Source organism: Nothoprocta perdicaria, unplaced genomic scaffold (genome assembly GCF_003342845.1).
Source record: "Nothoprocta perdicaria isolate Ctin4 unplaced genomic scaffold, notPer1 scaffold_314, whole genome shotgun sequence".
Lineage (NCBI taxonomy): Eukaryota > Metazoa > Chordata > Aves > Tinamiformes > Tinamidae > Nothoprocta > Nothoprocta perdicaria.
The window spans coordinates 122,831-180,432 of record NW_020455549.1 but is presented as its reverse complement, the minus strand read 5'-3'; the positions used below and the strand labels follow the sequence as shown (position 1 = coordinate 180,432).

The 57,602-nt window shown below is 46.7% G+C and overlaps 1 protein-coding gene across 3 annotated transcripts; it reads right to left on the bottom strand.

Moving 5' to 3' along the window:
- Window positions 1-2,920: 2,920 nt before the first annotated feature.
- Window positions 2,921-46,855, bottom strand: DIP2B (disco interacting protein 2 homolog B). 3 transcript variants are annotated; one of them, XM_026042778.1, is made up of 38 exons: window positions 46,816-46,855; window positions 32,744-32,815; window positions 27,197-27,343; window positions 26,776-26,901; window positions 24,854-25,066; window positions 22,650-22,793; window positions 22,212-22,331; window positions 21,351-21,548; window positions 21,017-21,108; window positions 20,377-20,487; window positions 18,766-18,889; window positions 18,130-18,239; window positions 17,610-17,712; window positions 17,451-17,515; window positions 17,003-17,096; window positions 16,359-16,478; window positions 15,990-16,104; window positions 15,503-15,642; window positions 15,278-15,414; window positions 14,986-15,066; window positions 14,176-14,303; window positions 13,574-13,688; window positions 12,379-12,580; window positions 11,651-11,760; window positions 11,434-11,514; window positions 11,171-11,294; window positions 10,129-10,250; window positions 9,704-9,815; window positions 9,182-9,291; window positions 8,798-8,928; window positions 8,094-8,262; window positions 6,938-7,108; window positions 6,361-6,422; window positions 6,175-6,232; window positions 5,470-5,544; window positions 4,693-4,870; window positions 4,389-4,512; window positions 2,921-3,904 (listed from the first exon to the last, which is right to left on the bottom strand). In XM_026042778.1, the coding sequence occupies exons 1-38, from the start codon at window positions 46,850-46,852 to the stop codon at window positions 3,652-3,654; spliced, it is 4,674 nt and encodes a 1,557-aa protein (XP_025898563.1). In that variant the 5' UTR covers window positions 46,853-46,855; the 3' UTR covers window positions 2,921-3,651. The 3 variants fall into 3 exon arrangements, with proteins under 3 accessions (XP_025898563.1, XP_025898564.1, XP_025898565.1); XM_026042779.1 differs by having other exon boundaries at window positions 20,395-20,487; XM_026042780.1 differs by lacking the exon at window positions 24,854-25,066.
- Between the last annotated feature and the right edge of the window lie 10,747 nt (window positions 46,856-57,602).

Genomic DNA, 57,602 nt, shown 5'->3' with positions numbered 1-57,602 from the left:
GCGGCGGCAAGAGCGGCCTCGCCAGCCGGAAGTGGCGCCATTAGGGCTCCCCCAGCGCGCCCCAGTTTTGCTCTAAAAAGCGGCTTTTTTGGGTGTTTCCTGCCAGGCGCGCGGGGGGAACCGCCTTGTTTCAATTCCTGCAGTTGGAGCCGTCGCTGTGGGCTCCCCGTCGGGTCCGCYGTCCCCAAAGGCCCCCAGCAGCGGCACCCCAGCAAGGAGCAGCAGCGACGCGGAGCAGCCATCGAGCATCACTGTTTATTAACACAGGACAAAGGAAACACAATCAAGGCGTTAATGGAACACTGTCCAGCCAGGTGTTAAAATTTAAAAACGTACAGCTAGCTACCGTCAAATAAATAAAAACTTTATACATAATTACAGAACGCTGCGGTCTGGAAGTGACAATGGCAGAAGAGCTTGACAGAGGTTAAAGAAAAGTCGTGTTGAGGGCTGGAGTTTTCCGTAACCAACTTATTTTGGGGACAGCTGGTGTGGCACGTCCCCAGTGCAGCGAGTTGGAGGCAGTGCTGGCGTCGAGCAAAGCGGGCTCTGAGTTACCTGAACCCTTCCTTGAGCAGGAAGGTTGGACTAGATGATCTGTAGAGGTCCCTTCCAACCTTAAATATTCTGAAATATTCTGAAATATTCTGAACCCGCGAGTTCGGAGGACGGCGGGGGCGCCCCGAAAGCCCCAGTTTGATGGGGCCGGTGGCCACGTGCGGGAGGAGCCGCTCGAGGGGCAACGCGGCTGCCCCGGGGCCCTGGGGCTCCCTCGGGCCCGGCTGGCGGACAGGGGTGTCCCCAGGGGCACCCACATCCCGCCGGCGGGGGGGACTCAGCAGCCCCCCAGGTCCAACGAGCCCCGAGCGCCGGGGGCGCGGGCGCCGTCCCCACCTCCGCGCGGGGACCCCGGCGAGCGAAGGGCCCTGCGGCGCCGCGAGCAGAGCTGCAGCGAGAAGCGGCACTCCCAGGGTCACGGCTCTGCCTTTCCTGCAGGAGAAACAACAAAATCGGGGACAAAAGCGGCCCGGGAAATCCCAGCTGGCCAGTTGCTGCCCGCCCCGCGCTGGCACCGGGGGCGGAATGTTCCGTCCTTATAAAGGGAGGGCTGTAAACGACAGTTCTCTAACSGAGAAGGGGAATATGATAGATTAAGAGATTAAGTCACAAACTAAAGCCTAAAAGATTACCAAAAAAAAAAAAGAAGTGCCATTCAAAATGCCATTTGCCATTCAAAAAATGCCATTTTGGAAAGCCAATCCGCCACGTTTTGCATCGCTTTGATCAAATTAATTTAAGCATTTATTTTATTTCTGAAAAAGCGGCAAGTAAAAAAAAAAAAAGATAATCCCGTAATTGTACTTAAAATCCATTTAAATGGACAAGTACTTTCAGTTGTTGCAGCAACTGGGCTAAAAGCATTAATTTGAGTAAGATAAAAGTTAAGATTTCTGCAATGTGCAGCACTGAAGTGAAGCTGAACTGCACGTTGTTTTGCCGTGCAAGAACAAATAACCCAAACGAAAGGGGCACGGAGCCAACAGGAGGATCTCCCCCTTTGCTGGCTGACACGGAGCGGGGTTTGGGGCGCTCTGCACCCCGGCCGCAGCTCGGAGCGGGGCGGACACAGCTCCCCCCGGCACCTTCCTCAGTTTGCGGTCCATCGGTTACTGCTCAGTACACAACCACGTCACACCCGGGTGCTCGGGGCACMAACACGAAAGCAGAGACCGTGCTACTGCTAAGGAACAACGACCCGGAGCCGTGCGGCAGCGGGACGCGGTGGAAACAGCCCCACAGTGCAGCCCGGGGCGCAGGCAGACACAGAGCCCGCTCCGAAACGCCCTGGTAAACACAAGTGTTTGCAGCAACTCCCCACCTGCCATAAGTGGCACTTTCTAAACTTATTTCCACCCACAAAGTATCTTGTAAAATACCGTTCGGGACTTTCTATGAACTCTGGMTACTCCTGCCCTCGGAGAGGACCTGACAACAGATCAGTTTTCAAGCACAAAACTGGCATTTGCTGACGTACATCGGCTGCTGCTCTGATAACTGCCACAGGCTCTTCAGAGTTTCGACTATAAACCTTTTAGAAACTGCCTACAAACTTTGAATGAGGTAATGTAGAACATTTTAATAACAAGTTTATTTACACTATATACCATATTGGACTCCAAAAAACCTGTTGCAGTATCTGGTATCAGCTTTCATTGCTTTCAAAATCTTATTTTCTTMATGTCTTTCCAAATGGAATTGTTCTGAAAACATTATTACGGATTAGAGCAAAGAAATGTAATTCTCAGTCCAAGCTGAAACTTTCGCTCTCCCTCCACCCACGTCTACTTAGACTGAGGCTTCTGTTTCTTTACATTTATTAACGTGAAAACGGACACACAGTTTGGAATGCCGAGATCTCAGTTTTCCTGAAGTTATTCAACGAGTATTTGCTAGCGCTGCTCTGTCTGTCTCATTTCTGTGCCTCCTGCTGTACGGAAAAATCGCATTCAAACCCAAGAAATAGKTTTTTTCTAATGAATGTTTCAAAGAAGTCTGCATTGGCTTCCAGCTGTCATTAAAGCCCACCTACAATATTTTCTCCTATACCTACGGGGCACATAAACTCATGACCGAATTGCACACAAAAGGTGAATTTGCCTCTGTGCAAATCTATGGGATTTTCCTCTCCCTTTTAAGTACAGGGTGGCACGAAGGGYGGAGGCAGAGGCTGTCACCCAAGCTGTTCCCATTTCTCTTACGCATCCTGGACCGGCACCGCAATCTCTACCAGGTTCCTCGTTACCATTGAAACTTTTCAGCCTCTTTTTGAAAGATGTGCCTGCAAACGAACGGGTTTCCACAGGCTCTGAGACACTTCTGGCCAGAAAYGAAAGACGACACACTGAATCACGAAAACTTGTGCGAGATTTGTGGATCTCACATTAGTTGTCTAAACAAATGTAATTATGCTAAGGACCACAAAAGTTCCTGTCCTTAAAAATTCCTACCTTCAGCTGTCATCATTATCCAAGTCAATTTTCTAAGTGAATTATGTATAATAATATTTACATATTTAAAATATAGGCTTTTTTTAATTCAAGAAATATCTATACGAATAAGTAACTCTTAGATTCCGTAAGTTATTGATTTGGTCATGGCACAATTTTAAATAAGCTGTGTGATCCCATGGAACAATAGCTACAGTACAGATGCAAAGTTATATAGTAGGGAACTGTGGAACTCTGATGACCCTCCTTTTAATAGTTTATTATCTTAACTAAATAAACCCTCCCCTTATAGAATCCTAGAACAGTATTAGATAAAAATACAAATATGTACAACAGATGAAAAAAGTAACACTACTGTAAAGGCCTTAGGAGTTTTGCAGCTCACACGCTTGTCAACTTTGCATTTCTATAAAGCTAATATTTCAGTAAACCGTTACAAATGTTTTCCATTGCCTACCACATTTCCTTTTGTCCCGTGGTAATTAATGGGATCTTAATACCACAGGATGAGATGAAGGGAATATGGCAGCAATCTCAAACGTTGTGTCAAGTATTAGTAATTTTCACCAGCTTCGTTCTATAGACACCCTTTGTTACTTGGTGGTCCCGCAAGGTTTCTGAATGTTTGACCCCCCCGTACACGTTACATGTTATAGGCTACGTATATGGGGTCTAACTGATCTGCTAGAAAACTGTCACGGAGATGCATTCGTTGTTTCTCTCCTCTGGAATTGATAGGGATGACTCCGGGATCCACGACTACCACCACTCCCACAATTAGATAATGTTCTTCCAGGACCACGTTTGTAACCAGAGGAACCAAATCCAGGGCTTCCTGCTCACAGCCACACAGCTCCACAACCACCACAAGCAAGTTGGTCCAGGTGAATACAGCACTAGAAGTTAAAAAGAAAAACAAAACAAGTTATTTGCACAGATAGAGACCCAAAGTTTCTCTTCCCTCAGGGCTGACGGGGAGTTCACCACCTCCTCGCCTGCGTTTCCAAGCTCAGAGCAGTCGCTCCGATCAATCCAAGCAGTTGCTGCTACCTGCTCTGACACACAACCTTAGCGCTGCTTTCATTCACTCACCTATTGAAGACTCTCTACACATCAAAGCAGGAAACTTCTGGTTTGATTTAATGCTCTACAGAAGTGTGCAGGAATATGTGGYGGTCAGGCCGGTGTTATCCCCTTCTACAAATGGGGAGACATGCACAGGAAGGCGAGATGCTCTGCTGATGGTCACGAAACCACAAACCAGCCTTTGCCTTATCTTGTTCTATTAAATCCTGCCTCTTTTTGTGAACATGTCTAGCTAAGCTAAGCTGGGATGGGTTCCCAGCTAAGCTGGGATGGGTTCATTTCCCCCTGTTTTACCATTCAGCGATGCTCCGGTGCGTTCGAGACACAGAGGTCTCGATATCAATCGGATGGTAACGCAGCCCTCGCAGCTCCAAAGTTTCATCCAGTGCCCCAACAACGTACAGTGCATCGTGACGCTCTGGAAAGGAGAAAGGAAAAATAAAACGGACGCGTAGAGAGCAGAAAAAGGCAGACAAAAATCACGTTGTTAATAAAACAAAGCATCTCTTGTATGCAGCCGCACAGACGAGGATTTGTTCGCTGCAGGGTGCAGGAAAACGCTCTTCACCTGGAAGATAAAGGGTGATTTCTGCCGTACCTCCGCTGGCGGCCGTGAGCTCCGTCCGCCGCACGAAGCCCAGGTAGCCGGTGCGAGCCCAGAGCGTCTGGGCGGCGTCACCGAAGCTCAGGCGCGTGTTGAAATGATCGGCCTGCAGGGTTTCGTTATCGTAGATGGTGTAGTAGCCGCTGGCCGTGTGCGGGCTGTTCACCCAGATCTGCACGGGAAGGGGAGAAACGGTCAGGTCCACGGGCGCTGACAACGCAGCGGCTGGCRAGTGGTGAGAGGAAGCAGAGAACAAGCTGTAATAGGGGGGTGTCTTCTTATTTAACGTTTTCCTGCCTGCCCGCCCCCAAAATCTGCATTTAGCTCAAACCACCAAATATCCTCCAGAATGTGAAAAATGCAGCTGGCAGATTTACTAACTGTAAGCTGAGAACGAACTGAGTAAATGAACTATGGATTTTTATTACATGCCGTTTCCAACCATTTATAATAATCTATCAACACAGAGCAAATATACTGGCRTGTAATCACAATAGGGAGAGCAAGAGGCAAATGAGATTCTTTGGAAGCCAGTTACGCAAGACTTACAGGGCAACAAGCCTTCTTTTTAGCAGGTTTTCTCTTTAAGCTTGACACTAAAATAACATCCCCAATTTCCAAACATTCCAGCAATAATCCAACTGATAACAGGATACAAGCATTACCACTCACAAACTGTCAGCCAGCAACTTACRTAATCAAAAAGACAGAATATAGATCAAGCGGCAGACGAAAGGAAAAGCTGCCCAAATAGCAAAAATCTGCACTTGCCTCCCCAAGGTGAGAATCTCCAAGAGGTCCTTTTGTCTCAGGATTAACAATGACTACTTTGACTCCAGGCAAAATCTAAAGATCACAAGGAGGAAGATGGAACCAATTGATGAGTTTTCTTATGCAAGTAACTAAAATTCACAAATTGTTCATTTACCTCCAGATTTTAGGRCATGCTTTTCACCTGTGCCAAGTTACAACACATATAAAACAAAGCAGAGCATGAACACTGAAGTACCATAATAGAAACCAATGACTYGGGATCCACATAAACAAGGGATTCTGGGGTCAGAAAATATTGGTGCRTTGTTATTTGAAGAATTCCATATTAAAATCCGCCCAAAGAGCATCTTTTTCTAGCCTATTTAAAGCAGGGAGTAAGGACTGCAGTGAACCCCTAGTGTATGCATATTTCAAAAACGCACCAGACACTAATTTAAGTTTCTGATACAGTTCCTTTACTATAAAAACAGAATCAATCCTGCAAATCGTTTTAGTAAAGGGTGCTCTAATATCAACAGACCCTTTATCATAAAAGCAAACCCACTTTCCAGAGCACTGTAGCCATCAGTCACCTCTTGCCAAGCCCCAGCACTGCTTTAACCAGCTGCCTTGCCCAACTACAAATCTACAACATTCCGGAGGGCACGAGGTGCCGCGGTGCCATGCGGAGTGCCACGCAGCTAGGGAAAAGCATGGAATTACCTTCCCGGATTCCGAAAGCAGCAGGCTTTGTGGAGCTCCCCTTTCCACTAAGCGGACTCTGAAGGCAAAGAAAACATTGTCAGGAAGAGCAGCGAGCTGAAGCCTCCCGAGCAGGGGCGGTAGCTCAGTACTGCCGCAATGTTTTATGAAGGCAAGTCATGAACAAGTTTAATTAGCTTACTGTACCTGTCGTGTCTCAAGGATTTCAGATCTACATACACCGTCGTGGGATCAGGCCCAGAGGTTCCCTAAGGAGTTAAAGAAATATTTTAAAGAATTAAATATTAAAGAATAAAACACTTTCAAGAAGTATTTACCTAAGCTCTGCCTGAGCTTGTAAACATTTCTGGGCATTATCCTGGCAGCAGAATTCATATCCCTATCTCCCCACCGCAGTAGTGGTACTGAGGGCGACCACAGGCAATTGCTCCCTCTGTGGGGTGTAACCCCAGCGTGGGATGCACCCCGAGAGGGGGCTGCTGTACGTACACAGCCCCAGCACTCCCGGCTATCAGCCCCGGGACAACAACAGTCGTCTGTATGGAAATAAACAGCTCCCTCATGTCATGCTCCGGTTGTTCCGAGTGGCTGCRATGTAATCTGGCAGTTGACAAGAGAAGCTGCTTAAATCTTGGGCCAGCTGTCTGCACGGAGCAGGCGTGGGGCTAAGCTAAGGACACACAAGCGCGTGCCGATTAGGAACCTGCGCGTCAGAAAGGAGGGGAACCTGGACCCCAACGGCGCGACGACCCGCGCGCGTTACCTGTAAACAGATAGCGACGTTCACTCTCGATCCAAAGGTGGTGCTCACAGCGCGAGAGGACAAGCCGATGTCTTTGAAGAGTTTGGAGAAGGAGTGAGTCAGGGAGACTCGTGGCCGCTCCTCCGCGACTACCACGCAGGTCCGCACGCACGACAGGTTAATTCCACGTGCCTGCGGAGGAGAGCGCAGACAGAAGCGAGTGCCGAGGCCTGATGCTGCTAACACCCCCATGGGACATCTGCTTTCCACCCCTTGAAGCTGAAGGGAGTTACTCTAAAAATGCAGGCCAATGTTCTATTTCTTCTTCTGAGCTTCCATTTTTTAGTGTAAATAAAATGTGTCCGAGCAGAGCCTAGGAATAGTTAGACCAATGGAATCRCCAATCCTGCTCCTTCCTCTGTGCCAGAGGATGCAGCACCACCTGCTTCTGCGGCACCTTTTAGCTACGATTACATTTCTCACTGCCCATTTGCATGTACGAAAACAAAACCAAGGGAGAAGAATGTGATTTGCTAGGATCACACTGGATCTTCAACAAAACTGGGGCCAGAARCCATTTTCTCCTCTTAGTTCTGCAGACAATCCAGAAGCGCTGAGCAGCGCTAGCCACTCCGTTTAACTGGAGACACATCACACAATATGTGCTCGACAATGCAACCAAACTGATCTCTAGCTGTTTAGATGAAAAGCACAACCTATTTCTGCAGTAAAATCCATGCGAAAAGCCAGCTCAAGCCTCTTAAGTAGCTAATTTCTTTCCTCTTCCCTCCGAGGAGGAAACACCTTGATTTAGCAGATTGCCTAACGTGTGCTTTACATCATGGGCTGGGCTGAGCCTTCACTGCAGACTGTTATATAAGCAATTTTCTGCATAGCAATCTGCTGCTGGCATCATCTCTTTAGGGTTTGCCCAGCAGTCTCTGACACTCGCTGGCAACACCACTGAGGAAGTGCTGCCTACACTGCAACAGACTTCACTCCGCTTTAATCTCTCTAATTTCCTGGAGCCACGGCATTTTTTGTTGCTTTTCCTTTTCAGCAAGYTGTGGGTCAGGCACTTCTGCGCCATCACAACCTTTGTGCTTGACGATTCTACCATTTCCTTTAGTACAACAATTTCATTAAGGCAATGTAAGATTCAGGAAGTGTTTCTTACCTTTAACATTTCAACTTGGTTTCCAAGTCCCTTTGTGCACAGTTCCATGACTGAATAGGAACAGAAAGTGTCCCTTATTTTATACTGGCTGACAGTAGATAACCAGAGGAAAAGATTGGATTCCAGCTCCATAGGAGGAATTAAGATYGACTGGTGACCAGAGTACACACTATAAAAAACAAAGAGCAGAACATAGATTTCTCTTTAAATTACTATTTTATTTTCACGTTAGATTTTCACGCTAGATCAAAAGGAGCCTGTTGCACTCTGTGTCTGAAACAAACCCAACAGCCATCCTTGTATCTGCAGTAACTGTTAATTTATTGTACCATAATAATAATCTGCATACACACGCAGCCAGACAGGAGGAAGAGCACTGGCTKAGCCATACAGTTTAAAGAAAGGAAACTTCCCTACTGTAACATATAATTTAAGAAGAAAGACAAGAGAAACATTCCGGAGCCAGTAGTATTTGGCAGCACAAATATGCATGACCAAGACAGGATTACATTTTGCTAATCTACAGGAAAAAGGAACATCTTATTGTCAGCTTAAAGGCAAATCCTTCACTTAATGGTAAATTAGTCATTTAGTTTCAACATATGTGTCTGCAATGAAATCAGATAAGGAAGCAGATTAATATTTCCTATTTAAACCCCAAACCTAATCATTATTACTTTTTTCTTCCGTGTAGCAAGTCCTACCTGCAAAGGCACCAGAGCACAAACCCAAGTCCACAGTAGGGGTCAAGGCAAATTGCAATCTGCCGAGAGGAGTAGAGCTCACACTGGAGCTTGATGGCCCTGCAGAGGCCACTCACTGCAGCGTGGGACATCTGCAGCAGGAGAGACAGAAACACTGGTGATAGCTCTGCTCCATACACTAAGTTTTTCCCTCTTATCCTGTGCGACAGAATTAGTTCTTAGTGAGACTGCATGTAGCTAATCCGTAGCTTTACTGGAAGAAAAACCTGCTTTTTGCTCAAAAGCCAAGAGGAAGCTTTGGTGGTGGTAGAGGCAAGAGAGGGATTGAAACACAAGGCAAAGATAAGGCATCACCCCCCATCCTCTCATGTCATTTTCCTGTACCTTGACTCCTGTGAGCATGCCTGTTGTGGAAACACTGAAATCTAGATATGCGAGCATTTCGGGCGTAGGCGGTTTGTAGACTTGAGACAGTCGCTTCCTGGGCAAGTCATCTGTGCAAGAAAGGAGCAAATGTGGTTAGTTAAGAGCTAATGAACTGGTGCTTGAAAGGAGAACAACACATTCAAAAAGCATGAGAGAGACCATAGAGCTTGCTCGTAACTTTCCAGAAGAGAGACCAGCACATGAGAAGGCCTTTCCAAAGTTCTCCTGCAGAGAATTATTTTTCCTAAGAAAAACAGAGAAAAGACTTCCTCTTGTGTGTGTAAACTGAGCAACAAATGCAAAAGAGTTGGGAATAAGGGAAGGCCTGGCTTGAATTTTGGATGTTTTTTCTAAATATGAAAGCATTTTTTTAAAGATGCTTCAGTTAGCATCTGAAACGGGGGACATCGTTCTCTCCCTTTGGAAATGGACGGGAATCCCAATGCAGCACTAGAAACAATTTAAGTCCATGAACTGCACCTGTGTCAATGATGGTTGGCCAAGTTTTCACGTCTACAGCAGCAGCTGCCTCTCTGGATTTCAGTAGTCTCATTAAGGTCTGTGTTGTGAGAATACATGCAGCTTTGCTGACCTAAAAAGATAAAACCCTTCCTCAAAAAACAAGAAAGAAAAAGACGAAAGAGCCCAGAGCATGTCCCAGAGGCACTGCACTTGCATGCTCTGCTATCCACAAAGTATTTTACCACCTGTAGCCAACTTCTCCCAGTTAATTAATTAATTTCTTTGGCTTTTCCAACACCCCAGCTCTCTACTCTTTCTGCACTAAAATTCCAAGTGCATAATACAAATAACGATGTATATATTTTATATATKGCTTTCTCTCCCCGGTGCCGAGGGGCAGGCAGCTTTGAGCGCCCCGCTCTCGGCTGCACCCCGTTACTCACTTCCACGATCATTCGCACTGTGGGCAGAGTAGCAGTGAGGCTCTGAGCATGAGGTGGTCTCACGGTCACGGGAATGCAGCCAGCGTACAGACAGCCATAGAACGCGCTGATTAGCTCAATGCCTGCAAGGACACGACAGGCCGTGGTGTAGGACACTGGCGGATGGACACCCTGGGGACACCAGCCTGTCCCCCACGTACTCCAGGCATCAGTTACAGCTCTCAGTAGGAGAAGGGACACAGAGCAGGCGCTCCCACGGCACAGATGTGCAACACAAGCAGCCCAAACACCAAAGGCAGCTCAACAAGGCAGCTACGAAAGCCTGAGACGGGACTGGGAAAGCAGCTGACCACAAAGAGAACCATCTCCCAAGGAAAGAATATCCAAAAGTGAGTCAGGACAAGACAGGACTGTCTAGCAGCGGGAGCAGCAACACCCCAGAGCGCTGGCGTACACACACAGCGGGCGGTAAGAGCTGTGGCCTGTCGTGCACAGCCGGCGCTGCACACCACGCTGTTCCCGACCTACTGCTGCACAACAGGCAGCTGCCAGTCTCAGAAGAGCCTGTTGCCTGCACAGCTAAAGGGGGTGACACAGTCTCGACTGCAAGTCACCCTGCCACTTCCTACAGCAACTATGTGCTTTCCCCGGCTGAAAAACTGCCAGCTGGCGGTGTGAGCCCGGCCAAACAGGGCTTGGGAAGAGCCCAGGAGCCAGGCGGCCCTGGTGGAGTGACTAACGCACTTCTGCAGCAGAACCAGCGTGGCCACAAGCCTCTAAGAACCCTGCAGTGAACACACATATCAGAGGATCAGTGATAAGCACTAAAGTTTTTAAGGGTTTTGTTCTAAATATAAGGATAATGCTAAATCTCTAGAGCTCAGGATACCTACCCAGAAGTTATAAATGAGCTCTTCCAAAAACTCTACAGCCAAAGAGTAAGTCTAATACGGCGACTGCAATGCATCCCCCTTGGAGACAGCACTTGATGAGTGAGCCCTGCAGCCCCTCAGGCATCCCTGTTCCAGTGAAGCTGGCTTACCAGGAGGATAGAGAAGCACCACGTTGTCTCCTGCATTGAGATGTCCTTTCTCATACAGAATTGATGCAATTCGCTCAGCTTTTTTGTGCAGTTGAAGGCAGGTGGCTGTACATACAGTGGTTCCCTTGAAAGGAAACAAAAACTTTCTAAACAAAGCCAGGCATAACATGTGTGATGGTGAAATGGCTGCTGCTAAAAAAAAAAAGGCTGAAATTTGCACTGATATGCTGTGGACCTTCCCCGAAACTCAACACTGATTATACCTTGGCATTTAATAACAGGAAGAGTGGGTGGTCAGGAGTTGCTTGAGCTCTCCACTGTAACACCTCTGTCAGGAACTGGTGCTGAAATAAAGAGGCAATAACCAAATATCAGCACTTTGGCTTCAGAAGTGATACCCAAGTCTTTCACATTGYAGCCTCACATTCGGCTCTATGGTAAGTTCTTCTTGCATCCTCTACCTCTAACAAATACTGTTACCTTTTTGACTAAATCATTGTCTTCTATTTGACCAAGATCTCTTCCAGAAGCTTGAGCAATTCGCTTCCCAGCAACCAGGTTCCCCACCATCACAGAGGCAGGGCCAACACCTGATGATAAAGAAGAGCCACATGGGATCAGAACAAAGAAACATCTGGGAACAGATTCTTTGAAAATTATCTGCTAGCTACTACTCTACAGATTCACAGAATATTTAAGGTTGGAAGGGACCTCTACAGATCATCTAGTCCAACCTTCCTGCTCAAGCAGGCACACCTAGAGCATGTGGCACAGGGTGGCATCCAGGCGGGTTTTGAAGACCTCCAGAGTAGGAGACTCCACAACCTCCCTGGGCAGCCTGTTCCACTGCTCTGTCACCCTCACAGTAAAGAAGTTGCTCCTCACCTGGAGACGGAACTTCTTGTGYTTCAGCTTGTGGCCATTACCCCTCGTCCTATCGCTGGCCACCAGTGAGAACAGCCTGTCCCCTTCCTCCCTGCATTCTCCCTTCCTGAACTTATACATATTAACCATATCCCCTCTGAGCCTTCTCTTCTCCAGAGAAAACAGGCCCAGCTCACTCAGCCTCTCAATAGCCTCTCTATATAATGTTATAACAGAGGCCTCCAACCAGCAGAACACTCAGCAGAAGTTGGGCACTGCAGTTTTGCAGGCCTGAGGCAGTGAACTTTAGTTTACYAACTGTAACCAAAAGCAGCTCGGGTTACCTGGTTGTTTCTGCCTGGGTTTTGGCAAGTTGGTCACACATGTGTGCGGGCACATGAGGATGTTGCACGGATGCAGAGAGCCCTCCAGAAAGTGCTGTTTAGTTTGAGAGATATGGATCCCTCCCAGTGGAGTTTTTGGCAGTGTGTTGGCTGGCACAAGAGCAAGGCAATAGACACCCACTTGGTGAATGCTGTCAATTGCCTAGAGAAAGGAAAGACGGTCATTTGACTGCTTGGTACCACTGGAGAGGTTTAGATGTTTACTCGCTGTGTTACCTATTCCAAGACAAATCCCTACGTATCTGCAAGGTGCTAGAGGAGCAAGATAGTTGCCATCATGCCATTTCACCTGTGCAGCACTAGGGATCCCTGTGATAAGAGTTAAGTGCTTGCTAGCATCCTTTCCTTTAGACATCCATAGCCTTCCATATACAAGAAACTCATTTTTAAATTGTTCATGACTAAAATCTCAGAATATAGACAGTTGCTTGATGAATCATCCAGTTTTGATTTTAGGATTTTATCCATCTGTCTCCTCTGAACCAGCACCCTCTGTTCCTTTTTTTGTCCTCCTTGGCATTGAGGCATCTAATGCATTATTCAGATCACCAAGTACTTCCCTGACTTCTCTCCCTGGTGTGCCTACTTTACAACCTGAACATTATTCCCAAGAGTTGCATACATGCATGAAGCTCTCAAAGCAAGCATTCATATTCATTCTGGTTTCTTAGGGCTGCACTCCTTCAGCTGTTTTAACTGTTCTCTGTTCAGCAGCTCCCTGCTGCAATTGCATCTCCAGAGATAAGGGCAGCTTTAAAGCCTGACGTTGAGCACCAGCACGATTCAAGACTAAAAGCAGAATTCCTAAGAGCGAACACTGGGTCTACTTTATAGTGTTGACAGGCAATTATGTTTCTCCCTGCACAGTCACCTTGCTGGCATAATGCTGACCACTTCATCAGAGCCTACATCCTTCTGCGCTGTGGCCGTTTTCTGAGGATCTTCACACATAAAAGAACAGCTTGTGCACAGTAGATGTACCAGCTTGTGACCTTGTAAAACTATCTCGCTGCCAAGAGGGATCAGGAGCCTATGCTCTTTCCATCTGGGGCATGCTGCATCCCAATGGCCTCTGATCTGCCCACACATTGGAAAAAATGCACTAAGCACCTTGCCCACCTGTGCAGCTTCTCACCTGCAGCACTCGGCTCATCCACTGAAAACTGTCCTCTTCTGATGCATCTGGCCTCTGCTCCGCAACCACCACAATCCTCTCATCGTAGAACACAGATACGGAGAACACAGCAATCCTGAGGAAAAGGAGAGAGTCGTGTTGGCAGAAGTGCCAATTTTATTCCTTCAGGATAACAAGCTAAAGGAAACAGATCAAAGGCAAAACTCCTAAAATGCATGGAGCAAAGATAAATTCTTTAATTYATTTGGAAATTAATACCTCTTCCTTGCTGCGGAACAGCAGCCAGTGGCTAGCTACTATGGAGCCTTAAAAGTTCTACAGAGACCGAATTCAATTTTCCATAAGTCTGGTTTATCTTGTAAAGGGATTCCTTCCCCTAAAGTACACAGTCTTGACAAAAAGTCAGACAGGATATTGAGTAAACTGATCTGTGTCAGGAAGAATCAGGCCAGCTACSTGCCTGAACCTAAAACATACTCATTTGAGACTGATCAACCCAAACAAGTCAACTACTGATAAGAAAACAGTATCACGCTATAGATCACATTTCATTTTACGAGGTGCAGGGATTCATGGGAGAGGGCGAGGTTTATTTTGCTCACCTTCCTCTGTAAACTGTTTTTATTGATTCTACTGCCAATCCCGTTGCTACGATGTCATCTGCATTGTGCCTGCGTCCACTGACTGTCAGCAATCCATCCATTTTTCCAACCACAAAGACCAAACTGCCCTGAAAAATAAGATGATGTGACAAAGTTATACAAAGCGGATTTTGAAATGTCTTTGATGGCATATTTTTAAACTCTTACTTGCCTATAATTTCAATTGCTAGATCAACGGAACTTGTATAAAACATATTTTCTTCCTCTTCGAATTACATCATATATGACTAATTGAGGTGAATCATTCTAGCAACTCACTGAGCCAAGATACTTCAGCATGYGTAGCAGAGCTGCAGTACTAAAGCCTTTTAAATTTCATTTTAAAGGAACTAGCAATCCAAAAAAAAATGCAACAAGTAGCATGGTAAAGCACTGTAATGGTAACATGCTGCAAAAGGAAGGGTTCTACTGGCTTAAGCAAACCCATTACCTCTCAACTGCTAGTGCAAGTTGCTTTTCACAGAATCCCAGGATGGTTGAGGTTGGAAGGGACCYCTGAAGGTCATCTAGTCCAACCCCCTGCTCAAGAAGGGACACCCGGTCGCGTTCAGGCAGGTTTGGAAGATCTCCAGAGAAGGAGCCTCCACAACCTCTCTGGGCAGCCTGTTCTATGGCACTGGCACGCTCACAGTCAAGTATTCCTCACGTAAAGATGGAACTGCCTGTGTTCATCTTTTCTCTTAAATATCCAAGGCTCTTAGTATTCACACAGGCAAACAGCAAGGCACGCTCAAAAAGCACATTACGTACAGGTCCAACGAAGCCCAGCAAGCCTGACCGCACGAAAGGCACGTCGCCCACTGGAGAGCCAGATGAGTTCACAGGGATAACCTGCAACAGAAGGGACGACTGTCAGGGGTGGAGTGGATTTACCCAAGGACAGAAATTTTGTGCTGGTAATCACACTACACACAACCAGCGTGGAAAATGGGTGTGTGTTTAGGAAAAAAAAAAAAAAAAAAACACACACACACACAGAAGATCATACAGCATCATTGATTCTACATAGGAGAAAAAGAAAGATGCGGTCTGTCCGACCTACCTCAAACGTATTCTTTGTCACCCCAGCCAGTCCATAATACATCATTCCTCCTGCTCTGGAGCTAACACAGATTTCCCCAATCTCATCTGTTTTACAGAGCTGAGGGGGTCCATCAGGTTTCACTATACACATCATTCCTAGGACAAATTACACATTGTTAGGAATACTCCTAGGATTTGGTTTGTAAAAGGGCTAACACTTTTAACCACCCCTGCACATTCTCACCTCCTGGCATCACATGGCCAACATCTTGGACAGTGAGAGCGGAGTTTTTATCTTCGGTGTTGACACGGATGACACCGAAACTCAGCCCGTTCATGGACAGGATGGCTCTTCCAGGTAAAGGTGCCCCAGGGACCCCAGGCCTTTGAAGGAGACAAAAATGAATCATGGTATCCTTAGACTCCGATGACGGCATCACAGCAACAGAAAAATGCACATTGCACTATCTCCTCTTTTTATAACAAATTTAAAGCATGAGATACAGTAAAGATTCCTTTCCAGAAGACTCACCACATATCTTACAGGAACAAAAGCACTCCTATCTTAGGAGAAATGTTCAATAACCCAGCCACCTGATCACCCAAGCACAAACAAATGTCAGTGCAGCTTATTACATGCTCAAGTCAACTAGGACCGATAGATGYGTGAACAAACCATGGCCAGGATCGCTTAACCTTGCGAACAGACTGCAATGCTACACACGCATTACCTCCGTATTGCAATAGTCATTGCTTCTGGAGATGTGGCACAAGGACAAATTGCCTCTGGTTTAAGCCCATGGCTCTGAAATAAACTCAGGAAGGCATCACATGAGGAAACAGACCCTGGAAAGGCAGAAAATAGGTAACTATGACTTTACATGAGCTGATTTAAAAACTGTCTGTAAAATAACCTAGGAATAAATGCAATAAAGTCTAGGAAACCTCTTGCTCTGGTGCTGAAGTACCACAACCCTTTACTCTGTGTTACTATACAGCTGCCCATAGTCTTCCTGGAAGTAGCTGCAAAAGCAGCAGTATTTGCATCGATGGCAACAAGCAGCTGAGCCCCCTCAGGACCACAGGCCGCGGGTACTCACAGGGATTTGCACCATCAGTCACAATCAGCATCCGCAGAGAACTCAAACTGACATCTCTTTGGTCTCGATGGGCCATCATGGCCCAGTGCAAGTCTCGACACTTCACCAAAGCAACTTTTGCTGCAAATGAAGGCAACAGTTCCAGTTAGCAGCAAGAAAAGCTTTCCGTTTCTACATGCACATGGAGGCAATATCCAACTGTGCAAAAGGAGAAAACCCTCATTAAGGCAAGCAACCCCAAACTCATGGAGCTTGTAGCAACGACCAGCCCCAACATACAGTAGCATCTGCTGGGGGATGCAGCCCAGCCCCTGAGCCAAGGCACACCACTATCACCATCTCAATATCCTGGCTACAGGCTTGAGATCAAATGGACCTTTTTTGAGCTGTTATTTTCCTGTTGTCATAAAAGGCACTGGCTCCAAACACACAGGTTCTGAAGTCACCAAGAAGCTCTGTGTGTTTTGTCATCATTCACTGAGCATTGGGACTTGTGTATTTTTAGAGATAAAAATCACCATTTTGGCCCAAATACTTTGTTACTGAAGAGCAATAAGGCAGGCTCTAAGGCATTTGATATTTTGATGCCCCTCATTCATTTATCATAAGAAGTTAAGCTTTAAGTTGCAGAAGAAAGAAGTTACCTTTGTGGGCATGAACTCTCTGCACCCATGAGAGTGGGCAGGTTTTCATCACAGAATAGGGCACACTGATAGTATGSAGTTTGTTCATTACATTCTGAAAAGGAGGAATAAGATTTTTAACAAAATGAACACAAAATCTATTATAAAGCAGAAATAGGAGTCCTCCCCCTCTCCTCATCAAGCCCTCTTTCCCATGTGAATTCACATACACATACTTGGGATGCTTCTATGCTTCCTGCAAAACAGATAATATTTCAAAGCATCATTTGAATTTACAGTAAAGCTTAGTAATTGAGCAGGAAATGCTACTACTTCTGCCAGATCTGCAATTCTCCAAAGAGAGGGGTACAAATGACTTAATAGGTAATGGTCCAAAATCATGTCCTTAAACTTTGCAATTACAAAGAGTTATGAAATGCTTCAGCAAGTCTTCATAGGCTCAACTCACCGTTAGAATACCATGCCACAGCCCTGCATCCTTCTTAAAATCCAAAACATTCACTATCGTTTCACCTAGAAGAAAGTTGTTGCATTGATTAAAGTGTGCCTGGACACCTCTGATTGTTATTTATGCTACATTCTGCTGCTTTTCTGTGGCATTACCTACCTTCAGAATAGTTGCAGGCCTGCGACAAGGCTTGACAGTGAGAGAGCATGGCAATTCGAGACACCGTCACGCCCATCACGCTGCCCTCTTTGCTGGTCTTGTACTACACAAGAAAAATAAATGTCAATGCAACTCTGGGTCTCTCACATGAAAGAAATTAAAGCACAGGATCCACACTRCAGTCAGGTTTTGTTCCACTTAAGTTGATGAGTGTACAAGCACTTGCTTGTAGCAAGGTATCAGCAAGGTTCACTATAGAAAAGATTTTTCAAGTAACAAATCTATTCAGATTAACTCTGAAGAGATATGAGACAGAGATACCAATTTAATGTATTTGTGCTTGTTTTATTATTACTGTAAGGCCACAAAGATGCACAAAGCTAAAACTTCACAGGAGGGTGTTGCAGCCACTAGAAATTGGGAGGTTTAAGGTGTGGAGGTGAAAGTATTATTGCTGTGATGATTAGAACATTAAATTCAGCTCACAGAAGCTACTTCGTATTGCCCATTCAGTACTCACCTCAATGTATGCTGGCTCAGTTCCTGCAGCTGAGATGTTGGGCTGCCAGTCCTTAGGAGATTTGGAGAGATATTTTGAATCTGTCACAACCCATTTGAGCCTGGGCCAACCTAGAGCCAAAATTCAAGTGGAGTTTATTTAGTGAGGAATTGATATTCTGCAGAAGTACAAAGAGGCAATCATTCGTCCAAGTTCAGTTATGCAAGCACAACACTAAACCAAGGCAAGCTACTAGCCAGAAGGCTYAGCTTATTTCTCATCAGGGAGTTCAGTGGGCAACGTGGCACTTCCTCTCCTCAGGAAAGATCCCTGCAGGATTTCTAAATATAGCTTGTTGTACCGTCAATAAAACCAGTTCTGAACCTGCCAAGCGCCACTGAAAGAATCCGAGGATAACTCCAATTTGTAAGATGGATTTTTTGTACCTTCCAAAGCCCCAACGTAGTTCTGCCAGAGAAATGCATATGGTATAGAACAATCCATAAAACACACAATTGTAAGCGATGCTACCAGAACACTTGCTCATTTCCCCAGAAAACGGCCCCCAAAATGTACTGAGACTTATAACAATCACTTTCAGACAGTTCAGCTACAGTAGAAGTACAATCAAAAGTGAATATATATAGCTGATCTAACCTTTAAACTGTACAATTTCTCCGTTTTGGGTTTTCGGAAGCCCTTTCAGACAAACTTCCGTGGTGAGGGCCAAAGCAATACCACAGCTGCCCAGAAGAAAACCGATCTGCTGACCGCCAGCATCCTAAGGGAAGGGGAGGAAAAAAACTGATTTCTGTTGCACAACAGCAGCCAACTTTCCCCTTACCAAATTCTAAGGTTTGGTAATGGTCTGGTAACTGGATGGTAATATTATGGATCACAGCAGGGAAAACAAACACAAAAGCACTGCAGTCCTGCCACAAACACTTCCCGTTGCCCTTTTCCTCCCACTCCCAGGGCCTCACGTGGCTTTGAAAGTCGAACGGCAAGCACTGTCTGGCAGGAATGAACGCAACAATTCCTAAGCTGACATGGTATCACATTTTGGAAGATGCCATGGCCAACACAGAGGTTTGCTGGGTGAAAATGGAGACATACCATGAGACAATAAAACTCCGTAAGGAAATTTGTATGTCATTATTGAAAAGAGAAAGATCATTAATTTTCTGCATGCCATGTCTGCTCTTTTCAACTCATTTTGAAGTTCAAAAATGAAAAGATTATGTAACTGGGGACAAATTGCAGAGAAATCCGGTGATTCTTAAAGGGAACCCTTCATATCCCAGACAAGTATTACACTGGCAGGACTAAATGGAACTAGACATGAAAGTCACAGAAAGAAAGTCTCCCTTAGATGCATGCCCAGCATTCAAGCCCTAATATATGCCATTTATTCATTAATGAAAGCACAGATGCTTTAGAGAGAAATCAGGAGGCACAGAACAGGAAAATGTGTAATTACACTGAAATAAGGCCCCCATTTCCTCAGAAACTAATTTTTATTGCACAATGATAAAAACACTGAAATGAGATGGCTTACCAAGAAACCTGATTGAACAAATACTGGGAGAAGCTTTAAATTTTTTATTTGGTTGCTACAGCAGTTGTCACATTGAGGATAAATGAGGGAAAAAAACAAAAATGCTGTGGCTCCCATAATATTACCAGGCTAGCTTACCATTTCATTACCACCTCTCTTGCCGTGTTTGCCATTCTGCTGTTATTTTGTTTCCTCTTATGAAATTTTATAGTTTTAGGCAACTCTTGAAATGGCAATAACACAGCAAAATGATAAATATTATGGTAAGGGTAAAGAAAAATCTTATTTGAGCAGCGAATTTACAAGAGGTGCTTCCTGGAAGGTTTCAGAAATGCTTAGTACCTTCAGTCTCCAGGAAAGTCAAAAGACCAACTGATCCTTAGCATTGCTGGAAATGAGATCCCCTTCACACGGATCAGAGGGCAGAGCCATAGCGTTATAAACCCTCTTATAAACTACTGGCAACAAGAGACAAGCCTGTAATGCTTAGGCGAATCAGTCATTTCCAGCTGCTCAGCATGGCTATCTGGTCTCTGTGTTTTTCCATTTTTGAGCTCCTGCTGCAGGGTCACATAGGTCTTGCACATCGTGTTGATACAGAATCATTGAGGCAGCAGCCAGATGCTGTGAAACACTATCAGAGGTGGATGGTCTGACTTGGGTTTCATCCCGCATCAGCCTATCACTCCTCTACGTTCCATCAACGTTACCTTTCTGGTAAGAGGTACCTCTATAGGCACTGGTATGACTTCTGCTAGCAGACAGCCGTAAAACGCCACCATGAACATGACTGGGTCATTGTTGGGATAAACAAGGGCTACCTGCAAGACACAAAAAAAAAGGTTTTGTTACGTGAAATGCAAGGCAAAATTGCAAAGTTCAGACCTGCAATGACTATAAGTCAGCTACCTTCACATGATTTCATATTCCACCCCAGCATTTCTTCCACGGGCCATCTTGAAGCACTCCTCCTCACACCCATCTGGCATACACACACGTTCCTCATGTGCAAATACTGTCAGCATTCCCTTTGCACACACATACGCACGTGCACACACGGAGGCATCACCACCCAGCCCCAGAGATTTAAAGCCCTGCATTTCTCTCAGAGCTGCCATGCTCTTCCTTAGATTTATCTCAAAGTCCAAAATCAAGAAGCTGCTTACAGAGGAACCAGCAGACTGAAAAATCAAAGATATCTTTCCCAAGTAACCTGTCTCTGAGATAAGAGTCTCACTATTAAAAGAAGCAGATTTTAGTGTCTGTGGTAAGCTAGAGCGCCCTGCCTCCCCCACCACCACTTCAATGTTTTTATAGCTTCTGAGGGACRACCAGCTCAAAACTCATTACCCTATCTCCAGGTTTTAACACGGGTTCGTTTTTGGTCCCCAGTTTATTAAGCAGTGTGTAGGCCAGCTTGAGACTTCTGCTCCACAATTTGCCTAGAACACAAAGAGGAGAGACTTGTACAAATGTAAATCAACCCAGCATACAAGAGAATATATTCCAATTCCCGACCGCTTTATCCATGTACTGTCAGCTCCTGTGTTTCAGTTACCCTGCTGCATCGACAAACCTCTCAATCCAGGAGTTCATTGGCAACCACACTAGGAAAAGCCCTGTACGACAGTGATGTTCCACCCTCTCCTACCCTTTCAGAAGGGTTTAACAACACTCAGCTCACCGTATGTGAGGGTATAAACTGGTTTTCCTGTAACATCCAGTGCTGTGAGACAGGGGCACTTGGCCTGCGTGGTTCCCCAGCGCTGCAGTGCTGCTTCCAAGGCAGGAGGCCAGTTACAAACGACGCCCAGCGGCTCTCCTTTCACAGGGGTCATCTGCCGGCCCTCCGGCTTGGGCTGATTGGGGTCAGGCTGTGGAACTGAACAACATTTCATAATGTTCCCGGTTCAGCTTAGCTCATTTACTCCCAGACAGTTAAGCTGAAAAGACATCCTGAAGAGAAAAGCAATGCTCTTCCAAATAGCCTGTGTGGTTAACAAGCTCTGTTGCATTTTGTTCTCTATGGAAGCCTGCRGAAAACAAACCCTCGCCGTCAATGCAGTCTGCTCCTAATGTGCTACTCACTGCTATACAAATTATCAATTATCAAAATTGATATAAAAATATCAAAATTATCAAGGAGGGTAACACAGAATTARAGAAAAGACAAAAGCTTCTTACTAAGTAAGGTTGTAGTGTAGTAACTACCAGCAAGAACAATTCCATTGGGATTTTTATTCAAATAGCCTAAGAATATTTTTAAAGCTCTATTTAAATATTTTTGTTAATAAGTTTTAGTTATTGTAAGATGTTTAGTGTCGAAGAGGCCACACAAAGCTCTGCACTACAGTGAATTACTTGAAATGCTATTTTTGTACCAGTGATTCCTGGCCAGAGACTCCTCATGAATGCTATCAGTAGCTGCAAACAGGGAACCAAACTGAGTCAAACTTCAGAAACAATGGCATAATTAAATATAGCACTGTGCAAGTCTGTGTGCTTACAATAAATGATGAATAAAAATATTATTCGGTGCTATTACCTTCCACAATTTCTTCAAAATCATCCACAAAAAATTCTTTCAGGGGTGGCCTTTTAGGTCTTTTCAAGGTGTTAAGCAACTGTTGAATTTTCGTGGAGACTCTACTACTCACAGGAACACCTGGAGGGAAAGATTTTAGCTAATAAAAGTACTCATCATCTCTACTGACATTTGTGTCTTGCCTCCTCTGCTGAAGGATACTCTTGGGGTGCCCACTCATTCAACTAAGGGTTTCCATCACTAAAGGTTGTGCCATTGCAGGCTGACATTAGTAGGTATTACAYGAGTTCTGTATTAACCCAGTTGTCAGAAAAAGCTAGCAACATGAAGTCCTTTTTAAAACACTCCCTCCATTCCAAAGCCCAATCTCCATCTGTCTTTGTCACGTCCTTCCTCAGACACCCTTCCCATTTCTGGGAACACTGAAAGCTTCCATACCATCAGCAGTATCCATGAGACTAGACCGATTAGATCCCTTGTGCATGCCTTTCACGATCCCTGAAGGAGGAAGGTCAATTGCTGCTGGGCGGGCTGAGGAAGAGGAGGTAGTTGCTGTGACATCTGGGGGAACTGAGAAATTTTCTAGAAAAAGGAGAAAATTGAGGTGGTCATTAACACATACCTTCCATTATCACACAGCACAAGTGAAGCRTCTGCAACCAACAATCTTAACAATTGAATGGGTCGGATTTTTATGGGGGCTCTTGTCAATGCTACATAAACCACAGCCTAAACATTAAGCAGCTCAAGGAGGCGTACATCCAGTTTGGAAAACAGAAAATGGAGACAATGGAGACGCAGGTGAGTGGCTTTGTCCAAGTCAGGAAAGGAATTAGCAAACTACTGACAAAATTCCTATTCTTGGTCTGTAGCCTTCAAATAAAGCAAAATCTCTTGGCATTCAGCACTCTATCTAACCTATAAAATGAGACTATTCTTAAACCTGTCAGCTCTGACAGCCCCAACTTGCAAAACATTGCTCCATAAGAAGTTCTGTTTTCCAGAAGAGTCCATAATGCTTCAAAACTGTATAGAGCTCTGCGTACTTCAGCAATGCTCTCATTAGCCTCAACTGAAATAAGCAATTTTTGCTTGCATGGGATTTCCTCACACACGACAGGAGGTTCAAACATCTGTCAAGGCAGCAGTGCTCTATTCCAGAGGAGCAGAGGCAGCAACTGCTGCTTCTGAAGAAAAAAGCCCAGGAACTTTGAAAGCACATGTTGGCTGGCCCAGAGCAAGCCTCGAAGAAAGTCAGATACCAAATAAAGGTTTCTCTGGTTTATTCTTTCTTTCTAGAAGGAAAAATTCCATTTCCGCAGACCTTTTGGGGATAGTGCAACAAGGAAATATTTCTCACGTATAGAACTTCTAAGCTCACTAAGTATGACAGATTTTCTAGACATTTACAGACTTTTACTGCTTCCTCCAAAGAGAGGAATAAAATTGCATGTTAGGAATTTCCATTCATATAAATTAGTTGTTGTCCTAAGATAAATATGTGCATGACAAATATAATTGTGATAAAAATTTAACACTTCTACTTTGCATAAAATACTAATTGTATTAGTTACTCTGTAGCTGAACAGCTAGATAACCTTAATTCATTAAAAAAGGTACTGTGGCTTTCTGCATTCATGGATTAAGAGCCTCTGTGCTTCAAAGGTACAGTAGTTATATTGACTATATTTTATGGACAATTTCCCAAGTTTTCCATTTCAGAAAACAACTTGCATCTCAGCAAAGAAACAAACAAAACAAAAAAGTGAAGCAATTAAAAAACCCCAGTGCTTCTATGTACTGCTTGCCCCAAACCGGTTAAGCAAAAGCAGAGAGCACACAAATACAGACATTTCCTAAGATGCAGTAATATCCTTAATAGCAGGTAAAAAAGACAAACATACACAAAGCAAAACAAACTTGGCCATTTCATACAGAAGCATCAGCAGCAAGGAGCACCTCAGAGCCTCAAAAAACTGAGCCTGGGGTATCCAGATCTGTAGGTTTTTGCTCCCTCTTCTTCATACCTGGATGCCCTCATTATTTCCCAGACTAGTCATGAAATATCTGTGTTAAATCTTTATTCTCTGCTACGCTTACTTCCTAAATGACATGCTCATACACCTGGCTGGGGTTTTGTTTTGGTTTTAGTAACACTAAGACAATAAATCCTCGGGCTTATAGCAAAAGGATGATGTTAGAACTTGCTTCCCCCCCGTGAATAGGCCAGGACACCCCTGTGATAAATATCAGGACATGGATGCCAAATGCTACCTGCATATGGTACCTTTGTGCTCAGAGCAGCTTCAAAGAGCCGCAGACACCAGCAATGCTGCGYACAGAAAGAATTCTGCCATCTGACTCTCATCACTAAGGAAGCTTTTCTCCTCTGCAAGTTCCTGCGCCCCATGGCCCCTCTTTCAACCGTCTCAATATTCTTAAGTTCTTAAGGGAAGAAATATAAATAGATAAAGAAGCTCCCCACAGCAGTGGTGGTGGTGGTGTAATTCCAATGAACCCAAGTAGTTCCACCAACGCTAACTAAACTCTCATTCCAAATTTCCCTTCCACAATGGACACCTTCAGCTTTATTAACACAGTCTGAACTTGAAGTAGGTTTTCTGTTCATACCCAGCTCCTACCTATTCGAGTATTGGCAAATACATCAGCTAGTGACCCACTGGTCCCTTTGCCTTCTCCATGGGATAGTGTAGAAGATGCTGATGAAGATGTGGATGACCCCTGAATAGATCGGTTGATCCAAGACTCAGCATTCTGTAAGCTCTGATGCAATGCAGCAGAAAGAGCAGCTTGGCGCCTTAGCGACCCCTCATCCTCGGATGCGGAAGACGTGTCTGTGTGGAAGCAGAAAAGAAAATCTAGCTCCTTATGGAAAGGCACATTGCTCTGAACATGCTCTCTTTGCAATTCACATATCAAYGGCAAAGGCTTGTAATACGAAAATCTTTCTTCACAGACTCTTGTCAAACATGGTTATGCAGGCCAAAACAGAAGTAACAGAAGTTAAAGCAGCAAACATCTCCAGAACGATGAATACATTTACTCCTGTTTTTCCCCTCTGTTTAAAGCATACAAAAGATTCAACACATTAGATAAATATCCTGTCTTAATTTACTGCTTTTTCACTTGTTACTGTTTCATTCATATTCTATAAAAAAMCAGACACTATATTGCCTAACATCGATAATTCTGAAATGGAAAGTGAGGGGTCAGTATCATTCTCAAAATCAAAAATTTGCAGAAACAAAGCGGGACACAGGCACTGGGAAAGAAATGTGTCAAGGCCACATGTAGAAAATGCTTTTGTGTGCTATTCTAAATGGGTCCCTTTCAACTGCAGCAAACAGAACAGAACAGAACAAAACAACAAAAAACCCCACACAAGGAACTGCATCTTGCATTTGCACAAGAACAGATATCTCCTCTGTCCTAAAGCTATGAACTAATTATTTCTTTATCAYGAAGAAAGCACTGATTACGTGATATCTTAAGTTGTACAGCACTACATATAAACATTCGGTTACACTTGGCCCTAAAATTTAACTATTCCTACTTAAGAGTGGCTGCCTAGTCTTCAATAGTGTCCCTTAAATTATAAATCAAGTATTAAATTATGTTCTGCCTACTTATCAAAACAAACTACAGTCATTATTTGGAAGAAGGGACCGATTCCAGTTATACTGGAAGTTTTGGTGCTACCCTTTATTTGCGTAGCACGCACAGCTCTGAACACGCTGCAGTCCTGGACAAGTCAGTACAAAGCCAAGTCCCAAGCAGACACTGGGAATGGGCACGAGACTCCAAGAGGAAGGAAAACATCAGAGGAAGAATGAACAGAAAAGGAGGCAAAGAAGATTCACAGGTGAGGTGGCCTAACAGAGAGGTTTCATACACAGATATGATGAATTCACGATAACTTCATCAATCCAAATGACTACAGTGCTCCCATACAACAGGAGTCAACAAAAAAGTGACTGCTGAAAATAATAATCATCTGTAACCTGTGAAAATTTTATTATTTAACAYGTTCCATAGACAGCTACTTGGCCGCTGAGGCAAAACAACTACTGCATGAGAGGTGCTGGAAACAAGAAGTCTTAAAAAAAAACATGGACTCCCACAGGACCCAATCCATGGTCCTCGCCCCAAAACACAACTCCTGCAAATCCCTGAGCCCTGAAGAAGCGACACCTTTTCCTGTACGTCGAGGACTAGGTCTTACCAGAAAGAAAACATGAATTGTGCAACTGTGGTAGGTGTGAGGGAAGCAAAAGAAGAAGTCTTAGTCCAGAAGGCCCGCTTGGTTCGTGCCAATTAACGCTTTAAGAGCTCCCGAAGGAGGATTCACGTGCAGAGCCGCAACRGCAGCACCATGAAAACACGCAGCTGCTCAGACGCAGCGAGGGAGCTCCAGGAGTTCCAGACTACTGACCAACGTGCAGAAAATGCAGAATATTTCACCACCTGCAGCCTCCTGATTTGGCAGCTGTTAGTAGTGCATGCCCTAGCACCCACAGAGACAGGCACACCGTAAGAACCTAACCTGGGGGAGTGCAGGCATCGGCTGGAGACTGCACAAACGTGGACCGCCGCTTCGTTGGCATGGGCAGAGCCATCTTCTGCTCCTTGTGCTTGGCCAGCGCTGCTTGAACTGCTTCTGTGTGGATATCTGCAAAATGGAAGTCAGTGTACCTCGCCTTGCAACAGAACAGGAAAATGTGGTGCATTTTAATATACGTACATAATGCAAGCGAGTGCACCGCCCCAGGTCCAAGGCTAGTCTATGAACTGAAATTCTGAACCAGTTAGGTGTGACTTGGAAAAAACCTCATGTTTAAAACTCTGAACAAATACAGATCCTAGGTAAATCCTGAAGGTTACTGAGTGCAGCTGTACATGCATACTGCTCAGGAATGAAACACTTTTCTCCCCAGCAAGCATGAAATCTCTTGCCCTGTCCTTACCAGATCGATACCGTTCATCTCTGGCTCCCCCTGAGCGAGCTCGGTGAAATTTGGATGAGGATGATGATGATGACGATGCTGAGGCTGGAGCTGCAGATGGGGCAGGCGTCTGAGTTCTGGTTTCCTTCTGCAATGCTGGATCAACCCCTGAAAAATAGACCACAACTCTTTGAGGGCAGAAAACAGTCCTTTTTTGAGCATGCATGTGCAAAGTGCTTTTTGAGATAATCCTCTCATTTATACCAGCCTCCTCCTGGACATCGCTGCCACAGAGCCAGGGCAGCAAAGGCACCTAAGGATTGCAATGAATCCTTATCCAAAGTTGAGTCTGAGCTGGGGGAAAGAGCAAAGCCATGATGTGGAAAGAGGGAGCAGAGAAGCTGGGCTCATTCAGGCAGCTTGACATTTTGGTGGGAATTACTGACAGTAAAACCAATAAGACACCAATAGCAAGAGCCTTTGCTGTTCTCAGAGCTCTTGTTCTTCAGGTTCTGGCCACTTCCAGCTTGTGTCAAGGCATCACCATCCTGGAAAGGTTTGCTTTTCCCAGGGACGCAGGCAGCTGAATAGATAATCTGATAAGAAATTATCATCTTGCATAATTCACCAAGGCACGTATCCTCACGGCTGCTCCTGGAATCGCGATTCTAGAAGTCTGTCTGTCTGTGCTTCAGTGGGAACCTTGTGAAAACTAAAAGCGAAGGCCACAACAACTGCAACTGCCTTCAGGCTGTCACCTGCAGTCATGCAAAAAGAAGGGCAATTGTCATCTGAAACTGCGTTTCTTAGGAATTCTCACGAACTACTAAAGGGTTAGAGGAATTAAGAGGAAACCACAAATCCCAGATTCCAATTCCAGTCATGCTACTTGCTTAGCGTGTGGTTTTAGGTAAACATACAGCAAGTGCCTGCAGCTCAGAGAACTTACAGTACCAGCAAATCACACCAAACTTGTTGCAGAAATCTTCAAACGTGCCCTGTAACTGCCAGCATGCTACAGAGCAGGACATCATAGCAAATCAGCTACATATCTCAAACCAAGAGCAGAGAAGCAACTGTTTCCTTTCCTTGCACTGCTACTGTGGAGGTGGAGGAGTGAGATATCACAATGCAGAGCTTTGTTTTCCATTATCAAAACACAGCCCCGTGCGTGCAGAAACCCCAGCAGCAGAATGGACACCCTGGGGAGGCAGAGGGGAGACTTGGGCAATTTCAGCATGGGAGCTGGTACTCGGGGAACCCGAACTGAGGGGCAAGATTTCAATTCCAAATCTCAGTTTATCACAACAGAAATGGGGTGTATTCCCTTCAGAGATGCTGCAGCAAATCTGATTGACAGCTAGAACAACTGCAAAGTTCAGCACCTGTATAACACTGTACACCGAGATTTGAGAGAAATGGCTTTGGATGCCGAACTGAACTCATCTAGCACACAACTAGAGTGAAGAGCTGCATTTTTTACCCTGGATGGGACTATATTTGTTTCTCATAAACTAGAGAGCTTGACTTTGACCCAAATCACAGCCTGAAAAGAAAGGCTCAATGCTTTGTGGACATTCAGCTCTTTATGACTTGGAGTACCCACTAGATGTCAGCAGCAGTTTTATCAATTTTAAATGAATTATTAAATTCATACTCTGTTCTTTCCTGTAGGTCCTGCTAAGGCACCTCACCGTTTCCGAGAGCATCACGAGGTAAACGTGACATTTCCTTCACAAGGGGACTGAACACACCTGCGTGTGGTGTGACACGCCGAATATTGTGCCGTGACGCAATATTAAACCAGAATATTGGCTTAAATATTCTGCTATGAAGTGCGTGTTGCGGTGCCCTTCCACAGATCAGGAAAAACATCCAAGGGCAGCAAGTCGGGAATGGTTATACAACCAAGCAACGAGCCCGCCAGGCCCGGCAGGTGCTGGGGCCTTTATTTAGCATTTCCCCTGGAATAAACCCACTGGAGTGGCTACGGTTTCTGCTGGCAGGAGCCGAAACTAAGTAGACAGGAAAAATAAATAACGTTACATTAGGATGCTATGCATTTTTAAAGGCCATTAGTTTTCAACAGAACTGACTGCTTTGTGAGCCCCACGGTTTGTTGAAGGGATTTTTTTTAATACAGAGACTTTTAGATTGAAAGAATCAGTAAAAGCATCGTGTATGATCAGCAAACAAGTGCTTACATTAACAGTAAGGACAAAGTGTTGCATTCAGCTGACAGAAAGGCAGCAGCAGGCCAACCTGTTTTGCTGCTGCTTCGCGTGCAGCGCGGAGCAGAGGTGTTAATGCTGGCCGGGCTGCTCCGYACAGCAACGGGGTCCCCTGCAGCCTGGGGGGCACATGCAGCGGGCAGGGCAGCGCTCTGCGCGGCGCCYGCGTACGGTTCAGGGGCGAGGAGGCCAAAAACTCACGGGGCAGCACGGGTTCACAAAGGCTTTCACAGGAGCTGGATGCAGCTCAGCTCTGCCCTACGTAAGATTAAGGGAAAATTCAAGTATTCCACTGATTTAGCCCTTGATAGGATTGCAGAGCTGGAAAAACTGAATGCCTAGAGTCAAGAGTTAAGGTTTATTTGCAAGTGTGATATCTCTTGGACGTAAAAAGGAGGAAAATAATTCCCCATCTGTGGTAGCTGCAAGTCAGATCTTGTAAATGAGTGAAATGCTCTAAACAGCCCTGTAAGCTGGAGCGCGTGTACATGATTTATGGGTTTAGACAAAGCTGTTCTATCACTGGTTACTGTTCCTCATTAGCTCCCCTTTGAAATAATAAAATACTAAAACAACAACAATAAAAAAAAAAGAAAATACAAAAGACACTGGATCCCATTCACCTTTTCAATAAAGTCCCCTAATGTTCTCTTTCCAAATGTGCTTGTCCCAAATATTTACTTTAAATCATCACGAGAATAGCTACATAAAAAGCTTTGACAGGCAGGGCTGGCTGAATGATTTCCTTTACGCATTAGCAGAGGAACCCAATGCATTATTGTAAATAGCAAGAAAATGTACCCTGCCAACAGCCTGTGCGCAAAGGCTGCTAATCCTGGCACAACGTATTCCCGTACCCGCAGCGTTTGGGCTAAAAAGCTCCAAATGCTCTTCCAGATTTACAGCAACATAATGAGGACGGCAGCTATTTCTTCGGCAGACTCTGCCTGCAACCTGTGGCAAAACCGGGTTCCAGGAGGCGGCCGGTTATGGGTCTGGTCCCAGCTGGGACAAGGTGGCACGGTTGGTCCCAGGGGGACGGGGCAGGGCAGGCGCCAGCCCGGGCGCATTTCCCGGCACGCGCAGCGTCTCCAAACCCTTCCCTCCAAACCCTTTTGTGCCGCAGCCAGCGCAGAGCAGAGGGACGGCGCCAGTATCGCGGCTCCGTCACCGCAGCCAGCTCCCTTCACAAAAAAGGGCTTGTTGCACCAGGAAAACATGTATCTTTAGGTAATTAACATCGTTGCCTTCCCTCCAAAATAATGAGGCAAGCTCCCAGAGGCAACGCGAACGGAGCGCAGCTCTAGCAATAAGAATCTCCCGAATTACAACCCTGGCTTGCTCTGACATGTCATCATACCTTCCTTTGTCTCACTTCACATCTACGAAATGGAGACAATCCATTAGCTGCCATTAGTATGGCATTTGAAGAAATAAAATGCACTAAATGCCAGGAGTAAATATTTTTTTTCCCCTGTTGGTTTTCTGCTCATTAAAAAGGTGACCTAATTCTTAATCCCTCATGCATGACTTCAACGGGATTTTTACAAGAGGAGATTCCCCAGTCCAGGCACAGCTGAATACAGGATATATAAAAAGCTGGGGAGCCGAGTCAGAATGACAGTCAAAATGGCATCTTAATTGGTGACCTGCCACTGGCCTCCAGCTTCCTTCCAAACTTCAGCTCATTCTGCAGCCTTGAAAAGCACCACAATTAAAGTTACAGGGCCACAGATGGTCTCGTCAAACATTTTTTCCTCCTAATTAAACAACATTTTCTGAAACAAACCAAACACGCAGGCAAAATGACAGGCATGAGGGGCACAAGATCACACTGAGAAATGAAAAGCAACTCGGGGAGCCTCAGCCTCCCCTGGGCTCTGCTGCAAGGGCAGAGCTGGCGAGCAGGCAGTTGCACGTACGGAGCAGCCCGCGTGGCCTCCTCGGGCTTCGTGCTCGCCACCGACGCACACCCTGAACCGCGGGACCTGCCTGACGATCACCCACCTGTCAGGAGCACGAGCCGCTCGCCACGGGCCTTAGATTTGGCTTTGATACAGAGGAAACGCCTGGGAGATTCCCGTCACGTCACTGGTTCGGGGAGGCAGCTTCCAGCAAACAGTGCCGCTCATAAGAAACTCTCCGAGTTAAAGGCTAAAATACAAATCTGCTCACGCTGCTCCCCTCGTACATTAGCCTAGGCAGAACACACTCCTCTCCCGCACACAAGGCACCTGCTCCGGCGAAAAGCAGCTCACACAAGGCTTCAGCAGACAAAAAGGCTCAGCATTTGTTGAATATACAAACAAAGAGCTGAGAAACAGCTGGGAAGGGAAGAGCAGGAATGCAAACACGGAGTGTTTTGGGGCAGCAGAGTCTGGAAGCCACCACATGACAGCGGCAGAAACCTTTCATGGTTCTTAAGCAATTGCCCAAATCAACTGCTGCAACCTCAGCAGCAAAGTGTGTGATCTTGCCCCAACTGCAGCAGTGTTGATGGACAATCTATAAACTTTAGCCCTCACTTTTTTKGGGGGTGCTAGTTTGATCCCAGGAAATTACAACAAGTCAAGTCRTAACTGCCTGTCACAATCATCCAGCCCCAAAAGTGCAAAAGCCAGACACATTAGCTTTTAATGATTAATCATCTCACCGTATCAGCAGTGTAATTATTTTGAGTAAGCACCTGCATATTAATTACTGGACGTGCTTTCACTCTTGTCCTACAGTTTACAATTATATATAATTATCCTACATGGAGTCAGCCCTGCTGCTAAGGCTCTCCAAAGCGAAAGCAGCAGATGTAAACAAGGTAAATGAATTCGCAGAGTCAGGTAAAATAAGCTAACAAATTATGCAAATACTAATGTTTCTCAAAGAGGAGATTCAGAACGGCTAAAAGCAGAGCAGAATACAGAACAACTTTGCAGTTAAGCCGTTTTTAAGAAGTTTAAGAATGGTTCTTGCAGGCGTCACGCTGCATGATTGATGCAAAGCCCTTGACGTGTCAGCTGACACGGGAGTAGGAAGTGATTTGTGTATGAGAGAGAAATATGGGGTATAAGAAGTGCTGAAACGCAYAGGCTCCACGGAGACCCACAAACCAGCTCTGGGATTTTCAGCAATCCCTGGAGCCCTGTATGACCCAGGGAAGCGGAGACAAAAAGCTCTACTGCCCATGGTTTTGTGGCATCCAAGCAATTACGACATAACTGTTAGATTACRCATACCAAAACATAATGGTTTCAAGCTAATAAATGAAATATCAGTCATCTCACAGGTTCCCTTTAGTGCCAAAGTTTTGCAGAGTTAACAAACTGTGGAAACTGGTACCTACCTTGAGTTTGTGGGACATAGGGAGCCAGAAGCTTTGCTCGCTTCTTCTCATAACCCTTCTGTGTAATGTCCCCTAAAACCAAGAAAAGAGAAGTCAGATTACTGTCCTTATTTCTTAATTGGAGCTTTGTTTGGTTTCCTTTTCTGAGACAAGGAGGTTAACCTGAGCACATTAACACAGTGAACAAAACCTGAGACTAAATATACACAAGTATGTTCTAAGTTCAAAGTTTCCTGACCACAGATTGTGTGTAATGTCCCTTAGGAATATAGATATGCACCATACACCATTCAAGTGCAGCAATTTGAATCAGAACAGCTATCAAAATGGAATATCAAAGCAATGAAAACCTAAAAAAGGAAACATAGAGCACATGAAAATATTCCATAGCCACAAAAGCAGCTATGATAACTAAACTGTATAATTCCCAACAAAACAGGGCGTAGGAAGGTGCAAATTCGGAGTCTGAATTGGTAAGAGAGCACTGCAGAAAACTGAGCTCACTGGGCAAGGGAGAACAATTTCTAGACTGCTGGCCAGCAAACAGTGCCTGGATCCAGAAAATCAAGCTTCTGATCATGCCTGTCCTGATATTCAGTGAAAGGGAGCTTATAGGGGTGCTTTTCTGTTCGTTTTGTTTGTTAACAGCTGCAACTCCAGTTTGCCAACTAGGAGAATCATGCAGAAGACGTCTGAGTTCCACAGATGCAAGAACTCTAGAGGAAAATAAATGTTAGGAAACTTTGTTGTTGTTGTTGTTGTTTTAACTTATCTGTCTGACCCCAGAGATGCAGCATCTGGCTGCTGTCTTTTGTTTTAATTTCTCATTCCACGCGAGCCACAAGAAAGACTGAGACCTCGAAGAGATTAAAACAAGAAGCCCTGCAGCATCTCCAGCCTTTTTGTGGCCTGACTTGCACTCTCAACCTCATCTCTCTTGAGGCCAGATGATTGGAAGTGATCAAATCTGCAGCAATAACAGAATTACCTCCTAGTTTTGACTGCTGTTAAAATTAAATCCACGTTTGTATCACAGGAGAAAGCAGTGATCACACAGGGCCTGTTTTCTTTGCCAGGAGCTTGGTTCGTGCTGCTTTACGGACCCTTTCAGCGGTATCAGTGTTTGGGAAAGGGAAGGAAACACTTGCTTAATCAAGTCTCAGGATCACTTAAAGCACTTGGGCTAAGGCTCAAAGCTCAAGGAATTCGGCTTAGCGGAGGGCCTGCGTTTACAAACCGAATTTTATCGCGCTCCCCTCACGCGTTCAAGTCAGGCCCCAGCAAGTCTCAACAAACRCAGCGACAGAAGAGCAGCTTTGAAGCACTGAAATGCCAAGCAAGGCATTAATTTGAATGCTCAATTGCAATACAGAGCTCAGTTAAATTAATCCATCTCACAAGAAATGGATGCTGCCGGAGTACTCCTTCAAACAGGGCTCCACAGAGCACACACCACAAGGGCTGCATTTTCAAACCAACTACTCTACCCACAGGCTTTTCTGAGACTTCTCCCCATTTGCAGAGGCAGTTTTTGTTGCCGACACTCGCTCATTTGGGCAGCAAACAGAGCGGGGTGGCTGCCACAAAAACAAACGTGAACGGGGAAGGGGAGGCTGTTTCTCCCTCCAAGCCAACCCACGGATTTGTTTGTAGCTTGTTATTTTCTCATTAATTTCCCTGCAAGGCTTAATTTGACACTTGCCATTGGTGGCTACACGCCACATGTCATGAAACAGGCGGCACAGACAACTCCTGGCATCGCCGGGGAACCCTCCTGTTCTCCCCATCCACACGACGGATCCTCATCACTTGTTCCACACCAGTATCCAACACTATTAGGAAAAGGCGTGTGCATAAGGCATRGGAGATGGGTGTAAAGTCATAAAAATAAGAATTAATTAATAAAATCATTAAATCATAAATAATAAAATTACGACCTGATTACTACAGCCACAAGAGTTATGTCTAAATTGACAGCACAAGTCTTGGAAGCCAATGTCCTTTTCCTAGGCTGCACAAYGGGAATGCCTGCGTGTAAAACTTCCCCCTAGTCCTACGCAGTCCAAATTTGGTATCAGTCTGCTGGGACAGAAACCAAAGATACACAAATAGAGAAACTTTCTTTTGCCTTCTTTTCTACTGGTTGACAGGAAATGGAAACGGCCAGGTCTGAATGTAAACGCGGATTTCCTCCCAGCATATCATAAATTACAGCAACAGGAAGAGAAGCAAGACAATAGGTCTGCAATCTCGAGAACCATTCCCCTCCTACTACATCAACCGGGTAAATTATCAACCCTGCTTCCATAAATTCAATGCTTTGTGACATATGTTGTGCAAAACCCGGCGCCCTAACAGCCGCATGCCCTAGCCGCACAGGAGMGAGGCCCAGCGCTACAAAGGAAGCATTTGCAAAGCAAACGAGAGCCGCCAGTTTTGCTTTAAAACGGTGCTGCCGTTGGCTCACTGCTGGGAACGGAGTCCCAGGCAGCAGCCCTCGATGCCGGGGCGGCCGCCTGGCCCTCTCCCAGCTACAGCATTCCCTGCGCTGTTGTTTTCTGTATTTATCCGCACACAGAGCGGGCGCTGGTCGGGAAGGAAGGGGCTCCCTTGTCGGGGGGAACAGAAGCTGCAGCTTCTTTTCAGACAAGCCCCCCTCAGCATTCCCTGTGCCAGGCCTTGCGACCTTCCCAACACCACCTCCCTCAACGCCGACTGTTCCTCGCTCTCACTGGGGTTATTTCCCTGCTCACGCGGCGGAGCGACGGTTCCAAGCACTGGTAATTACAGCCCCACACCGTCTGTGAAGGGATTGGACAGAAGAGCTCTGGCAAAACCTGCTACAACAAGTCCACGCCACCGCGGCRCTGCTTTCATGTGAAGTCCGGCTTCTTTTTTGGCTTGTTCTTTTGGTTTTGGGTTTTTAAGGGCAAGTGCACGTGGGAGCTGAGCGCCGACTGCACAGAATGACATCAAGCGAGACACAGAGTTTGCAGGAACAGCCAAGGCCTGGGAAGGAGGAAGACTTCTCCCCTCGCTGAGAGGGCCTGGACCGCAGGTACCTCCATCGGGAAACCCAAGGGGCTCCACCTGTTTGTGATCCAACAGCCACGTAACTGATAAACAGGATTGCCTAGAAAAAAGCACAGGGGAATTCTGGAAGCCTTTTCTGCGTGATTTGCATTTCTAAAGAGAAAGCCAGAACTGATGCTCATCACAGAAATCCAGCCTGCGAAAGGACAAGCTGAGCAAGGAGAAAAGGAACCAGCATCCAGGCTGGCACAGGGGCTCACGGGCCGGGACGCTGCACCTCTATCCAAAAAACCAGGAGCCGTGCGGAGCCTCAGCGAGTCCCACCGCCCCGTGACGCCCGGCCACTGTTCGGCAATTAGAGCTGATGATCTGTTTGGAACAGTGGTGCTTCCCCGGTGCAAGGTGGTAACACCAGCTAATCCTGCTGCGCTCACACAATGCTCCTCTTTCAACATCCCTGCTCCCCTTCCCCCATGGAATGAGCGCGCTGAATCATTTACTGTCCAACAAAACCATAATTACTACAGTGGAGAAATTAAGGAAAACGATCACGTAGCGCACAGCATCTCCCCAACAAAGCCTCTAAACACAGCACTGCATCAAGCTAAAGGGTCACATCTGAAATGACTTTGTATGTGTTTAAAGTAAAATGTTTGCATACATTTTTTTCAAACAATCTAAACAATTCTGAGGTGTACGGGGGTTTAACCCAACAAAATCCTAGAAAAGCTTCTGGTATCCACATTGCCCCCAAAACACGGGTAACTATTCTCTTTTAACAGCAAATCCTGCAACAAGTTTACAAAAAAAGCAGGAAAACAAATTGCATTTCAGACCTCTCCCTTATCAATTGCCTTTTCTTCCCTATTGCCCTGCTTGATCTCTAGGTGCACAATGACCTGCAAGGTCCCCCTACGGTCTTATCACCTCGAGTGCGCTCCCAGAGAACACCCTATATAATAAAGCCTGTTTTTTTTCCCCACAGCTAGATTTGGGATTTCCTGTCCTTGGCTAGAAGCAGATACCAAATCAGGGACACTGAAATCCAAAGTGTAGCTGCAAGTCGCTGTTTCACATTCCCCAAGGCCTTTGCAGCCTGCATGGWCGCATCTGGCAGCACATTTGAGAGCGGCCAGGCAGGAGCTCGGCTGCCTTTGGTGCTCAGGCTGTCTCGGCCACGGCCTATGCAGAAATGAAGCATCAAGCCAACAGTTCAACACCTGAACAGCAAGTGTCACCACTCGGTGACGCTTACATCAGCGAGCAGGCTTCGGCAGCCCAGGGGACAACAGGCAAATCTTCTGAAGCCCTGTGTCCAAACAGAGCGCACCCACGAAAGGCACCCTGGCTCCAACTCTGTTGGAAACAAGTTTGGGCAATTCCCCGTGTTTAAGGCCAACGGGTGACGCAGCTTCGCAGATCCCCTCCTCCTTCCACCTGGTGAAGCTGCGTGTCAGGTCCGGAGCCGCTGCAAGGACTTCCATCCACGCTGCCTTCCAGAAGAAAGTCAGCGATTCCTTGAAAGAAAACATCCCCGGCTCGATACGCGAGCAGGGAAAACAAACAGAACAGGCCTGTGCTTTGCAGCCCCCTTGAACAGCACCCGTCTTTCCCCATTAAGAACATGAATAGGCTACTGCAGAGGCCGGGGCCTCACAAAGCTCCGCTTGTTAAGCACGGGCATTATGCTGCTAGGCCGCAGCACTCAAAAAGTTTCACAGACAGATCAGCTCCAGATTAATTTCTATACGCTACAAGCCTCCTTGGCTCCAGCACTGTGGGGACTCTGTTCCGCTCCTTCACAAACCTATTTTAAAGGCTTACGAACGTTGCTGTGCCAAATTAAAGTCCTTTAATCCTAACGTTTATTATTTCAAAAACATATATTTCATTCAGATTAGATTACTGTGGCATAGTCTACCCTATGCAAATGTTAAAAGACAGACTGGCACACCGCAGGAGGCTGCGTCCGGGYCATTGAAGATCACAACTTCCACTGTATTAGAAGTCACTGACTCTGCCGTAAGCTTTTTCATGTTGCTGGTTTGTTTTTCAAACTATAGATGCAACTAGTGGAACTGGAGTGGAGAATCCCTTTATCTTAGGGCAGCGCTGCCGAGTTCCACATGATCTCCTGTCCTCGATTCACCCGTCTGGGCCCGTGTATTACAGGCAGTAATCTTAGCTGCCATATGTGACGCATCACCCAAGTGGGTGAGCCGAGGGCACGGCTGAGTGTGCACGTGGGCAGGGGGTGGCAGATGGAGAGGAGGTGCCACGGGATGCAGCTCACCTGGAGACCTTCCCTTCCCGGCAAAACAAGGGKCTCCCGGTTGCATTCCTGCCGAAAACGGCAGCGCTCGGATCRCCAAAACGGGCTCTCCCAAGCTGCGCGAGGCTGCAATGCTGAACCAAATAAAATGAAGTAAAAGCCTCTCCTATAGATACGCTGCCGTTTTCTTGATTCTTCGGAGAATCTTTGCCGTTTCGCCGAGAATTCTTTGCCGTTTTCTGGATTCTTTGGATTCTTTATATAAACACGAGGGACGAGCCTGGGATCCAGCTTCTCCAAGGGCTTTTCCCATTCCCCACATGGGGATACAGCCAAGCTTTAGCCACACTGCTAGTCCCTTCGTACACAAGAATTACAGTCAGAAATATTTGCCCTTCAGATTCCTCCATGTTCAAGAAGTGTTTTCATCTGGTTTTAATAAGTAGTCAATGAGGAGTATGTGGATTTAGATGTAGGAGCTTTTAACAGTTTGTAATGCTAATTCTGCAGCAAAACAACACATTTAAATGAGGAGAAACAGTAAGTACCACATCCATATACACAAGAACTAACAACTGCACTCACAGTGTGAATAAAACAACGCACAAACCACAAAGGATAAACACCCACTGAAGCAGCTCTGTCCTAGGAAGGCAGAATCTTTTATTCTGGCCGATCTCACCATCACAGCAACTAGCAAAACTCCAGTTATTTAATCCTTAACACAGACGTATGGACTTAAGCCCTCCACAATGAGAATTAAACAGAAGTTTCCCAGGAAATGACTAAACTTGATGCAAGTCTAACAGCCCTGTGATTCAGCACTTGCTCAGAAGCTGCCTCACTGTCTTCCCCAAGGAAGGAACCAAATCATTAGGACGGTTGGTGCTGATAACCTTCTTGCAGGAGCTGTCCTTCCAGCCCAACTGCAAAGGATTGCACAGAAACTCTTGGCCTTTGCCAAACACTTTCTCCATAGAGTAGCCTAGGATGGACAGGAGATTCTTCCAAATCAAGCCTATTCTCAACACAGCAATAAAGACAAAAAAAGTGCAGGCACCTGACGTCAGCGAGTCTTGTACTGCAATGTTTACTGATTTTTTCAGGGGGGCTTCAACTATTTTTTCAAACATAAACCAACAACCACAGATGTTCTTTGCAGGTAATTTTCCTCCTCAAAATCCAACCCAAGTACACGGTGAATGTCCAAAAGCCTTCCGCTGGTTCTCTGCAGCTGAAGCTGGTTTCAGAGACGCACTCACAAGGCAAAAGCCGCAACGTGGCCGGTTCCAAACCCCTTCCATGTCTCTGTTCCAAGTTGTCACACTTGTAAATCTACAAGCTGATTGCAGCTAACCCAGAATGTAGAAAAGAAGCCCGCGATTAAAAAACAAAAATCCTTTAGAAGTATTTGATCCTTGACATTCAGAACGCAAACTATTTCTCCCTTGCAGCACTGTTCTTTAGCTCTGTGAGTTACAAAACTAAAGCAAAGMACTCAGCTGCTGAAAGAATGCAGGCTACAGCGAAGAGAAAATTAACCCTAACCCAAGAAGGGAGATTACAAAGTTAACTGGTGTCCTGAAAATAACCTCCTGCAAAGCCTCCTTAGAGCAAAATATGGAACACTAGAATTAAGTTTAAATGCAAAGCCCCAAAAAACATTGGTATCCAGGAATTCTGGAGCAAATGGGCTAAGATGGGCTAAGAGGTGAATTCCGTGGTAAACTTGTGAGAAATGTTGATTATAAAATAGGTAACTAACAGCTCAGAGTGACTTTTTTTAAAACAGCCTCTTCTTATAAGTAACCGCTGGGCCTTTGTGGGGCACGGGGGACTCTGTGGAAAGCTGGGGACATGGAGGGACAGGGACACGTCTGCAGCTTCTCCTCCCGCCCAGGAGGGATTACCCTGGCAAAGGGAATGCAGCACGTTCTGTTTCTACCCTAGCATTACAGGTTAAGACTCTCCCCATCCAGCCTGCACTTAGGAAAGCTATTGTTTAAGCGACTTTCTATTTTTCCTCCTATAAAGGATATGACAGTAACATGTAGCTGCGCCATTCAGGAAAGCGGTTTTAGACAAGCAGCGTGTTTTAGTCCTTCTAGGTCAAAACCAGATACTGTCGCTGAAGTCACTTTTGATAAATAAACTCTAGATTCTTGATAAGATGCAAGAATGGCAGAAGGAAGAAGTTAAGAATAATTATTCCTCTATCTATTGATCACATACTGGAAGTGCTTCTCATCACAAAGCATTCGATAGGGAAACGCAGCCCTGTTTTAACGCCGCGCGCAGGGCACTAATGCAGCTGGCACGTCACACTGCACCGCAGCCCGGTAATTGCAAACTTCCAACTGGGAAAACACGATCTGAAACCACAACTGGATGAGCCCCATGGTTATGTGTGACAAAAGAGAAAGCTATCTTGATGAAAGCAGTAGTGYTTAAAGAAAAGTTAATCCTAAGAACGAATTTTCCCAAAGTAAAGAGGCAAGATCTTTATCGCTGCATGCTTTCCCACCTGCCTCCTGCCCTGGTTTTCCCAAAGAGGCAGTACCAGGTGTATGTTCACAAGGATGGTACTTCCATCTCCCAAAAAGGGGCAGCAGAGAAAAGAAAGRCTCTTTTGGAGGGCAAAACCCATTGCTTTGCCCCCAGCTCTCCCAAATCTGACACACAGGCCAGTTACCTTGCAGCACTTACAAGGGCTTGCTCTAGAATCCTTACCATTAAACAGCATTAGTCAGTAGAGCAGGATTCCACTACTTAAGGTAATACTATTATTAATCTTTTACCTGGCCTCAAATTAATCTGCAACACTAGTAATTGGACTTGCAGGCCCTGCTACCCGTGGCACATGTGGCAAAAGGAGGACGCAGCTGTTCCTGAACTTAGACCTTCTTCTACTAACCTGCTCTGTGGTTCTGCTGCTCGCTTTCTTTCGAGCCGCAGCAGTCGSTATCAAGAGCCATTTGCGCCGTGTTAAGTATCCGTAGACCTGCTCTGCACACGGAGTTTAAACCCCCACGGAGCCCTCCCCAAAGCCAGTTCTATGCAACAGACCCATGTGGAAGCCAAGGGGGCGCAGCCCTGCAGAGGGATCCCTGCTGCGCAGAGGCCCCAGGCGCTTCCCAGGCTCCTTCCAGCACAGGCCAGACCGTCCTTGACGCACTAGAGTGTGCTCTCCATTCACAATGCTCACAAGCTTGGGAATCTGCTTTAAATAGAAAGAGCAGGAGGAAAACGAAGCACAGAGCCTGGGCAGGAAGCGGATTCCAGGGCCCGCACCCGGCACAGGCTGTGTTCAGCTCGCAGCTACGCTGCCAGCAGCGGCCACGGCTTCTTGGGGAATTTCACTGCTAGGGAAAGCACGTTGGCACGGCCCCAAGAAGCCGAAGAAAACCCATGATTGTGTGAGCTGCAATGTGCTTTACGAGCAAGCTGGTGCGAGGAACAACCCCTGCTTGGGGAGCTCTCGAGGTGCTGAAGAAGGGTCGGTGGCTGCCCCTGAAGCGCTTTGCTAGGGCAGGGCAAGAGCCTCGGCACGTGAAAAGCTTTAAGCTTTGCGGAAGAGCAAAATAATGAGCAAAACACATGACACTGGCAACTGCTGCTCTTGCCCAGCGGAAGGACCCCAGCACATGAGGTCTCCTTGCTTTGTACCAGACATCACCGCTGTCACAATCATCACTAGCCTCTGGGAGCAGATACCCTTCTGTGATCGACACCCATGGTCCTTGAACCCACACCAACAGGCTGGACCTCACTCAACACGCTGTCCCTAAAAATACGATTACTAATTCCACTGAGTTCTCCTGCTGYGGCCTCTTTCGGGGTGCAACATCTCCTTTTTCAGTTCAAATAAAGTGAATTCTCAGATGTCTAATTGTAGAAGGAAGGAAGTGTGGAGAAATCAGGAGGATTATTTAAGGGCACACAGTCAGCAATGTGCCAGAAAGGAAAAGAACGCAAACAAAACGAGGAGAGCTTACAAAAGAAATGGCAGATACAGATAGGATTTAGATTGAAACTCAATCTTTGACAGCCAACTAATAAGAAATATTTACAATAAAACGGTTTCTGAAAACCATGTGTATGTTTATTATAAGATCTGCCAATCTGAGAGCACTCGGCGCCTCTCTGAAATACAGAGCTGGGCTAATAACCTCCCTGGCAGGCGCCTCGTGAGCACAAACTGGACAGTTTCCAACAAAACTGCCTCCACTTTAGAGGGCTGCAGAACAGGGAGCAGCCCTGACCATCCCTAGGACACTTGTAATATCAATGACTCGGCCCCCTAAGCACACACAGCAGCTGAAYAGCAAAGAAAAAGGGGCATATTTTACATCTGGCACCTGGCATATCAGGACAACAAGCAAATACTGCTCTGCTGAATAAGCAAACATCCAAATGTAATTATTCTCCAAACTGTTTATTTGATTTTGATGTGTCTACACTCTGCTCTCATGAAGGGGAGAGACATTTGATACAGTAGAAATAAACTCACTTCGGTTTATTTATAATGAAAGGCGGAGAAAAAACAAACATRTTCCCGTAATAATGAAACGGTAAAATGAAAAATTCCTGCTAGTAAATGCAGCATTAGAGAATCCAAAGGTAAAATCGGCTGCAACCAAATGCATTTGAACAAGAGAGCAAGTGACCCAGCAAAGCCCAGGCCTTCGGAACAGGCCATCAACCAGCAAAGGAATCGGGTGCCTGCCCGAGGCCAGGCTGCCGCCCGCCCCACGCTTCCCTTCGCGCTTCCGTCCTGGCTCCGGAGCAGCTCGTTCCAGGAGGCTCCGAGGGGGATGCAGCCGCGGCAGAGGTGGCACAAGTGCAACAACCGAGTGTGCAACAACCGAGTGTGCAACAACCGAGTGTGCAACAACCGAGTGTGCAACAACCGAGGGAAGCAGAGCCGCCCTCGGAGCAAGTCCCAAAGCCTCCTCAGCAAGTCCCAAAGCCTCCTCGGGCCAAATTATCCCATAGACTGGAAGGCAAAGGATTTAAGCCAGACTTACCCTTATATTCTGTGCATTTCACTTGGACAAATATCTGTAACTGGGGTGAGGAAAAAGCTGTTTTCTCAAAAGTGAGGATTTCACGGTGTATCTGTGTACAAGCTGCAATCGAGAGACATCGTTGCACTAGCTGAAGAGATGGAAAAACTGCTGCATGTGCTCGATGGTTAAGTTTATGGCAAAGTTACTTACAGAACAGGATGAGCTTCTTCAAAGTTTTATCAATCATAAATCAAAATAAATAAAAGCACATTCCAGATTGTCTGTTAATCAGAATGCTCTCTCAAGTTGACCTCACATACACCACTGCAGAGCCTGACAAGTCTGCTAAAAGCTTTAAAAAGCCTAAATTAAATATTAATATTCTAAAAAYGACGAAGCCAGCACAAAAAAAAGAACACAAATTGCCTTTGCCACTCCAGTTCTGCACAGCCCAGAGCTAGAGATGAAAGATTTCTTGCAATCAGGCATGGGGKTTTTTTTTATTTTTATTTAAAACATACTAGATGGCATTATGAATAAAACAGGGGRAAAAAAAAGCAGGCTATAGCTGTACAGGTTGGGAACTGCAAACTGTGTGAAAAAAGCAGTAAGTAACAAAAAGCAGCCACGGTGAATTAGCAGCTACTGTTAATTGTTGCCCTGCCAGCTAAGGCAAAGCACAGCCAAGAGACTATCGATAGGGGCCGGGCCTCAGAGTTGTGTTTCACGTGGTGGCAAACAAACAGACAAGGCAAACTGTGGTGAGGATACACCTGGAAACCCTCCCTGTGAGTCCCGCTTTGGATGTTAGTTCATAGTCAGAACACGCCAAGCTTCCCGCTAACGAACCTTTCAGCTCATTAACAGGCAACTACTGCTCTTCCCCCCACTTTAGGGATGCCTGGCTTGTCAGGTCTTAATAACAACCTGGAATGACTTGCCAAAAACTCCCAAGAAAATCTGCTAATTGAGTRATGACATCAGTACCTAATTTTAATGAGAATGAGATCACATTTGTACTTCTCTTTCTAAAATAACTTTAATACAAAGGTGACTGCACAGTTTCTCTTAGCTGTAGCCAACCTCCCTCAAAGGTACAAGCTGCATTACTTTAAATAAGGTACTGATTTTTATTCCTTTATTTACCAATAGCATTTAACTAATGCTATTAGTCTGGTTTTATTACTCAGCAAAAAACTGTCCAGCCCTTCAGGATTGCCATGGAAAACAGCAGAATGTCACCCCTGCGGTTCTCACTGGGAGGAAACTGAAGTGAAGGTCAGGGTCYTTGCAGGAGGAGAAAGACTCAAACTTCAGGGTACGGGACTGTGAAGTGTAAAGCAAACAACAACGAAAGCATTGCCAGAGAAAGCAGGCGAGGATCTGCAGAGGGGTGAAGTCAGACTTATCYAGGAGCAGCAGCAGGAGCCTCTGATCCCTCCTCACTCCCTGATCCTCCTCACTTCCCGCGGGCTGAGGAAGCACAAGCGAGTGTCGGGCACAAAGGGCAACCGGAGGTGTTTGGAAAAGCTGCTTCTTCAGCTCCCTACCAGCACAAAGCCATCCGATGCCGGCGGTTTCGTTCCACCCTCATTTGGGGCAGCAGGGGAGGCGCTGGGGGCAGTTTCCAGGCCTGCACCTCTAGCTGGGGGGCTCGGCGTGTCCCACTCCCACGTTGCCCTCGCACGTTCCTTAGCGCAGGACTCCACGTGCTGATCCACGAGGCTCCTCTCCCGCGGGGCTCACAACTGAGCAGCTCTGTGCGAGTTTCTGCTGCACACGACAACATCCTCCTGTGCTTGCACATTAACCATCTGCACTGCACCTACGCCAGCACCATTAGAGACCAGTCATTTCAGAAAGCTCTACAATATTTATAAAATGAGCATGTCAGTGTAATAACATTATCAGGGAGRAGCTTGTATCTTCTTTTCTAAGATATTATGTGCAGCGGCATTTGTTTTCAACTACAAATGCAGTGGTCTTTCTGCRGCAATTTGAAGCACCACAGAGAGCACTACCCATTGCAGGGCAGGAARGAGGAGAAGCAGGAAGGGCTAAGGAAATGTTGACAGCAGTTATTTGAGATACGATATTCTGCCAAGAAAGAAAAATGTGAAAATTAAAGTCCAAATAAAAGCTTGCAATTAAGTAAAAGCCCTGAAAAAATGAGGAATGCAGGCAAGAGGCGTTGGTTTGGAAYACTGCCCTCCAATTTGCTGGGTAAAACTTGCCTGCTGACTCCATATGTTTCATATAAGTTCAATTTGTGTCATGGTACTTAAATGACTCCTAGGAGAAATGAGGATGCTTGGGAAATAAAGCAGGACCTCCTCTTCACAATCCCGCGTGCAACATGATCGTTTCTTCTTAGGCATTCGGTGGTCCAGGAGCACAAGACCCTTCTATACAAACAAGCAMCAGCTYTTCCACACGCKCTGGGTGTGCCTGCTGGAGCAGGGGGGTTGGACTAGATGATCTCTAGAGGTSTCTTCCAATCTCAACCCCTCTGGGATTCTGCAATTCCCAGGCTGAGCCAGCTCAGAGGCTGCCACCAAGCGCGATGCTCCAGGCTCAGCATCCCAAGCCCTGGGCAAGGGGGCTGTCGCCACATGTCCCCCTCTCGCTGCAACCAGGGCCAGGAGCCACACGCAGGCTCTGAACAGCCCGGGGACAAAACCAGTTGTGCACATGCAGGGCACCCACCTAGGGATTTGGGACCACAGCTGGATTAAGTGCAATATGCTGACAAACCCACAGGATCAAAGTCCCGAGAATTACACACGGGATCTTAGCCCTGAGAGACAGCAACCAAGGGCTGCAGAGCTAATGCAGGCTGACATGCAAAAGCATGCAATCGTTTCCATGCGGCTGCCTTCATCTTCTTTCCATATGAGGCCAAGGAAGCCCTTGGGGCTGCACGAGTGCCCGAACGGGCGCGGGTTCCCTCTGCTCTCCCGGAGGCCCCGGGGGACTGGCAGGCGGCCCCGGCCCAGTGTCCTCTCCTCCCTTTCCTCCGCGCCTCCCTCTGGAGATAACACAGGAGGTTCTGGATTCCTGCATGACCAGAGGGAAAGGGCATCACAGGAAACCCGGGGCAGCCTTTCCCCTTGTGAAGCAGCTCCCTGGAACCGCYACGGTGGGCTTTATTTCATTTACCTACCTAACAGCAGGCGACACTTCAATAGCAGACCACGCGTTCAAGGCTGCGACGTTAACTGGTTTAGTGAGTGAAGGAGAGAGATGCCGCCTGCAACTGCTGGAGGCAGAATGTGCTGAAGGGGCAGAAATTTACCTTTCAACGGAGAAACTACAAAATAGCTTCCAACAACCCCTTTAAAGCAGGGAAACATTCCAACACCTCCCAGCTTACTTGCATGTGACCATAACTCTTCCAGAATTTTGCCACACTTCAGCCACAGAAAATTCAAGCTATTCTTACATTTAAGAACAGCAACCGTTTAAGAGCCTTTGGGAAATTRCTCTGAAACACAGATTATTATTTCACGTCAACTTTGCTCCAGCAGTTTTGATGACTTTTGAACTGAAGCCGGTATCACAGAAGCAGATGCTGCTGGTTCTGCTTTACAAGCAGCCACCACCCCTGCCCTTCCACCCTTCCAGCTGACATTTTGCCTCCGCTAATACCCCCACATGCTCCCTCAGCTTGCCATCCAGCACCCAGAAAAGAGAAAGAGCAAGACGAAAATCAAAAACGACTGCAGAATTAAAGAAAAAAAATAAAACACAAGTCTTACATTTTCCAAATCCTCCCTCTTCATCAGTTCCGTCCATTGTTCCTTTCCTGAGCACTCAGCAGGCTATTCTCTCATGATGCCGACTGCTCAAGAGCAATCCTGGTCAATAATGTTAATTTTTTAAGCCCGTTGGCTCCTCACTGCAGTTCATGACACGGGTCTGGCTCCACTGAGAGGTTGTCCCTTTGCAGGGCAAGAGCAAGTAACAAACACATTCCCAGCTGTCCTGCTGCCAGATCTCTCATAACCTGAGGCCAAACTCAGCTCTAATAGAGGACTATTTACTGCTTCCCCACGTTTCTCTGCCAAGTCTTCCCTTCTATTCTTCTGCCCAAATAYTTCTATCTCTGCTGGAGGAGAAGTGTCCCTGCAGTGCAGCACAACCTGCCTGTTTCTCCTTTATACCATTTTACTGTTCACAGGAAGAGATTCTGTAATTTTAAGCAACAGAGCACAAGAAATAATTGTTTTCCTATGTTCATTCTTGGAGGAAAGGCCAGGCTGTGGCACCCAGAACTGCACGGATAATTTCACCAACACCATCCACCTGCGTGCTCTCTTTCACTGCTTTGCTGTCACCGCTCCCACCTCGAGAACGTGGGAAAAGAGCCGCCTTTGCCCCAGAGTCAATGCGGATGAGAGGGAGCCTCCACAGAGAGGCCCCTGCAGAGCTGCCTCGACGTGAACCTTTAGTCCGCTTGATTTTCTTGATAAGGTTTCAAATGAGGAATCGCCTTCTCCCTCCAGGGAAACACAGGGCTTGAATGTCCCGAGCTGTCACGGTGCCGCACGGCAAAACGGAGAGGGGATCCCGCAGGGAGCGGGCACAGGGCCAACCTCTGCTGCTCTTTGCACAGGTCACACAGGAGGCTCTGAGAATGGCAGCCAGCACCAAAGGACAACGCGAAGCAAACGGGATGCGTTTGGGCATGAACCAACAAATAAACCCTATCCTCCATGAGAGGAAAACAAAAAAATCCTTGGGATTAATGACAGCCACCCTTAACAGACAYAGCTCCCCCTTAAGGGTCGACAACAGGGAGGAAGAAGGGCCTGATTTATTTATTTATTTGTCTCATTTGACAAAAAGRCTCGTTTGACAAATCGCTTCATTCAGCTTTCTTAAAAGTCAACCTGCTCACCACAAATGCGGGAAGGAGAAGCGTGCTGTTARGCACCGAATTCCCCGGCAGGCTACATGACAGCGATCACGGCACATCAAACACGGGTTTACAACCACGCTCTATGCATCTGTCTCAGGCCAAGCTTACTCAAACACTGACAGGATCTAACASAAATGGCAACTAGGCCTATACATTTTTACCTGCTGCAATTTTAAAACAGGATTTAACAAGTAAAGTGTATCAAACACAGGAATAACTAAACAGAACAGCAATGTTTGTTCAAGGTTTCTAGGTGTGGCTGAAGCCAACACATAATAGGATTATTTATATCTGACTCATTTGCTTTGTCTTTATCCGTGATCCTTCTCCCGGCTTGGGGCTCAATCACCAAGTCTTCTGCAACACTGGACTCTCCAACTCCAGGACATTTTAAGGGGGGATTCAGGAGTTTAAAGAGGACAAGAAAAAAAGCGATGCTGGGAAACTGCTCCACCTGGAGAAAGTCCCAAGATAGAGTTAATTTAAACCAGCTGAACTCAGCACCAGCGGCAGAAGTGATTTCCAGATTGACTAAACCCACCGAAGAGCGCCCAAACTCCCGGCACTGGGGGCATCATCACCCCTTTACCAGCRGCTCAGCCTGTCCCTCCACAGCCCCTTCCCCGCACAGCCGCTGCTTTCCCGGCTCTGCTCCCAGCTCTGCGGTGCCTTCGTGGCACCCACCGGGTCCCCTCGCCTCCGCGCATCCCGGTTTCCTGCCTGCCAACCCAAAATAACAATGGGTTATTCCCATTCCCAACTTCCCCCTTCTCACCGAAGCACCTCCCAATACAAAACTGCAACAGCATGGAGGTTTTCATTCCAATTACAATAAGAATTGTTCCCTTTTTTTTTAATACACAAGGGATCACTTTCAAGTTTCTACCCTAAGAATAACAAAGGTCTCAGTCCTGAAAAACACTTACGGACACTCTTTACTGCTCTACTTTAACCCAGGACAGACCTCAGGATTTTTTCCAGAATCGCCACAGTTTTTGAAGCTTCTGCACAGAGATCACTTGTGATTTGATTAACTGCAGCCACTCTGCTGCACACAAAGCAAAGCAAAGGGTCCGATACAGGAGGAGAAGCCTTGCATTCCTAGGGACTGAACCGGTGCCCCTCTGCAGCCCATCTCACGGCTCCGCAGGGCGCATGGAGAGCTGAGGCGGCTGCTCTCCACAGAGGAGCAAAGTGTCAAGAACACCTTGAGTCAATATCAGTGCCCAGAGCATTTATGAAAGCAGCGCTGGAATACGCGAGGATGCACCATAGGAACATAAATGCTCTTCCCAACCTGGGGATGCAACACGGATCACCTGGAGTAAACTTTCCAGCAACACYCTTCTTTCACAAACACAAGGCTGAGCACTAGAAGTCCTGCATTGAGCCAATCCAATTCCAAAGCTACCTCGTGAGAAACACCCCCACGGGGCACGCAACAGTCTTTTAACACCACGAATGGAACACCTTTACCAGGCATTTACCATTTATATTCAACGAAGGAAAGTAAAAGGTGTTGCAGTTTAATAAGCTGAAGTTCTGTTTATTCTTCTCCTGGAAGGCTGGAGACGAAGGATCATTTCTCTCTYGTGCTGAAGGCCACTGTGGCTCCCCATTGCACAGGGAACAATCCCAGGGACCTTTTGCAACTGTGTGTTAACTTTGCTCACTCTGCTTTCGAGAAGTAACTAAAAGTCCTAAAAAATCCTCTCTCTCTCCCCTCAGTTTCCTCGGGGATCTATGGGATCACTGTTTCCAGGCAAGCGCACCAAGCTTCTTGTGAGTAATTACAGAGAAAGGTGATGATAAAGACACAATGACTAGGCAAAGGGAACGGCCTTATCTGAACATCCATATGGACATACATGCATTCCCTTCCGCTCTCAGTGAGCAAATGACAACATTTCCAAAAAAGGTGCTTCACACTGAAATGGCTCTTCATCTCACAGATTAATCACCACTCTAAACGAAGAGCTGCTGCAGCAAAGGCACAGATGGGCCAGCAGGCAACGTAAAACTTTCCTCRACACCTCCTCATCTGACTACCCTTTGTGGAAGGGTGGCTGCAAAGCCAAGCAATGAAACCCTGCAGACAGGAACCGATACCGCGGCTCCCGGCTCTCCACCTGGTGCTTTGGCTGCTCCAGCATTCCTGCTTCACATCAGACCCTGCGACTTGACAACCGAATGGTCTCTTGCAACCTCGGGCTCGCTCCAAAGCCGGCACTTCTCCARCCCTGCGCTCCGTGTCCCGCAGGAGCCTCCCTGGCCGCTGAGAGCGGCGCAGCTCAGCCCCGCGCCTGGCTGCGGAACACACTTGGGGCAGCTACGGCGATTGCTCATACGGAAAAGTATTACTGGGGAAAATACCTATTCTTAGCTCCCTTTAATGCAATTCAGCAGCTAGCAGGGAGGAGCTGGGAGCATCACGTGGCCGGTCAGGGCGCTGCAGAACAGCGGCTTTGTCTGCGCTGGGCCGTGGGCTCCGGTGACACTCGCCTCTCTCCCCGGGTGCCGGAGCTGTCGGGGCCGAGCGGAGCTGGCACCAGGCTGCTAACCTCTGGTGCCTGCAGCAACCTGCACACTTGGAGGAATTCCCGAGGGACTGTCATGAGGGGAACATCAACACTGCTGCACTCCAGTAAGTTTTCTTCATGCAGGGTGAGCTGCAATCCAGAAACACAAGTGCTAAATCCACTTCTTCGCAATTTAAGCTTTATTTAGAGAGAGAGGAGAGTCCATTCTCACACTCCTTCAGAACTAAGGTACACGAGCAGCGTCCCTGTCAGGATTTGAAAACAGAAATAAAATGATTCTAGAGGAGCCTTTTCCACTGCTGCACTTCAGACCTGGTGTTTGACATCAGCCCTTATCCCAGAGGCAAAACAGGAATGTTTTATCCACTAAGTCAACCAGCTCCCACGGCTACAGTCATCCTAAATGGAACGCATTATTCTTGCATTAAAACATATGTTTTTCAAGGCAGCTAGCCATCCGGCTGTTTCGAGAGAGATTACAGAAGACCTAATTTTATCGGGCAGAGATACAATTCTTTCGGTTGTTTTTGCTCCCTAGGGATATGGGCTGGTGAAAGCAGGTTGCCCGGCCGCTGGGGAGCGATTCCGAAAGGCTCAGCTGCTGATCACGGAGGCAGCCGCTCACATTCTGGGATCCCAAAATATATTAATACATGTTCTGCAGGCTCCCATCCCCACAGTACTCCCAGGCTGTAAAGATTTGCTTTTGTATCAGCAATTCTCAAAAGAACAAGAATTAGAAGAGGTTATTTTGACAGAGAAATGTTTAAACTTTAATAAAGCTTTTTTTTTTTTTTTAAGCTTTTAAAGTTATCATTAGAGTGGTGCAAATATCGAACACAAGCAGCAGAGACTAAGCACTATTTCAGATACTCTCAGCTTTGAAAGTTTGGAAAAACGTTATACAACCCAATGGAAAAAGGTATGTTACTTCCCCCTACAATGCAGGTTGCAGCAACAACCCGCCGCTGCCAAGCATTATTGAGAACGAGAAACACAGGTGGGAGGCTTTTCCCAAGACTTTCCATCAAAATGGAAGGGCAAAATTTGTGTAGCAGATGGAACTCTATGGCCTGCAGAGCATCCGTTAGCCATAAATCACTGCTTCCTCTCGCACATGCTGCATATTTAAGAGTCCCCAATTCCAATTAATACAAGGAGATATCCTAGTCTGATGACTCTTCCCTGATTTCARGAGCCCTAAAATAAACAAACAAGCCCCACCCTGGATTGGATCAAACTTGACAGGGAACCACTTCAATTCCTCTATCTATCTGGCCAGGCCCAAGGAGGCTGGGCTACAGAAGCTGAGTAACTTGCTGTGAGATTCAGGAAATGCTTTTTATAACTTCAAGGCATGCAGTTAAAAAAAAAAAAAATTTAAGAAAGTATCTGAACATTTTATTTGAAGCAAATCAAAACAGGAAACCATTCAGCTTCTGCCTGCACCTCTGGGACTCCTCACCATTAGCTCCCTTTGACTTCTGAAACTTGTCCCTGAACAAACACGATAAATCTGATGAATAAAATGCTTCATGACACGATATAATCCAATGGAGGGAATCAGGAAGGAACCCGTTACCCTTTCCACAGCTGGGAATGAACTGGAAACACACGGGGTGCTCTGCTTGCAGTCTCTCCTGCGGAGATCCGAGATCCATGCCCAGGGCTGGCAGCGTGTTGGAAAGCCTGGCACTTGGCTCTGTGCATTCGGGCACCCTCGAGCACGTTCGCCATTCAACACCTCATGCTACAGAATTCAGAATTCTGGAATTCTGGAAAGCTGAAAATCAGTTACCGAGGACATGAAAAGGCCAGAGGAGGGAGACGTGTCAGGCTAACAGGTCTGATTAACACCCATGACATAAATACCTGCAGCTTCATCTGGTTATCACCCGTGCTAGAAATAGCAATGATCATAAAGATAAAGCAGGAGTCATTGCTAGCAGATGTCCCCTCCACCCAACGGAGGAAAACTGGTTCCAACTGCAGCAAGGCTTCAGAGGAGCGATCAGGAAGGAGGCGGAAGACTCTCTCCAAAGCCTTTAATTTCCTCCTCTCCCCAAGGCAAAAGGTCAAAGTTGTAGCCTGAACTCCCCCAAACCCCACTCCTCATTTCCTAAGTATAGAAGAGAATAGAAAAATATGCACATGCTTTAACTCTCGTTCTTCTTTACTCTTCCAAACCAGATTCTCTATTTCATCATGTTTACGTGCTTCAATCACAGACCAGCAGTAACAGCTACCTCCTTGTCATAGTTCAGCCAAAACTTTTCTTTCGATATCTGCTCTCAACTCACTCTATSCAACCCTTAAGCATTTTCAGCATTCTGCTTTGTCTATTTGTATARTCTAAATGGGTGCCCAGCTTATGGACTGTTTGATGCACAAGTGAAAAGATTGGTTACTTTGCTCCTCTGTCAAGTATGACCTGAGCAGAATTTCCTTTTCTTCGGAGCCACAGACACTGCAGGGAAATCACGAATTACCAGCCTTGTGTCACTCTTACCTGGGTAGTAAGGCCTAAGAAAACAGAGTATCATCAGAAGTGAAGGCTCGTATCAGAATCTTGATAAATTAAACGAGGCAGGAATTATGATCTTTGGATTTGCGTAAACACTCCGTGTAACCTGCTCCAAAAGGAATTTTCTGCATTTCAAAGGCCTGCCTCCGAACGGCACCTTCGCCGGCTGCATACAGAGCGACCGTGTCAAAGCCACACACAGATCTCCCAGCACCTTTGGCACCCAGCAGTTGTCAGTCCCGCAGGGGAAATTAAGGAAGCAACATAAAAGGTTTCCCATTACTAGCTTTGCCTAATGTAAGACTTGCGGGTGAGATGCTGCATAAACACACAAAACCCACCTCTAAGTCCTGCCAGCCACAAGACTATCAGATCCGACTTGCTTACGTTCCTAAGCTCTTCCTCAGCCCTCACGTTCAACCCTGCTAGAGCCGCAGTCCTGCTCCGAACGTGGGGAAATATCCGACGTGGAACCTCTCTGCCCACTCAGCAAGGCCTTGCTCAGACAACTACTTCAGCTGACTTCTCTCTGGTCTGCTTAAACTTGGTTCTTCAGCTACTCTGAAGAAGAAAGAAGAAAAAGGGAAAGAAAAACGACTCACCTACTCTGAAAGGTTCCTCATAATCAAAGAATGAAAACCAAAACGCACATTTTTCAAAAGAACGGAAAATACCATGATTCCATAGGATTTTTTCAAGCCAAGCAAAATAAAGACTCTACCCACTTGCCTGAGTCAACATGTTTTCTTCCAGTCCGATTCTTGCCTCTCTGGCAGGCCTTCAGACCTGCGTTTCACCATTTTGCTGATACTACTTTTTCCAGACACGCCACTATTCCTTCTGCTGGTGAAAACCCGAATGCAAAGACTTCCTCCACACAYGGAGCCTCCATTCTCCTGCAAGAGCCTCTCAGCTCTGAGAGGAACACACACAGGTACRCGAAGCCACACACAAATACCTCCACCACGTCACTGCGGGACAGCAAGGGATGTTCAACCRGGAAAGGAAACAGAAACCATCTCCTTAACCATGCAGCGAGAGCAATGATTTGTGTTTTATGTGATAACCCTGCCACATAAGGCAAAGACTCCAATTGGATTCCAGGGCCTGAGAAGGGGAAGTTCTTCCTTATTACGAGGGGGAGCTCCCCGTTCATTGCCTCACGCTCCCATAGGTGTCACGGAGTGAAGTTCACTCCACGGACGTCCCTTTACTGCTCAAAACCATCAGGCAAGACGGAATGCACAGTCAGACAGGACTGGCAGCCAAATAAGTGCTCTCCTAAAGAGCTTAACCCTCTCAGAGCAAGTCAGCCCCTCCAGCGAGCGCAGTCTGCGAGACAGCTGCCCTACTTCCAAAGCCAGAAGCTCCTGTAACACCGYCTATGTGGTACCAGGAGCACCAATGTAATTGCACAAACACTGCAACAGCCTCCTAACATCCACTGCCCAGCGCGGATCTRCTCAGCCTGTGCAAGTAGAACCTTTGAATCTGGCTAGTTCCAAATTTCTTAGCTCTATTAGCAGCGCTGTTGTGATGTTTACRTGAGAGAATCTCAGCCCAAAAGCACAGCAATAACCACATACCCTAACAGCAGCGCTGCAGTGCTTAAACACTAACAATTTAAACTGAGCCTAGGAGGAACTGGAGCACTCACCGTGCTCTGTGCCTTCACCAACACAAACTGCAAACATTTGGAGAAAAAGGGGGACACAGAGTCACCCAGTCTCCCAATTCAGCCCTCAAAGGTGCAAACCTGCATCCTGTTACTTCCAGAAACCCRGAACCTGTTCGTGCTCCGGAGTCGCAGCCAATGCTGGGGGTTACTCTTTAAAGTTAGATCCCTGGCACTTTAACTCATTAGAATGAATGAAGCAGATGCAAATTCAAAGACAGCCCTACCCATCATTACTGATGCTTAATGTGGGTGTTACTGACAGATGAAGAGAAGCACTAGAAAGAAAAAAAGAAATCTCAAAGTGAGGAAAAAAGGAAAACATGAGTAATCAGGAGGTCAGTCCTACAGTTCCAGGTTTAATTCCTTGCTTAAATAGTTATTGCTATTCAAGATTTTTCACTGTAGGCAAGAGCACTGATGTCTTCTGTAAGAAAACTGGATGTCTCTGAGAAGTATGCTGCTGAGAATTGGGTACAATTCACTTGAAACTGATAGGTAGCTAGACCCCCTCCAAAAAAAAAAAAAAAAAAATCAATACAAGCAAACAAAACCCCCCATTCTCTTTACATTGGCAGAGATGGCTTTTGTTCACTTCCTGAAAGCCATTCCACTGTTTTGCTTGGAAGTTTTGAACACATTCAGGAAGGGAACTACTGTTACTGCCATTCTGACCACGGGGTCCAGTCAGGAGCTCACGCAGGAGACATCGAGGTAAAATCAGCCCCGTTACCCAGTCCACCCAGCCTGCTCCTGGCGAAAGCCTCGCAGTTCCCATCCCTGCCAACGGCCACTTCTACTTCAAGCACGCGTCAATCTAACCCCTCTGCTGCTCTCTGCATCCTCCCTGCTGTCGCTGCACCCTTCACAAGCACAACACYGGGAAAGATTTTTGCACCGTATTTTTGCACCGTATTTCGCCCCGTTTTGTCACAAGTTCACCGAGCTGGTGAGGCCAGCTGGGTGGCTGTGTCCAACCTGTGCCCCTGCCTGCAGCCCGGCTGCATCTGAGGCTCCGTTCAGCTCAGACGCTGCCCGCCGTAACTGCAACGCAAAGAACAGAGCGGCGCCTCTGCCGCTCCCGCTGGGGACCCTGGCCTACTTGCAGGAGCTCACTGCAGGGGCAGCTCCTCTCCCGCGCGAGGCTTTCGCATCCAAAACCGCTGCAGTTCTCCCCTTSAACATGCTGCTCTTTTTCAGAAAGCCTCACAGAAATATTCACACAGCAGGTTATCAAACCCAGAGACAAAGCTGCAACAAGGGGAGGAAAAAAAAACAAAGACTCAAACATTCTTATCTGAGAAGCATTAATTAGCTCAACAAGAACCACAAGTGCCTCTTTTAATAAAAGGTTACCATTCAATATATTTACTGTAAACAAGCCCATAGTTATACTCACTGGAACAAGGCACGCACACACCTTAGCTTCTTTAACCTTAAATCGCGCAAACTGAGGTTTGTTTTTGAAGAAACCCGCACGGACAGTCCCCCTGCCCTGTGGTCAGGGCCCAGTTATCTCAGCAACTTTGTGAAAGGCCTTTCCAGGGAGTGTGAGGACGGAGGCACCTCAGATGCTTTGTACCGATGACTTTTGGAGAGCGAAAGTGATTTACACAACAAATACATAATGCACTTATTATAAAAAGAGTGTATTGAACTTGTACAGTAACATTGGATTTAAAGAAATAGGTTAAACGTGAGTAGGATGTGATAACCAGTCATTCTAGCAAAAGGTTTTTTCATAGCACTATGTGGTAAAYGGTCAGATTATAATGGGTTTTTAGTACCATAAAAAGCAAGTTTGGAAACTACAAAACAAGTGCTTATTCGGCACTAGAAGATTCAGTAAATTCTTCACCAAAAATATTTCATCTTGCATTTCTGAACAACTTTTTTTTTCCACCAGGAGGTAGCCCAAAGCAGGCAGAGCACTACTGTAGCGGTGCAAAACAGCTGCCAAACACGGAGCAACTGGGGCAGGGGGGCTCAGCCACCCCCGCCGCATCCTCGCGAGCACAAACAGATCTCGCTGCGCTGAACGGCCCGGGACGAAGGGACCAAGCAAAGGAAGACGGGGCCGCAACTTGATTCTTCATGAATCTCGATGCTCAGGGGGGATTATCGCGACCACGCGGCGGGACATCCTGGCAGGGCAGTGGTGACGGTCCTAAYCGGAACCATGGCACCAAACGGAGCGCCCTGACGGCACCGGGGTGCCCCGGCCCGCCGCAGGGAGCTCCCTGTGCTCCCAGTCCCAAATTCACCCCTCGCCCGCAGCTCTGCCCGCGTTTCGGGGCGCAGACATGTCCTGGAGCCCAGGGAAGGGGAACCAACGAGTTTCCCGGGTCCTGCTCTCGGCGACAGCCGGACTCGGCGCGGGCCGGGCGATGCCGAAGGCCCCGCAGGCCGCCAGGGCCCTGGGCTGGGCCCCCACCGTTAATATCAATTTCCGTCACTTCCCCCCCCCCCCGGAACCGCCGATTGTCCCAAGAGCCTCCCCCCTGCCCCCGCAATATCCTCAGGGAAGAGCCTATGGAAACGGAACACGAGAAGAGCCCCCCCCTCGAGGGGCGCGGGGAGGGGGCAGGAAGGGCCCCCAGACCCCACGCACGTAGCACCCGCTGCCCCCCCCGCTCCCACAGCCTCCGCGCCCCACGCGGCCTCCGCTCCCGCGCACGGAGCCTCGGGCCGCGTCCCCCCCCCTCGGCAGCGGCCGCCCGCGGCCCGGCGCCCCGCACCTTCCGAGAGCTCCAGCTCCAGCTCGGCCAGCTGCTCGCGGACCTCGCGGGGCAGCGACGAGAGCGCGGCGGGCGCCGGCTCGGCCATGGCGGGCGGGCGGCACGAGCCCGGCTGACACCTCGTGTGTCCCCCGTGTCCCCGAGGGC